The sequence below is a fragment of the Pelecanus crispus genome, chromosome 5 (assembly GCF_030463565.1).
Source record: "Pelecanus crispus isolate bPelCri1 chromosome 5, bPelCri1.pri, whole genome shotgun sequence".
In the NCBI taxonomy this organism is placed as follows: domain Eukaryota; kingdom Metazoa; phylum Chordata; class Aves; order Pelecaniformes; family Pelecanidae; genus Pelecanus; species Pelecanus crispus.
In genome coordinates, this window is record NC_134647.1 from 44,480,424 (window position 1) to 44,537,130 (window position 56,707).

The 56,707-nt window shown below is 51.2% G+C and overlaps 1 protein-coding gene across 8 annotated transcripts; it reads left to right on the forward strand.

Moving 5' to 3' along the window:
- The first annotated feature begins 8,652 nt into the window (after window positions 1-8,652).
- PCBP3 (poly(rC) binding protein 3) lies at window positions 8,653-49,303 on the forward strand. Of its 8 annotated transcripts, XM_075710244.1 has the most exons (14): window positions 8,653-8,733; window positions 26,939-27,010; window positions 27,317-27,340; window positions 28,333-28,365; window positions 29,104-29,220; window positions 29,638-29,769; window positions 30,085-30,213; window positions 32,940-33,083; window positions 36,037-36,078; window positions 40,342-40,420; window positions 41,182-41,241; window positions 44,189-44,241; window positions 47,324-47,493; window positions 49,267-49,303. In XM_075710244.1, exons 1-14 carry the CDS (start codon window positions 8,668-8,670, stop codon window positions 49,301-49,303), a joined length of 1,158 nt encoding a protein of 385 aa, XP_075566359.1. In that variant the 5' UTR covers window positions 8,653-8,667. The 8 variants fall into 8 exon arrangements, with proteins under 8 accessions (XP_075566359.1, XP_075566353.1, XP_009477775.2 ...); XM_075710238.1 differs by lacking the exon at window positions 8,653-8,733 and having other exon boundaries at window positions 26,942-27,010; window positions 40,345-40,420; XM_009479500.2 differs by lacking the exon at window positions 8,653-8,733 and having other exon boundaries at window positions 26,942-27,010; window positions 32,940-33,014.
- The last annotated feature ends 7,404 nt before the right edge of the window (window positions 49,304-56,707 follow it).

Here is a 56,707-nt window from a genome sequence, read left to right on the forward strand (position 1 = left end):
AAACAGCCTTCTGAAAGGCATGGGGTGGGCTTGGCCATGGGTGATGTGCCAGGGAGCTGCTGGTGGCACCTGCTGCTGGGGCTCAGCTCCAGCTCGCGTGCTTTCACATCGGCGCGTTACATCACTCCTAATCCTTTTAGTGATGTCTAGGTTTTGGAGAGAGCATGTTTGGCTCTCCAGATCCCATCCTGAGGACCTAAACTAGCCCACTCCAATGGACCTAATCCCTGTGCTTCCCCAAAGGTGAGGAAGGGCCAGGGGTTCCACTGTGGATGGTCTGTCTCATCCCAGTGGCTGCTCCTAAGGCTTCCTAAGCCCACCAAAGACTTCTTGTTTGCAGTGGAGCCTCAGCCCTTTGTGGCTGGGGAGTGCTCTGGAATTTTTAAAAACTCACCAGATGGTGGTTTTCTCCAAGGAGACACCAGCTGCTGTGTCTCCCTGGGTAGGGCACTTATGGCATATCTTGCTGTGACCTAAATGAAATGTCTGCTTGTCCCAAAACCAGGTCTCCACCAGGTACCCAAGCACCCGGCACTGCCTCCTCTGTCTTTGGGGATGCTGGGGTCCCTCTGGGCATGCCGGCTGCTGCTGGCATTTGCCGGAAGAGGGAGGAAAAGGCAAAACACCAAGGTTCCCCCCCTTGCCAACCGATTTGTCCTCTAGGAGATTAGTCCCCTTCCCTGGCTTATGGGGGGATTTGCAGACGCTCCATCTGCTCAAGCCCAAGCAGGTCAGCAGGTGCTGGGGAGGAGTGGCCAGAGCCCAACCTCTGTCCCCACTCCCAGGCATCCTGGGCAAAGCCACCCTTTGGTTAGCACTCCGGGTTGGGCATTTCTGGCTGTATCTGTTGGAAAGGAGCAAAACCCCCCCAGAGCTACGTGGGTGAAAATCCCGCTTGTGATGTCGTTTAGACCTGAGGGCATTTGTCTATAGAGCTGATGAAAACTGTGTGGAGCAATGGCAAATTTTTTAAGCTGTTGTTGACTGGTAGAAAGCTTTGAGGATGCTCGAGGACCTCCCCTTCCACCCAGGATGGTCCCAAGGAGATGATTGCCCTGTAAAACCCCCTTGGCCTTTGGCAAAGCAGGTGGGCAGGTGGGGAGGAAAGCATCTCAGTGCAGGCTTTCCCAGGTGAACCCACGACATGCCTGCTGGGGCTTTGGGGGTAAATGGGAGGACGTTTGCTCACAAGCGCTTTTAGAGCCAGGTTTTCCAGAGGGGAAAACCAGAAGGTGATAAGGGCGATATGGGGCTCTCCCCTCTCCCGCTCTGTCGCTTCCGTCTCATCACCAGGTGCTGTTTGATGGTGGTGGGTAGCAAAGAGGCTGGAGGTAAGTCAGGGAAGAGCTGATGACAAGTGGGCTAACAGAAAGTGGATTTATAGGGACTGACTGAACTAGGTTTGTGGAAGCGGCAGAAGGGGCTGCTGGGTGATGCTGGGTGCTGGGGCTTTGCTGAGTGCTGTCCTGCTCCCAGGCTGTGGGGACCACCGGACACAGGAGCAAAGGCTTTGCTCATGCCCAGATCTCAGCCAAGAGCAGGTCTGGCATGCTGCTGGACCCAGGAACGTGCTCTCCCCATGCTGCTGCCTTTTCACACCTGAAGATGCTCCCAGTGGGGTAGCTCTCAGAAAGCACCAGTTTCTCTTCTAATGTGGCAGAAAATCACATAGAGGGGAGCTCCAGGCAGCAGAAATGAGATGCTGAGGTGCCAGCACCATCCCCATCCCACTCACCCACAGCTGCAGAGCCTGGGGGGGGAGGACCGGTTTCGGCCCCCCGTTTCCATTCTCCTTCCCTTGCTGTTTCACCAGGAATACCGATGGAGGCTGCCAGGTGTCAGCTTGGAAATCTTTTAACTTTACCTCATCTCCCCAAATGGACAATGTCTCCGCTCATTAGGTACCCGCCCAGGGGGCAGATGTCAACTCTGCTCATGGCTTTTCTCAGCTCATCTCTGCTGAGACTCTTCACGGCTTCAGAGCACTCAGGTCCCATCACGTCATGCCAGCTCCTGCCTGTGGGGCTGCCTGCTCTGCCTGCCTGGCGGCCATGCCAACCCAGCAGTGGCTCACCTACCACCCCCCCACCTTTGGCTCACCACCTCCCCCTCTTGAGGAGTGGGGTTTTGAAGGATGTTTTGTTAAAAGGCTGGAAAATAACAAGCACCAGTGGCGCACGCATGGCATGTGTGTGTGCAGAGCTGGAATCGGTTTTCCTTGCCCAGGCAGTGCCTAGGAGAAGCCATCACTGAAGCCTGCCCTTTGAGGCTGATGCGTTCTGACAGCTTGTTCACTGGGACATTAAAATCATTGCCTCTGTCTGCGTAAAACACCCAGTAAGGCGGATGATGGGAACGCAGGTCAGGGGAGGATCATTCATAGAATCATAGAATCGTTTAGGTTGGAAAAGACCTTTAAGATCATCCAGTCCAACCATTAACCTACACAACCAAATCCACACTAAACCAATCAAGGGTAGACTGGACTAAACCATGTCCCGAAGTGCCACATCTACCCATTTTTTGAATGTTTCCAGGGATGGTGACTCCACCACCTCTCTGGGCAGCCTATTCCATTGACTACCCTTTCCGTGAAGAAATTTCTCCTAATTTCCAACCTAAACCTCCCCTGGCGCAGCTTAAGCCCATTTCCTCTCATCCTATCACTAACTACATGGGAGAAGAGACCAACACCCACCTCACTACAACCTCCTTTCAGGTAGTTGTAGAGACCGATAAGGTCTCCCCTTAGCCTCCTCTTCTCTAGGCTAAACAACCCCAGTTCCCTCAGCTGCTCCTCATAAGGCCTGTGGTGCAGACCCTTCACCAGCCTTGTTGCCCTTCTCTGAACATGCTCCAGCACCTCAATGTCTTTCTTGTATTGAGGGACCCAAAACTGGACACAGTATTCCAGGTGCGGCCTCACCAGCACCAAGTACAGGGGCACAATCACCTCCCTGCTCCTGCTGGCCACACTATTCCTGAGACAAGCCAGGATGCTGTTAGCCCCCTTGGCCACCAGGGCACACTGCTGGCTCATGTTCAGCCGGCTGTCAACCAACACCCCCAGGTCCTTTTTGGCCAGGCAGCTTTGCAGCCACTCTTCCCCAAGCCTGTAGCACTGCATGGGGTTGTTGTGACCGAAGTGCAGGACCCAGCACTTGGCCTTGTTAAACCTCATACAGTTGGCCTTGGCCCATCAATCCAGCCTGTCCAGGTCCCTCTGCAGGGCCATCCTACCCTCCAGCAGATCAACACTCCCGCCCAACTTGGTGTCACCTGCAAACTTACTGAGGGTGCACTCAATCCCCTCATCCAGATCGTCGATAAAGATATTAAACAAGGCTGGCCCCAAAACAGAGCCCTGGGGAACACCGCTCGTGACCGGCCGCCAACTGGACTTAACTCCATTTACAACTACTCTCTGGGCTCGGCCACCCAACCAGTTTTTTACCCAGCGAAGACTACGCCCATCCAAGCCATGAGCTGCCAGCTTCCCAAGGAGAATGCTGTGGGAGACAGTGTCAAAAGCTTTGCTAAAGTCCAGGTAAATGGCATCCACAGCCTTTCCATCATCTACCAGGCGGGTCACCATGTCATAAAAGGAGATCAGGTTGGTCAAGCAGGACCTGCCTTTCATAAACCCGTGCTGGCTGGGCCTGATCCCCTGGTTGACCTGCACTTGCCTGTTGAGTTCACTCAATATGAACCTCTCCATAATCTTTCCCGGCACCAAGGTCAGGCTGACAGGCCTGTAGTTCCCCGGGTCCTCCTTCCGGCCCTTCTTGTAGCTGGGCGTCACATTGGCAAGCCTCCAGTCATCAGGGACCTCCCCTGTTAACCAGGACTGCTGATAGATGATGGAAAGTGGCTTGGCGAGCTCCTCTGCCAGCTCCCTCAATACTCTTGGGTGGATCCCATCTGGCCCCATAGACTTGTGAGCATCCAGGTGGCATAGCAAGTCATTAACTGCTTCCTCCTGGACTATGAGGGCTCCATTCTGCTCCCCATCCCTATCCTCTAGCTCAGGTGCCTGAGTACCCTGGGGATGACCAGTCTGGCTGTTAAACACAGAGGCAAAGAAGGCGTTAAATACCTCAGCCTTTTCCTTGTCCTCAGTGACAATGTTCCCCCCCACATCCAGCAAGGGATGGAGATCCTCCTTGGCTCTCCTTTTATTGCTGATGTATTTATAAAAGCATTTTTTATTATCTTTTACAACAGTGGCCAGATTGAGTTCTTGCTGGGCTTTTGCTTTCCTAATTTCCTCCCTGCATGATCTAACAAGGTCCCTGTACTCCTCCTGAGTTGCCTGCCCCTTCTTCCAAAGGCGGTAGACTCTCCTTTTTTCCCTGAGTCCCCACAAAAGCTCCCTGTTCAGCCAGGCTGGTCGTTTTCCTCGCCGGTTGGTCTTACGGCACATGGGGACAGCCCACTCCTGCGCCCTTAAGACTTCTCTCCCCTACACAATGAACAGTGGCACTGAAAACCCCAAGCAGCAGAACGAAGTGGATCCCAGCAGTACAGGGGCTGCTGCACCCCAACTGGATGTGAGCAGGGTCCCCTCTGACATGAAGGGGGCCAGCAGCCCTGGGGGGGAAATGCAGACAGAGCCTTCTTGCTGAGGTTCCTGTCTATATGGTGTACTATATAGCTCAGGGATTTGGTGATATGGTGGGAGAACATCCCCATCCCATCCGGTGCATCCCTCACCAGCTGCACAGCATGTTTTCCCAAAAAGCTTGAGTTTTCCCTAGGGGGCTGCAGCAAAGCAAGAGAACATCTGCAAGCTATCTATGCTCTCTGCAGACCTCGGACCCCACACAGGTGCCCTATGGTCCTAAACACAGGGCAATGCAAGATGCCCTGTGGGTACAAACAGCTAAGTACTCACAGGTGAGGGGAAGCTGAAGTCCAGCTTGGCTGGCTGAGTTTGCTGGAGAGGCAGGCTGGGTTTTGGAGCAGGGTTTTTTTGGGGGTGGGGTGGTAGGTAGTAGGGGATATGGGAGGACCTGCTGGTATTTGGGATGGTGGGATAGGGCAGTGTGCCAGGGTTCTGAGAGGGCTACTTCTGCACCTCTAGCCCAGAGTAGGTGCAGAGATGGGAAGACTCTGGCCAGGGCTGCTGAAAATCTGGTTTTGCCTGAGCAAGCTTTGCTTTGAGGGACCCTTAAAAATCATTCCCAGTGTGATCTGGTGGGTTGGGCTGGGGAGCAGGGCAGCCTGTGAGCTGGGGTGCTCTGGACACCCACCAAGGCAGTGCTAGGGGCAGCCCCCATGCCTAAGTGCCACTTTGGATGCCTGAAGATGTTCTCAAGAGCAGCACTTACCAGCTTGCTCAGCCTGAGTGAAAGTGGAGTTGTCAGAGCCTCCTGGGACTGGGCACAGGACCTGCTCACACGTGGAAGTACCCATCAGCTCACCTCCAAGGCAGGGCACAAGGGGGGAGCCACACACCGTTTGTTCACCTTTGTATCCTATTGATGCCACATGGTCAAATGCTCTTTAGAGAACATTTGGTCACATCTCCATGATTCCACCTTACCCACTCAAGAAGAAATGTTGTGAAATTTCAAGCCCGCTGGAACAAGGTGGCTGAGTCCTCCAGCATACATGGGTGGTGTCCAGCTGAGGGTGCTGCTGAGCCCCTGGGGAGTGCTGTCCTGCGTGGGGTCCGTGCTGCTCAGGGTGCTTGGTGCCTCTTTGGGATGAGTTAAGGGTGTTGAAATGTCATAGTCTACAAAGGCTGACTTTTGGGGGACTTACCACATCAGTGTGTTGGAATTCATTGCATCCTCAGGTGCTTTTATCTGGGAGCAATAGGTGTGATTTTGCTGAGATCTGAATACCTCTGCTGCTCTGCTGTTCACAAACGACTCCTTCAGCATTCTGGGTGATCCCTTGTGAACATTGCTGACCAAATTTGATAATGGGACCTAGTTCATGACAGCTAGCAGGCGAGCTGGCCATGCACCAATAGAGCCATGCTCTCCACTGCCATGGATCAGGAGGTAGAAAGCTGTTGGCGTGATAAGCTTGCTGGTGTCTCTCTTGCGGCACCAATGTGTGTTTCACTGGAGAGAAACAACCAGGAAAAAAAAAAAAAAAGACTGCTCTGCTCGTACTGGCAGAGCAGACACAAGGTGCAGGGCTTTAGCCATGCTGGAGAGAGGATTTGGGAAATGATGGCGAAGATGATAGTCTACCAGCAGACCAAAAAGTTGCTCGTCCATACATTTGTGATGCTGCCTTTTAAGACAACTCCTAACTGCCTTGCATTGGTCACTGATGAACAAGACCCTGCTGTTGTGTGATGCGGGAACACAGGCAGCTGCCACAGCCAGTGCCTCTTTGGCTGTGGTGGTGCTGCTGGATACTGTGCCCAGCAGAGGTCTTCTGGAAACAGCCCTGCAGGAGGTGTTGGGGGATGCTTAAAGCAGCTGTGGTCAAGACATGCTTTGTAGTGCTGAGGTTTCTGCTTGGAGACAGCTTTTGGATTACTTGAGGTGCACTCGTACCCATGCTGGAACTGAGGTTTGCCTCCAGCACAGCACCAGTCCTCTGGGAAACACAAGCATGTCCATACCTGGAGGTGACCTGTACCTTAATTGCAGAAAACATGAGTTAGGTGGCTAGACAAATGTGCAGTTTAACTGACCTGCTCCTGCCTCTCAGGGGGCTGCAAGACATAGAAATAGCAGGTTTTGAGACTGGCTTACAATTCTATCTGCACCAAATATTTAGAGGAGAAAGCTGTGCTGGAAGCAGGAGTTTCTGTGCATGGGTGTGCACAGTACAATACCGCGGGGTTGTGGTTGGGATCGTACTGTGCAGCACGTTAGTGTAAGGGTGGAAGGGTTGTAACATAACAAGAAGCAGAGCTGCTGGGAGATGGACCAATATGTGATTAAGAAAACTGCTGACAAATTCTTTACTGACACATTTCCTGAATGCTAAGTCTTGTCTTGAGATAAACTCAGACCTATGACCTGAAAGACAGATGAAAGTTTCTTTCCTCATGAATTCACAGGCTGCATTGCTGTGGGTCGCTGCTCTGATCCTGCGTGGGCAGCGGGGAGGCAGGATGCACCCACGGGGCTGGGATGGAAGGGCTTGCATCTGCACTGGCACTGGGGAGCAGGACGAGGAGTTTCCTTGCAACCCCTTGACCTTCCAGCATCCTGAATCCTTGTCTAAGACCCCTTGTTCACACTTATTTTGATGAAGCTGGTGCCGTGGTCAGAGGTTTTCCTTCTTTTTCTCAATACTGGAATCAGTGACCAGAAGTTTGTGCTAATCAGCATAAAAAAATTACCAAGGATTCCTCTGCTTGGGGCTGTTTTACCCATGTGCTTCCCCATCCCCCGGGTTGCCCTTGGCCACGGCAGCACCAGGAGGATGCTCTTGCGGGTTCTCAGGGTGGGGGGCTGGCTGGGCACCCTGGGGTGCTGAGATGTCATGCTGCCTTCCAGGTCCACCCCTGCTGCCTCCACTACTGACCCTCAGCCCTCTGCCTCACGGCCTCCCCAACCTGCCCTGCTGCTCCTCCAACGGTGAGTCACAGTTTGGGTTTTCCATCCTTTCCAGGTTTTTTTGGCAATTTGTTTGGGACCTGTCCTGCTTGCTGGTGATGTAGTCGCTATCTTGGAGGACATGGCTGCTGTTCAGAGAGACATATAAGATATTGTGGGGGGAAAAAGCATTAATTCTGAGGATAGTTGGTCACTGAGAGAGGCTGTGCAGTCTCCATCCTGGGAGGTTTTCAAGCCCCAAAGGGATAAATCCCTGGACAACCTGGTCTGATCTTAGTGCTGACACTGCTTTCAGCAGCAGGTGGGACCAAAGACTGACCTTGGGGGTCCCACTGGGCTCCCCTCTGACCGATGGGCTCCTTCCCATGGCAGCGGCATCAGCCCCTCGTGCCCAGGTCACTGGGGATGAGTGTGGTGGCTGCTGAGTCACCCATTATAATACACAAGCTGCCCTGGCATGTCAAGAGCAGCACCAAGTCAGAGCGACGAGTGGGGCCTGCAGCTCACCCATCCCACTGCCCGAAGAATATTTTGGGCGATGGAGAGGTTTTTCTGCCCTCTGGCACTTAGCTTATTAATGGCTCAGGCTGCTCAATTGATTTTATTGATGGGTAGTGCATGCCCCAGTTAACTTATTGGGAGCAGCAACAAAAATAAAAGCAATAAAAATAACCCTGCGTCCATGTCATGGAAACGATTATTTCCATTGCTGAGGTGGTGTCCCTGGCTCACACTCCCCCTGTGGGGGCAGTTGCCACAGCCGGAGCGCTAGGCTGTGGTCACCAGAGGGGTCTTGCTGGGGTCATGTCACGGGGACCCCCTCCTCAACAGCCCAGCTCTTCAGATGACTTCCTTTGGTCAGTAGATGCTGGGGAAGGACCTGACCAAACCTGCTCCTAATGTAGGGAAAAGTATAGACAGGGCTTTGCTGCCTGCCCCATAAACAACCTGGGGGTGGTGCTCCTGGTAGTTTTGTCCCCCCAACCCAAACCATGTTTTATTTGTCTCTGAAATTCACTTTTCCTGGATGGTAAGCAGCTGTCAGGTGTCCATCCTCCATGCTGTGCCTAACCTCTGCCATGTCCTGGTCTGCAGGCTTGTGCTGCGGACCCCTGGTTTCCGTCCTGTGCTCAGCATGCCCTTTTCTGGTGCAACCGGACCCTCCGAGGAACCACTCTGGAGCTCAAGGCCACCCTGCAGGGTAAGGTAAGGTTAACTCAGTCCCTTTCCAAATCCTGGGGGTGGTCTTTGCAACCACACTGCCATCTCCCTTAGGCTATAAAATGCCTGCAGGGAAGATGTGATTGGGCTCTGCAGACAGAGGTACTGCTGCATCACAGGGATCCAGCTGTGTGTGAGGGGCAATGCTGTGGCATAGGCAAAAGAGAGAAGAGGGAAGAGGGGTTTGCTCCCTGCACAGTGCAATCCTGCTAGCAGGGCTTCTATGAGAGGTGCGTTTTGCTGCTGGGGCCTCTCTCTGCAAAGGGGCTGGCATGGTCCTGCATCTGTGCAGGTCTCCCATCCTGCCGCCTCTGCTCTCCTTGCACTCGGATGCCCGCTTTCCACCACGTTGGTCACAGGGGTCCATTAGAACCAGCTAAAGAGCTAAGCTGGGAGGTGCATAGACAGGGTCATTTTCATCAGCCACACTGCTTTTGTTACTAAAATAGATCTGCTTTGGCCTGGGGCCATCATGTTGTCCCAGGCATTGACTATTGCAAACGGACAGCAAGGGCAACATTTTCCATTAGTGAAGAGGAGACATGCATCTCCGAGTGAGAAGAGAGCTCCATAAAGCAGAAATGTTGTAGCAGCAGACAAACCCACCTCTGTTCTCTCCTTTTCCTTTCAAAAGTGTTGGTAATCTTTGTTTTCTGCATCTAAAATCCTGGGAGAGACCAGCCAGAACAACACCCTATACCTGTGACAAGATGGTGCGTTTTGGATAAGGGAATGGAGGGTTTCTCAGAGGAGCTGCAGGTGACCCAGTAAGGGGCAACAAGAATAGAACTTGCCCAAAAACCTGTGAGGAGGCTTGTCCAAGGACACTGGCAATGTGATGGGTACTGGTTGTGCCTGGTCTTGAGCATGCATCTTCTGAGGTCTCTGCTGTCACTGTCTGCAGCTGCTGTGTGCCATGGGCAACCTCTTACAAACACATCCATCTGGAGAGTGTTTTTGGGGGCTGGACGGCAGCTTTGGCTTTCCTGCTGGTAGCTTGGAAGCCATGAGCTGAAGGAGCTGGGAGGGCTCTGCCTCTTCCCTGCTTGCTGGCATCCCCCTGAGCACAGCCGGTCTTGAGGAAGGGCTCCCCATAGCCAAGGAAAACCGGGACATGGCCTTGCTGGATGGACTGAGTGTCCAGCCTGGGACCAAGTCCCCAAACTGTCCTCCCACAAGTGCTCATAACCCCAATCCATCCAGCAAGTGCGTTTTATTCTCTGGCTTCAGTGAAGACACTTTTCTGCAATAAGTAGTTATTAAAGCATCATTTGGATGAACATCATGACATCCCACAGCTCCCACCTCCCTCCAGGAAGGTCTCTGACTTCATTTTGCTGCCTTCCCACGCTCCCTGTCCAACATCCCACGCCTTCTCCCAGGCCTGTGCCCTGGCCCCTCTCCCACATCCACAGGCAGGAGAGGAGCCTGGTGCCCAGCTCTGTGCAAGCCATCGGCTTCTGGCTCAAAATGCAAAGCAAGGTGTGGTTTTCCTTTTAAATGCTAAGCCCCCTTCAAGGCTGTGTCTTGGACCTCTTGCCCCATGGGATTTCATCCTTTGAACTCAGAGCTGATCCTGTGTGTATGGTACCATGACTACCAAAACTACAGGTGCCAGGGACACCTGGAAGAGGACTCTGTTTTTGGAGACCACTTGGCACTGGGAAACTGCTGCTGCTCTATCTCACATCCAGGAAATGCGACAAGTGGTCACTGCTGATGCTGGGGGCTGGAGATGCTGTGGGGCAAGCAAGGTGCTTGGGTGGGAAGCGTCCATGCCGGCAAGGGGAAAAGCTGGCCATGGAGCAACATGAGGCTGCAGGGTGGTGAGGGGGACATGCCCGCCAGCAGCAAACAATTTTCCAGTTTGACCCTTCTGCTTAATCTGAACTTGAAGGTGAAAGAGCAATGCTAGCGGCATCGATCTGGGATGTAGCTGATGAGTGCCATGCCCTGCGGAGAGCTCGGCCCCCAGTGTCGGGTCCCTTTCTCACCATTTTTTTCCTACTTCCCCTTCACGCCTTTCCAAAGCGATCAGTCAGAGTGGGGCCTGGCATGGCACCCTGCGCCGCTGACCTTGCTGGGGGCCAGGGGGATGCCATATAGGCGCCTGCAGAGAGCTGCCCTTCTGTCTGACGGGCTTCTCCCAGCCACGGCCACCTCTCCACCACTGGTAAGCCTGGCATCTGCCTGTCATCAGCTCGGGGTTGTGGGGAGGCACATGCTAAAGGCAAAGGCATTGGTACCAATAAAACCTATGCTGTGTGCCAGGAGGCACATTTCTCATAGCTAATGAAGTTGTCTGCTGAGCTACATGCCAATTCTCCTGACTCAAGGGGTCTGATGTCTTAACAAGCAGCAATGTGTTGATGGTGTTTGATTTGGACTGAGCTTGCAGAGCAAAGTGTAACTTGAAGCACCTTCGTGCTGCTCTTAAGTCTTTAGATAAAATGCCATGTGAACTGGCAAACTGTATTTCTTTGACCTGTTCGGAAACAAAACCTGAGCGTAGGTTGGAAACCTAGAACTTGCCTTGGCTAAAATGTAGAAAGCTCTTTTTTGGGGGAAAGATGATGCGCCTTTCCTCAACATCTTCCGTGCTTTAGCCACAGATTTTCTGCAGCTGAAAATAACAAACCATTTTAATCTAAGTATTGCTTGTTCTGATCTTTTAATCCAGCTTGCTTTCTATCGACAGAGTGGCCTAAAATTATATCTCCGCCTGCCTCTCTATTATATAATTATTCAGAAGATTACTCGGGAGACAGATTTAGCTGGGCAGTGCTGGGGAAGGATGAAGGGACTGGGAACGGGGAGCTGCGGGGCTGAAAGGTGGGGGGTTTCTTCTCTCCCTTTGCACGTTGGCCATCGCAAAATGCAGGAGGGGAAAGCAGTGAGCTGAGTGCTGTTGGCTGTGTCTGTAGTTTGCATTTGAGTATGGAAAGTTTCTCCCTCTGCTTGTATTTGTTGGAATAAAATGCCCGATCGTCTGGCTGGTGGCTGGAGAAGTGTGACTTTCCAAGCCAGAGAGGATTTCAGGTGAAACCCTGCACTTCTCTACGCTGTCTGTGGCATTTTATGGCTGTACTTCTGTCTTTGACAACAGTATGGTGAGACAGTCTGGCCTCAGGAAGGATGTGGAAATAGGGACCGTGCTCTTGCTACCTCCCATCCCCATGCAGAGCTGTGTGAGGGGGAACAGCCATGACAGAGAACCCAGCAGCCAGGCCAAGTGCCGCACTGGGACATGGTGGTGATGCCAAGAAGGCATGGAGGTGGCCAGAGCTGTGCTTTGTCACCAAAGCCCGAGCTCAGCTGGTTCTTTGAGGAGCCTTAGGTGTTACCCTTAGATAAGAAGGGCTTGAGCCCTTGAATGATATGACGGCTGGGGACAGCTGCTCTGCTTAAGTAACATCACTGAAATTCAAGGGCAGATGCCAGAGGTAGATTCACCTGGGGCTTTCCATTGGTTGGGGTGATGAACAGGCATATCGCTGGCACGACAAGATGGCACAGCTGAGGAATTTTCCAGGTGGAGACTCAAGTTGCCAGTAAAATGCAGCTTCTTTCCTTTGACAGGAAAAACAAGAGGATGTCTTGGGCTCCAAAAATTCCTTTTCCCTTCCCCAAACTGAGTATCCTGACACTGATGGGCTGGTACCTGCAGTTACTGAGGGAAGGCCAGGAGCTTCTTGCCCGGCGGACCATGGCTGGCTGGGATGTGGTGGCTCAGAGCTGCTGTCTCCTGGGAAATAGAGCTAGGGCAAGGAGGGACCACCAGCATCAAAGTCAGACACTGGGATCTGTGGTTTGTCTTGCCTTGCTCCACGGGGCCTCAAGGACCCTTCTGGGGCAGAACATCCCCAGAATCGTGCTGCATTTTAGGTTTGGTGAGTGTCTTTGGGGGGACACTTTGAAATGCCCTTTGAGCCTGGCGTAGCCATGCAGTAGTGGGAGCAGGTGATGCCTACCTGGAGCATGCCACGCTCCCTCCACTGCACTTGGTACTTTTTCCAAGAAAGCTGTTTCAGTGGACCCTCTGCCTCCAAAGCAGGAGATTTGTCGTCTCTTGGAGCAGTTGGTTGGTGCAACCACTGTTGCATTAGCCAGGAGGGCAGCGGAGGACAGGATCAGCCTGTGAGGGGTGGTCAGGAGCAATACAGGGGCATGAGACAATCTTTTTCTAGTGATGGAGCAGTTGTAACACATCCACTTCCTCAGAGACTCAGGGAGCCAGCTGAGCTCTGCGGTCTGCAGTTAGGGCTTCAGCCTGGTCCTTCCCTCCACTGCTGCCTGCCTCTGAGATGGATGGTTTAGCACAGCCCATCACCAGCAGCCAAATATGTGTTGCTGTACGCCCTCCCAGAGGCTCTGTCCCCGGAGTGGGTGGGCAGGCACCGCTCTGCCAATACCCTGGTAAAGCATCTCCGAATTTCCCTGTGCACACAGGCAGTGCTCCGGTGCTCATCTTGTATCCGAGCTCCTTTCTCCTTCATGTTGAAAGCATTGGCTGGTTCACCCTCATCGCCTCCAGGCAACCTAATTTGCTCAGTGGCCTTTAAAAAAATAAAAAAATTAAAAAATCAAAGCCCACTGAAATGACAAGAACATCAGAGGTGGGTACATCCCCCTTTCCAGCAAACCGAGGGATTTGGGAGAAAATGGGTCACGTGCTCTTCATCCCATGCCACGTGGTGGCTCTCCCAGGGCCAATGAGGTTCGGAGCCCTCTGCGCTGTACAGCAAAAAAAATCACTGGGATTTTTTTTCCCCTGTAGCATTTTTCATCCTTTCCAAACGTGAAAAGACTAGCCATCTGTCCGGACCCCCTCACGCCAAATCGGCACTAAAGCAGCTCTTTGGGGAAGGTAAGAAGATTTTAAAGGTTGCGTTGGTGGAAGACCACCTGCCGCGCGCAACTTTTCCTACCAATGAAAATCAGGGAAGAATCATGAAATGAGTCGGGTCTGGGGCTCCAGTATGTGTTAAAAGAGCTTTGGACGCTTAAGAGCCATCTTAAGTGAATCTCTTCTAGAGGAAATTTAAGTCTGTGTCGGAGGGAGGTGGGATTATGGGAGAAATAAGTGCGTGAGCAAGGGGGTTAGCTTATGTTAATGGCTGCTCAAGTCTATCCTATAAAATATTTGCAAAAATATTTTTGCAAATTGTTTTGAAAAATATTTTTGCAAAATTGTTTTGAAAATTTGTCGTTCTCTGTTATAGCGTGTGCTTTATTTTGATAAAATTCAGTTTTACCTGTGTCTTGCAGCTAACGCCGAAAATCGTATCCCTGGGTAGGGAAGCGTCCATCTCTGTGTTAACCAGAATATTCAGCCATTCCGAATTTGTGCAATATACAGTGCAGGCTTTGGACAGTGTCATTTATATATGCGCTCAGAGTGGGAATAGCACAAATCAAATTGCCTTAAAGAAATTGATACTAAGATAAAATAGGTGTTAATCATGTCTTAGTCTGGCAACATAATAAATCCCCCAACTCTATTTGATTTAATTTTTATCTTTTGGTTCTATTTCCATTAATTTTCCTTGCGCTATGGAAATCTGATTTGGAGAGAGGAATACCTTTTATTATGATGCTCGCTTTGTTTTCTTTTCTGTTTGCCTTCAGATAACCATTTTACTCAGGGTGTCTAAATTCTTTCAGATGCCGTTGCATTTCTGTTGCATTTTCTTTGGTTACACCATTGCTTTATAAGTAGAAAAGTGAAATATTAGTTGCAAAGGTTATAGAGGACTTAAATGCTGTTGAAATCAATCCCAAAATATCATCGCCTTATTATAAAGGGGAAATGTTCTCGGACATATTTTTCTTGTAATCTGAGTTTTCTGGGATAATGTAATTTTAATGAGAACCATATTAGAAAATCTTATTTTATTAGTCGGAAGTCACGTCCGGCTTAAAAATAAACCAGAAATAGTGGATCAAGGGTGTTGTGTTTAAGTTTCCATAAAATGATTGACCTTTGTTTTGACAGATGCAAAGACAGATGCTAGCCTGCATTTTGATACAGAAACCAAACCCTGAAAGACAGCAGTTTTTCCTAATATCTGGGGTTTTGCTTTTAATACAGAATTCCAAAATAATTCAGTAATATTTCTGAAGCTCTTAATCTCAGATTTTCCCCTCTTTTATGAATTAATTTATATAAACATATTTAGTTTTCTCAGTTACAGAAGCAAATTTGAAATTCTTTCTTCTTGAGAAATAACTGTAAAAAAATGTTCTTTTAATCTTGCTGAGTTAAGAGGACATTTCTTTCTGAAGAAAACTGATCATTTTGGGGTGGGCAAAAAAGGCTACTGATCAAGACTAAGGGGGAAAAAAACCTCTTTAAGTGGTTTCAACATGATTTTATGTTCATATTGCAATAGGTGCAAATTCTGCCTTCAAAATGCACTAGAGAAGCTGTGGGATTTTAATGCAAAGGATCAGAAAACACAAATGCTGTCAGAACCAGTGGCATGGGTTGTGCAGAGTGGACCTAGCAAACCGCCTCCGTGGTGGCCAGCACTGATTTGAGGTGCAAGCAGAGGGGTCCTGGCCGCCTGCATGGGGAGATGCTCGCCACTTTGCAGGATGCTCTTCTGGGTAACCACCAACGATGCTTCTACCCTCCGTGGTTTGGTGGTCCCAGGATGGCTTTTCTCAGGCAATGATTTTTTTTTTTCCTCCAAGTTGCACACCTGCTTGGGAAACAGGCATTGGCTGTGTGGCAAGAGGAGTGGGCACCTTGCTGGCAGCACAGCGCTGGCCAGCATGGCTCCCTGCATCAGGGGGGCTCATGCCTGGTGCATGGGGATGAGCTTGATCCCATCGGCAGCAGAGCGCTTGCAGCCTCAGCTGGGATCTGTAGCGAAGCGATATACCTGCTTTTGGCGAAGCAGAGGATGCTTTCCTAGCCCCAGGACATGCTGCATGGGGTGGCACCTCTGGCATGGAACCCCCTTTCTGGCAGCACGAGAGTGGGTGGCAGCCTGCGTGGCTTGAGTTTGCCAAGCCTCTGCAGATGCTTTTTGGCCAGCTGAAATGAAAAGTGAGTTTAAATGCTTCCCAATGGATGAGGGCTGTCCCCTATCCTGTAGTGAGCTTTTTTCAGCTTCTTGCTGAATGCATCCATCCTGGTGCTGCAGTTGTGCACACACGTATATCTGGTTTAATTTCTATATTTTATTCAGGCTTTGCTAAATGAGCTGGTAGCATGCAGTGGCTGCCGGTGCAGGGCACCCCACTAACACCAGACCTGCTGGAGCTGCTGGGGTACCACCTGCCCGTGGCAGAGGCAGCTCGGGATGTCGGTGGCGCATCCCACCCTGGATCTCAGCAGGGACCTGCAGCCCCGCAGAGATGGGACCACTGCAGCAGCCATGCTCTCGCAGCCAGGGACAGTTCTGGGGACAGGGGTGGTCGTGGCCCCTTCCCCAGCAGCCCTGATTCCCAGCCAAGCAAATTCACCGATTCCCTCACTGGTGCATTTTGCTCAGTGGTTAGACCCAAGGTTACAGAGGACCTACCATGGGGAGAAGGAGAGAGGAGAAGGCGGGTCTCCTTGATTTTAATCGGGGTTGAGGTTTAGCTGAAGTGAAAACAGATCGGGAGTGACAGTTTTGGAGCCTGCTGTCAGGGTCTGAGCGCGGCACAGCAGCGATCCACCCCCGGCCGCTGAGGGCCCCCATCCTCCTCCTTGCTGGCTGAACCTCGGGAGAGCCGCCACCACTGAGCATGGGACGGGGGCCATGCAGCCTGGCTCCACCACTGGCATGGCCTCCAGCTGGCTTTGTCACATGCCACCCCTGCATCCTCCTTCCTCGCAGTTCTTTCGGCTGGGGGCAACGTCAGGCAGAACATGGCCTTGTGATGGCCACCGAGCATGTACTCGCCCCCGCCTTCTCCAGCCCTGTGCAAATGGATGCTTGAAAAAGGAAGGATGGGGTTAGTGCTGCATCCTGACTGATCCACTCAGTCCTGACTGAGCAATGCTGAGTTGCTTCTCCAGGGCAGGGAGACACCCCAAGGGTCTCCCTTCCCATGTCTCCCATCAGTCTCCCATTCCCAAAGAGCGTCTATGGCTGGGGTGAAAGTCACATGTTTAGGCTTGTGGAGAAACAGCACAGGCAGAGCACTGGATCCAGCCCTGAGCCCAGAGGAGCTAGGATTTATGGGGCCAGGCTGGTTGTGGCTCCCCTGTCAGTCTGGCTTGGTCCACATGCATTTTCCTAAATGTAGAGGGGACCAGCAGAATGATGGTTCCAGTCTGTCCCTTATGTCCCCAGCCTGGGGTGGGGGAACAGGAAGACCTGCCTGTTCCCCCATCCCTGGATCAGGAAGGGCTAGGACCTACCCCAGGTGCTTTGAGAAATTTGGTGGCATTCACAAGAGTAGCCCCAAACCCCTCATCTTTCATCCTGCACAGCCTGGCATTGGGCTGACATCTGCTTTTTTTTAAAAAAAAAAAAAATCATCAGCTAAAGCAATTGGGTTTTGTAGAGACTGATCATGGTCAAAATAACATGCTCCTTGTCCATCTTGACCTGGCACCTCCTGTTTGCCCCCATGTGCTCTGGGTTGGTCAGTCTGTCTGTCCACCAGCACCTGGACAGACTCCTCCAGGGCAGCCCATGCACTGCGAGTCTCGTCCCTGTTTCCAGGGATTAGAGAGAGAGAGATGGAGATGGGATAATATGAGGCAGTAGATTGCTTTGCTCTTGGGATGAAGGGATTTGCGGACTGCCCCCAGATCAGTAGATTGAAACTGGAGGGAAATTATTGGGATGATGCTGCCTGTGTGATTAAAGCCAGGGCAGCCAGCAGGGTCTGGAGGAGGGGAATGAGGGGTGTTGTGGACAGGGGGGGCCACAGAATGCTTGCTGCTCCGAACTGCAGGGTGATGCTCCTGGTTGCATCCTCATCTGTTTTGGAGGACGCACCAGAAACAGATGCCCCCTGACACCAGTTCTCCAGAATGCCTGAAAGGGCACGCAGTGTGATGGACCAAGGTGGAGAGAGGGATAAGGGGACAGGAGGCCATGTCCCTCGTGGCTGAATCAAGAAAAATAGGGCCGGGGGCAGGGAGGGGTGGGGGGGAGGCGGTGTTCATGCTTGCTCTGCAGGTATTGTGGCCATGTGTGCATCCGTGCAGCAGTGGTGTAGAAACGGGATGGGCAAAAATCTTGTGCTGGTTAAGTCCATTCAGCCCTTTTAGGTGAGGACTGAGTTACCTCATCGAGGTTATGGTTAAGGCTGTGCAGTCTCTGTCATGGCAGCAGGATAAACGTGCCCATTGCTTTATGTTTTCCTGAGGCCCTGGAGGTGCTCTCCTCTCAGCTGCACCGTCAGTTAAAAGGATGACAGGCATGTGCCTGGAGCTCTTTGCAGAGCTGTGCCCTCTCATTTCCAGGCTGCTGGAGGACAAGCCACTTGCCCTCTGAGGTCCACACAGCTCCCCATGGTCTATCCTGCTTTATGAGCAGCCAGCATGGACCTATGGTCATGAGCATCCTTTTTTGGGTGTCCTTTGGCCTTCCCCTGAAAAATGGCATTTAAAAACTGGCACATAGGGGACCACTGATTGTCTCACCCCTCAGTCTCTGGAGGGGTGCATTTCCAACTCTGGCTGCACTGCCATCCTTTGGGCAAGACATGGGTCCTTCAGAGCTGGTCCATGGCCCCAGCAGAGCATCCCTGGGGCATCTGTCAAGGCATTTCCCAGGGCGAGGTGGTGTCTCTTGGCTCCCATTCCTTAGCCTCTGGCTAGGGGAAAAAAGGCTAAATTGGGTGCATCTCTGAAGCACAACCAACACTGGGCATAGCTCAGTGTCAATGTTACAAGTGCAGTGGTCCAACAGAGATGAGCTTTATTTACAAATATGCAAATGTTTGTAAGATTTAAACAACAGTGACTGGCAGAACCACATTGTCACCAACAGCACATGGCTATGGAGAAGCTCTTTTCCAGGACCTGACCTGGATCTTCTTCACTGCAGTTTGAGCCCCTCACTCAAGACTGTTACCCTGCCTCCCTCCACCCCCATGTCCTGCAGAGCCTTGGTTCCTCCAGCCCTTCCCCATGGGCCGTGTTTGCTGGCCCCAGGGATTTGGGGTTGCTCTCTGCTGGCTGGATCTCCCATAAAGACCCACCTCGTCATTCCTGGTTTCCTTCTGCAGATCCTGAGCTTGCAAGTTGAATTGTTGCTCCCAGCCCTTTTCAGATGGATGGGGAGCTCTTCCTCTGTTTCTGTGCACAGAGCCAACCTCAATGCTTTGCCTTGCTGAACTGTTTCTTATTTTCTCCCCTTTGTCAAGCTCGTTTTGGCTTCTTGCCCTGCTCTCCAGCACATTGGCTTCCCCCACTTGGGTAGTCACCTCACAGTTTAACAGGAGTGCCACTGATAAATGTTTTTGGGGAGGTTAGAGCATTTCCCAGCCATCTTCAAATGGTTTTGTCTGCCCCAGGCTTCCCTGGCTCTTTCAGGACAATGCCACATAGGACAGTATGAACAGCCTTGTTACTGCCACCCCTGTAGTACCAGTTAGGGCATATCCCCCTCTATGAAGGGGTGTTTATTGCTGGTGCTTGTGGAAATGCTGGATGAGCTGCCCTGGGCCCCTTCACATCACACGAGTTTCTCCATTTTCCAGCAGCTCGATCCAGCTGCCCTCTGTGGCACTGCTAGTAGTGTTTCCCCATGTCCCACCGCACGTTCAGGGGTGCAGATGTGGAGCATGGCACTGAAGTAGACATCTTCCCGGCCTCCACAGTGCAAGGTGGTGCCGTTTCAGCTAATTTGGGAAAGCGCTGGGATTTTTTTCTCTCTCAGTGGCTGCTGCAGAATTCGCCCTACTCTGCAGCACAGAGCCCTGCAGCAGGGTCCAGGCTGGGAGTGCAATGCAGTGCTGCTGGTTCTGCCTTCCTGAGACAACCAGGGCACCTGTGCTGAGCGGAGACTGAGCCAACGGTTGGTCCTTGCTAGTCCATCAGCAGCTGCTTTGGGGCCCTCGCTCCCAGCCTCTCCAAAAAGTTGGCTTGGGCATGGAGGAACAGCCAGTATTTCGGGAAAAACTGTAATGGATCATTTTTATCTGTTCTTTAATCTGCTGGCAGACCAAAAAGCTGTGATGGAGGAGACAGAGTGACCTTTCTCATCCCAGGAAATGTTATTTTCTCAGCGCACAGGGTCTTGAGTCCACCCAGCACTTGCTAAAGGCTCACAGACATCTGAGGATGCTCTTGGTCACAGAGTTGTAATGGACCCAACTGAGCAGTGCAAAAAGCATTGTCTCTCATCACCTAGTGGGTCAAAATCTCCAATGCACTTAAGCAGTTTGACATTCACTGAAAATACTGTTTTTATTGGCAAATTGTTTCAAAAGTAAGTAACAGGGTGAATTGAAAGTGGCTGAATTGAAGTGTGTTGTTCCCACCCACCCGCTCACCCCAGCCTTCCAAAAGCAGCTTTAGTTCACTAAAAAATTAAACAAATTCAATGAAGACCCATTGTTATTCCAAGCAGGGTTATCTCAGCTTGTCAAGACAGTGATTTAACAGGTTCAAGTCACTGATTTTGCTCAGGGTCCCATAATTAATGAGCCCTGAAACCAGCCCAGACAGGGTTTTCCGGGTTGCAAAAGGGCATCTAATAGCCTGCTGCTAAATTGAATTTCCCTCACTGTTGTATGTCCAACCTGTATGTCAACCTGGTAACTACCATAAGCCTCCAGGTTTTATGTCTTCTGCAGATGTATCAGGGCAAGAGGCAGGTGCTATGATCCTGCTGGGCTATGGCATGGGATGAAGTTATTGCATGCAAGACCTTCATCCTGGGGTGATCGGTAGGGAAAAGCTGCAGCTTTGTTCACTAGCCTTCACAGAAAAGATTGCGATAACGGCACTGCCATTGCAACAAAACCAGTTGTTCTCCTCAGACTGGGCTTGCCGTAGAGATGGTGGAGACTAACACCATCTGACATGCGGGGCCCAATTCTAATTTCACGCGTGATTGCACATCCATGCACCAGCCGTGCCAGGGTTGCACTTCCGTGGGCAGCTGCTGCTGGTCTTGGTTAACCATTGAGGTGCAGTAGGCTGCAATGAACCACATGGTGCTCAGCGGATGAGCAGGGATTCTTACTGGACATCCCTCCCCGGGTTCCAGTGTCCACAGGCTGGAGTCAGGGGTTTGTCCTACTCTTCGTTGCGGAGACTTGCCAGCTTTCCTTGCCCTCGGACAGGTCTGTGCTGGAGGTATGTGATGCTGCGTTTCTATTCCTCTTGGTTTATTCATCAGGTCAGAAATTGCTCTGTAATGCATGAAACCCCACTGAAAACCTACAGATGTAAGCTGGGTTCAGCAGAGGCAAATGAAGCTGGTACAGTCAACACCCAAAGCAGGATGCACAGTCTGATATTGGCTTGTGGGTGCACCAGATTAAGTAGAAACCCAGGAAAGCAGCAGGGAATTTCCTGGAGGGTAGAGCAGGCTTAGCACAGCCTTGGGCTGGTCTGAGAGCAGAGGTGTGCATTTGGTTGGGATGTGGCTGAGCCCACCACTGTGTGACAGCGCTGGAGCTATGGGTCATCATACCAGTTTCTCCTGAACTGTAGCTAATACCAATATCTAGAGCCAATATCTCTCCCTGGAGAGCCTCCCAGTATAAAAAACAAACCCTGCTCTCTGGAGGGCAAAGGATCTGGGGAGAAAGCCATGCTGACGTGAAGGATTGTTTAGAAATAGAGAAGACCTCCCAAGAGTTGCAGCCAGCAAAGAGGTTGGTGGGAGAAGCAGGAGTTAGGCCCTGGGACTGAATTTGTGGGCAGAGGAGCCAGCAGAGCAGAGAGGGGAATGGAAGGAGCAGAGGGTCCAGAGGAAAGCACATTTGCATCCCCACAATGGTAATTGTGGTAAGTGGTGTAGAGGTGGGTAAGACTGGAAGAGCCCCATGGTGCACACAAGCAAGGAGGGGAAGGTGAGTTATAATTGCTTGTCAGCAGCCAATGAGTGACATCCTGGGCCATGAGCGAAGACATCTCACCAGAGGAGAGCAGGGTAATGGGAGCAGGTGACCGAGAATGAAGCCTCCAGAGATGCCTGCTGTGAGGGCAAGAGCAGGGATATTTGCTTCCCGTGATGCCTGCTGTGAGGGCAAGAGCAGGGACATTTGCCTCCCGTGATGCTTGGAAAGGTCAAGGGCAGGTGAGAAGCAGGCATATACTGCTGGCTGATGTACCAAGGTAGCATGGGCTGTCTGTTTGGGGTTTTTTTTGCTAAGAGATACCTAAAATATTTCCACTGAAGCTGGAGAATAAGCAGAGGAAACATCAACCAAAATGACCGTGATCTGTGGAAAATGGCAGCAGCTGGAAATGCAGCTTTATTGCAAAATGGCACTTGGTGTCACTCGTGTAGGTGGTGCTGCTGTCCTCTCATGGCTTCATCTTCTGACAGCCGCAGCCTGCCTGTGGCTGATGCCTTTCCATTTGGAGCCTGGGTTTAAGGGAATGCTTGACTATGGTTTTCTGTTGTAGCATTTTTTCTCCTTCACCCCCATCCTGACCTGGCCAGACTGCATTGTCGTCATAATCCTGAGCTGGCTGCATCGCAGTGCTTCCCAGCCACTAAAACGCAATGCTGAAAATCACCGGATTAGGTCTTAATTGCAGGATCAAGCCGCTGGGAGATGAGTGGGGAGAAAGCTCCTGCTTACGCAGGTGGACATGCAGTGTTCCTTGGGAAAGCAAGCTAGAAAGCACAAAATGTTGGAAAAGCAGCTTTTTTCCCGGATTCCCCTGCTTTTCTCTACATTTATCACATCTTTCATTTTCCAAGGGTCAGAAAATGCTGGCCTGAGTTTTGTGAAGGGAGTATTGAGAGGTCAGAGGTGTTTAAACATTTCCTCCCTTGCAGTGGAAAATGTTGTCTTGAGTGATGGATATCCTGCCCAAGATGTTAATCCCCAAAATGAAAATGTGCCAACCACATTAGAAATCTGGGCCATGCTGTCATGTATTGAGGTGTGCTGAAGGACACTGAAGCTTTGTGGTCGTCTTTAACAGTGGGCTTTCTCCTGGTGGGGCTTCTGAAGCACCAAAGAGCCTGGGAAGCGCATCGGATCTTTTTCAGGGTAGCATTGCCATGGAACAACTGCCCAGATGCTCCAGGGTAGGGTCTCAGGGTGGTCCTCTGGGCAAGTGGCACAGCATACCTATACAGACTGGTTCCCCAGCCACCGTGCACTTTACCTGCATGGGTTGGCAAGGACTCTTGGTCAAGAGGGCTCCAAGGTATTGGAGTTTATCAGCCTGCACTGATCAAACCTGTCAAGAATGCGTGATTTTCTAGAGGCCATGTGATGGGCAAGGGGGCTGATGGAGACTTTCTTCATTGAGTTTGCTTGGCAGTGCCTGTGAACATTCCCTTTTAGGGAGGGAATGGGTTATGCCTGTGAGATGTTTTTGCACTGGGTTGTCCTTTCTGTTTGTTTTCAGACAGCTTGAACAAAGCATTGCTGTCTCCCAAAACAAATACCTAGATAAAGCAATGAAGTTTGATCTCTGTAACGCTGATGAGAATATTCTGTGACAAGATCTACCAAATAAACTCTACCTTGCATGTCTGTCCTTTGGCAGGACTGTCTGTCCCAGAGGTACCAGGGTGACATTAGTGCAGAGAGACCCTCCCTTTGGAGTTGGGGTCTGCAATGCTAGTGCCAGGACAAGACAAGAACAGCTTTGTGATGAAGGTCATTTATGACAGCCTGAACCACCTTCTCCAAAACACGGGCTACTGCTGCGGTGCCCTGGGGTGGTGGGTGCTGTCTTAGGGGAGCCGCCCCTCAGTACCAGCAGCAGATGCCTTGGCTCTCCGCTGGGCATTTGCAGAGGTGGCATAGGCAGCGTTTGCTGAAGCTGTGCTGCAGGACTCGCTCATGCATGGCTAACATGCCCAGGGAGTCCAAGTGGGTGCATGGGAGGAGGAAGAGGAGGAGGAGGGCTGCCGTTGGCAAGCACAGAGCCAGCAATGTCTCCCGGCCCCTGCAGGGACACCAGCTCTGCCCAAGCTCAGCTGAGCCGCCTGCTATCACCCATCCGGAGGAGACTGCAGGGATCCCAGCATCTGCTTTTCCAGCTCTTATTTGGAAACCAGGCTAGAGACCAAAGTCCAGCCCAGAGCTGATCTCCCTCCCCCTATTCTGCTTCATGTGCCATCTCCCATCTGGGAGATAATCATAGTATTAAATTAATTTAATACTTGGTGTTCAGAATTCCCCTAATTAGAAGGTTTTGCTCAAATTTTAGGAGATTGTCAGTATTTGTGAGGTATCAGCAAGCATAAAGGCAAGAGCGCCATCTTAGGCAATCACTCCAACCTCCAAAAATCTGGAAAGGAGAAAAATCAGAGTGTGTATGTTTGCAAGTGGGGAACGGGAGTCTTTCTGCTATTCTGGGTTTCCATTTTCCTTCGTCTTCTCTTTCTTCTCCTTGGTCACTGGTGCCTGAGCTGCTTTCCTAGACACAGGGAATTCTTGATAGATTAAGGAAATTTCCCAGAATTTAATATATTTAATCTCAAAACCAAGGGAGAGGGAAGAACCAAAACTCTTAGTACTGACAATGCCTCCTCTGAGTACTTTCCCAAAAGGCATCTGTGTTTAAAGCGTCTACAACAGGATCATCCTTTGTAAAGACATTACTCAGCTGTTTTGGGGCAGATCAGTGCTGGGCACCACGCTCCCCACCCTGCAGAGCTCCCCTCACTGTGGTGCAAAGACATTTGGCTGCTTCCCACAATGGCCATGCCTGGGAGGATGCTGCTCCAGTCCTCTGCCTGCGGTTGCCCAGGCATGATCATCAGCAGAGTCTCACTTGGATTGCTGTGCAGCTTCCATTTTGGGGCCAAACTCAACACTTCTGTCTCCTAATGCTGTGTCTTTGACCTCTGCAGGGCTGCACCTGCTTTGCACTGGGTTGGAGTTGGGCTCTGGATCTACTCTATCCGTTGGACTGGATGTAATGGTGTCCTCAGGGCTTTCCAGTAGATGGACAAAGACGCCATTTCAAAGCTGCGGTGAACTAGGCAGAATATGACAGTGAAGAGGAAGGGTCTGAGATGGGTCTCTCTCCAGGCAGGGAATGCTCTGAAATGCTCAAAATGGCGTTTGGAGGATATTTTTTCCTAGCCCTTTGTCTGTGAAGAATGAGGGCTGTGGAGGGAGGCACGCGCCTAGGGTGAATGCCTCGGCTCTATTGTTCCCATCATTTCCATTGAGTTTATGAACCCCATATAAAAGACTTACCTTTCACTAGTATGATTAAGAAAAGGCCAATGTAGCTTTCCCGCTCACTGGAGCGTGAAGCGTGTTTAATTTAATAATGCTGATAAATCTTAAAGCCAGGAGCATTTGGCTAACACATGACCCACTTTTTCAATCAATTGGAAACATTTACATAACGGCCTGATGCAGGGTTCCTCCTGTGAGGGATATGAAACAGGGGATGGCAGACACCCCTGCGGTAAGCACTCCCACTGTAGGACATTTGGTGAAAGCAAAGCAGCAAATTTGGCCAGTCCTTATTGGGCAAGTTGTGACCCACCTCACTGGGACTGCCAGGTCTCCAGACCTCAGCCACCCAGCTGGGCTTTGGGGTCCATCACCCTGGTGGCAAAGCCCAGACTTCTCCAGGGTCCCACCCTTGCCTGCCAGCTCCCAGCCACATCTACACATTTTTTGAACACCTCCAGGGATGGTGACTCCACCACCTCTCTGGGCAGCCTGCAGCCTCAAGATCAGGATTTGCAAGTAGATTATAAGGAACCTCATTGCCAGTGAGCCAGTCTCCTGTTAGCTCAGCAGGAGCACCATCTTCCTTCTAACCATGTAGGTTTTATCCATTTTGGCTTTCATAAGAACCTCTTGGAAGAGGAGGTTTTACAACAAACCCATCTCCCAGCCATGATTTGTGCATTGCTGCCTGTTTATTCATCCTGACTGCCTCTTTGCATTAAAGTAATACTTAACAACTGGTTAACCTCCCATTTTTTGGTCACATAAGTCCCTGTCTGAGCAAAGAAAAATGCCAGATGCTCATGACCAGGATGAAGGATCTCCCATCTGATATATACTGAGGGATTAAATAACATGGGGGAGAATTGCTGCAAGTCTCTCAGCATTGCACATAGAAGGATGATGGCACCTCCATCCAAGACAGGACTGGTCTCCCCATGCAGTAGGCTGCAGAGACATTTCACATGCTTGGTCCTCTCACAGAGATGCTATTAAGGAGACATCAGGAAAGAAAAGGAAGGATTTGTCGCTGTTCTGTGATTTTTTCCCCCCTGCCTTCAAAATATCAGTGGCGTTTTTCCCTCTAGAGGGCAGAGGAGGAAAGAGAATGGGAAGGAAAAGGATCATGACTGCACCGGGAGAACTCACAGAGGTTTCATTAGATACATGCAAAACATGAATAGCTGGAAATGGCATGGTCCTGAGACGCAGTGCCCAGCTAGGGTGCTCACAGGTTGGGATGAAAACGCAAATGTGTAGCAATTGGGACACCAGCTCCATCCTTCCCGCCCTGTGCTCTGGGGGTCAGATAGATATTTCCTGGTTACTGAAAAACTGGCTTTTGATTTTCTGAGTGCCCATTCACACTTGAAATGGTGAATTTTGCTTTGCTAGATAGGTGCCCTCGTCTTTTAAAGTTCCAGTTCAGCCACTGGTCTTTGGCCAGGCTTCTCCACCAACTCCCTGCTCCTGTGTCCATGCATTCAGCTGGGCACAGCTGCTTTTTGGCTTGTGCAAGTGTGGGCTAGCCATCTGGCTGTGCCACTTTGGACACTTGAGTATTTGCTCCTGCGATGGCTTTTGCATAAAGCTCGTGGCAAAGCCACAGCAGAGCTGCGGGCTGTTCCCGGGCCCATGCCCAGCATGGTCCCTGCAGCACCACCTGCACCCACGAAAGTGGTCAGCCCATGACATCTCCCTGCAGCTCCTCCAGCTGGGGCTTTCCCATGCCCTGCTGCTCTGCAGCGTCCATCCCATGTTGAGGAACCTGCTGGTTTTGAGAGAAAAAGTTTCCCCCTCTCTGTCCTCAGGTGATACGGCCGTGGTGCTGTCTCCTTCTGCGCCGGGGCTGCCCTCCCAGCTAACACACGTCTCCCGTCCCCCAGTAGGAAATGGAGTCGAAAGTCTCCGAAGGTGGCCTGAACGTCACCCTCACCATCCGGCTGCTGATGCATGGCAAGGTAAGGGGGTCCCTGTGAGGGAGGTTTCCTCACCGCTCCCTCTCCTGCCTCTGCTCTGGCTGTGCCCAGGTTCAGCCAGCCCCATGCACCAGCTCCGCAGCCCTGGGCTGCTGGGAGCAGGTGTCCTCCTGCTGATGGGGAGGATGGCATGGTGTCACGGTGCTCTTGATCCCTCTCATGCCTGGCCCCTGCCCTGTCCTTCTGCTGGGGACAGTGTACACCAGGTCTTTGCTTCATTATGGGGTTGGGCTGGATTGTCTTCACATTTTGTAATGTCAATTCCTTTGTGTTTGGCTTTTTTTGTAGGAAGTTGGAAGCATCATTGGAAAGGTAAGGATGTCTTTTAGATGTGTATTTAATGCTATTGCCTGCACCATTTGCTGCCTGTGGTGTGGTAGATGCCAGTCACCTCTTCCCTGTGATGTCCTTACATGTTTGGTGTGCATGATCTTGTTGCTGCATCTGTGAGACAGAAATTATGAGAGACCCACAGAGGGATCAAAGACCATTCTCCTAAAAAAACCCCAACCACTAAACTTACCTAGTGACATTTCCAGCTGCTTCACTGGGGTGATGAATAGATGTTTATGATCATGTTGCCCTGACATTTTAACCCAATAGATTCATTAAGAGATTAAGAAATGTCATGCAGACCCATTTAAATTCTGCAGCACTTGTCTCTGAGGCCACAGGACACCATTTAGCTTGTGCAGAAAGCTTAATGAGGTGCTCTGCTCCCTGGTGCTTGCCATGGTGGTTTGGAAAGTCCTGGCTATACAGGATTGGGATTTTGGTGTTTTCAAAACGCAGGTTTGTGGTAGAAAAGATTTGCAGCATGAACTCCTTCTCAGATATACTTGCACCTTATTTTTCCATCAGCCTGTCCAGCCCTGGAAAGATTTACAGTTGTACCTGCTTTATATCTGAATATAAAGATATTAGATCTCTCTATAGATACTAGGTAACTGCCCTTTGAAATCACTCTGAAGTGCCAGCTTTTCTCAACATCTGATCGGTTGCTCAGCTTTTTCTGTGTGGTTTTTCTCCTAATGGGAAACGTAGAAATAGAGGTGGGAGCTGCAGTTGTGTAGCCGATTTGTCTGTCGTGCTTTACAGGTGCGGGGAGCAGGTCTATGATGGCTTACACACTCAGCTCTTCAGCCTGCCCATCACATGAGATGGAGGACCAGGCATCACAGAGCTGCCCAAATGTTTGCCTATGTGTTGCCACATATTAGAGAGATGCATGTTCAGAAGGGTTGTTTTGAAGGTGGAAGTCTTGAGTTTTTAGTAATAGACTGTGTTTCTGCTTCCTATTTCAGAAAGGAGAGACTGTGAAGAAGATGCGTGAGGAGGTGAGCAACCCTGCTCTGTAGAAGGATTTGTAGGAGGAGGGGAGAGGAGTGGGAAGGGCCATCGGGCTCTCCTGCCCGGAAGCACGCAGCACAGCCGCCAGAGCTGCACATTGCCCTGTGCGGTACGTGCAGTAACTCCCAGGGTCAGGACACACAAGCGCGCTGTGCCCAGAGCCATTTTGGTCTAGTTTTCTCACTCTCTACTCAAACAAACTCCTATAACATTTAATGGGAATTTTCCAGAGCCAAGAATTTGCTCTTAATGAAACAGTGAAATGAAGTCACTCATAAGATGCTTGAATTTGCCCAAGGTCTTTGTGCCTGCAGCTACCAAGGAGTTATCAGATCAGTAAGCAACACTCTTCTTTTTACAAGCAATGACCCCACGAACTGGTCTTGCCTTGATCGCTTGGGTTTTCACGGCAGTGAAAGACCCAAGGTGGATGCTTGGAAACCTTTTCTGAGAGTCAGGCTAAGGCAGCACTGGAAGCACCGCAGGGGGAAAGGGTGGGAGTTTTTAAGGTTATATGGGATGTCAGGAGGCTGGCAGAGGTGATGACCAGGGACCAAGAGAGTGATGTACTTGCCAGTCATCTGGGGCTCTCTAAGCTTCTGCTGTTGGGTGCTAAACCTTCCCAGGCTGGAACAGGGTCCAACCTGGAGGAAGGGCTGCACCTCTCGTGCATCCCCGCCGTTTGCTTGGCTGTGGTTATTCCAGGGCTGCCCTTCTCTTTCCAGAGTGGGGCAAGGATCAACATCTCAGAGGGGAACTGCCCTGAGCGAATCGTGACCATCACCGGCCCCACCGATGCCATCTTCAAGGCTTTTGCCATGATTGCCTACAAATTTGAGGAGGTGAGCAACATGAGCCCTTTGCCCCAGGAGGTCAGAGTAAAATGGTCTGCACCCAGACCCTTGGGTGGCCCACCGGCCAAGCAGAGCTCTGGCATGCCCACTGCTGGGGCCAGCAGTGCAAATGGGCCTGGGTACTTCCAACCCATGTGTGCCTGGTTGGACTTGTTTAACTGGTACATGACCTTGGCACAAAACCTTCCAGACATCTCTAACTAGGCAAGAACTGAGCTTCAGTGAAGTATCCCAGAGGTCTCGCAGCTAACCAACTGCAGGGATGCACAGTGATGCAGCTGCAGACCAGCCAGGGTCTGGGGGGACATGACCCCTCTTCTCTGGCCCAGGGCATTTGGGTTGGCCTGGATGGCAGGCGTCTGGCTGGGTACCAAGGGCTGATGCATTGCATTCTTCCTTCCCAAGGACATAACCAACTCAATGAGCAACAGCACTGCTACCAGCAAACCTCCAGTGACACTGAGACTGGTTGTGCCAGCTAGTCAGTGCGGCTCACTGATCGGCAAAGGAGGCTCCAAGATCAAGGAAATCAGGGAGGTAAGGCAGACCTGGTTTTGTCATTGCATGTAATCTCAGCTCTGACCAAGGGGGAGTGGGAGCTGCTTGGAAAGGGCGATCCTTACACTGTGAGCATCATGTGTGACATTGCTTCCCAGGATGGTCCTGCTGACGTAGGAACAGCATCGCATGGGACCTTGCTGGTGTGCTCCTGCAGATGTAGGCAGGGTGCCGCATCTGAGCTCACGCAGGGCAGTGCAGCTCTCAGGAAGCATGTGGCATCAGAGCTGCAGCTGCCTGCAAGGAAATGCATTCAGCTGTGGGATTTCTCCTCCTCTCTCTTTCTGTCTCCAGTCAACAGGTGCTCAGGTTCAAGTGGCAGGGGACATGCTGCCCAACTCCACAGAGCGGGCGGTGACAATCTCGGGGACACCCGACGCAATTATCCAGTGTGTCAAACAGATCTGTGTGGTGATGCTGGAGGTACAGTCTGTAACAAAGGGGGTAAAGTACATAGGAAAAAAACCCAGCTGGCACCACAACAGCACTGGGAGCTGTGGAGCGTGTCTCTCATACCCTTCAGCACGCGTTGTCGGACCACTCATTTCCTGGTACCTCCATTTGAAGCCCACCCAGTGTGTTTTCCCCGGCATCTTTGTATGTTGTTTCTAGAGTCCCACACTGGAAACCTGCCTGGTCAGGTGCCCCAAAGCAGATGGTTTGTGTCATAGCACAGGGTGGCTTCAGAAGAGAGGGGTGCCAGAGGAGGCCAGGTGGGCTGGGACAGCCATAGCCTGGTGTCCCAGCAGCACTGAAGGTGCTGTGGGAAGGGGACAGGGGCTGCAGCTACTCCACTAAGCACCTGGACTCCTGTGCATGGGGCTTGCAGTGCCCCATGAGCACCATGGCTGGGCGGAGGAGGCCAGTGCATCCCCTGTGCTGAGGGAGCTGGGGCTGGGAGCGCAAACTCGGGCTCCAACAAGGCACAGCGGGAAGGGTAGTGAGGAAAGCTGGTGGAGAGCAGGGCCCATAGGGTGCATGGACGCATGTCCAGGGTGCCATTTTCTGGGAGAAATGCTGATGAGCAGAGCTTGAAGATCTCTGTCATGGAGAGATGCTGCTGTACCAATGGCTTATTGCCAGGGATGACCACAGCCACATGCCCCACGTCCACACCTGCCACCTCAGATGGGAGAAGCTCCAGGAGGAAACCCCTCGGGACATGGGATGGTGACAGCCTCTGCTCCTGGTGCCTCCCAGAAGTGGATGGGCACAGACCCACGTCAGGCCCCTCTGCCTTGCTGCACAGCCCACACACCACTGCCCTTTCATGGCAGGGAGGAGCTCATTTGCCTCTGCAAGATGAGGATGCCAAGGCTTAGTGGAGGTGAAGCAAAACCAAACATAAGCAACTTCAGTTTAGCAGCCCACAGCTAAGGAGAAATTGCCATGAGCCACATTAGCCACCGCTTCTGGTAGTGGTGCTCAGGCACGTACACTCTGCTGCCAGTGGAGCATGATTTTAGCTGCATGGTGACTCCAGGTTATGCTCTGGACTGTGGCAGAGGTGGGCCCCAGGTAATGATTGCAGGTTATTATAAAGTCTTTGGTGGCTGCTGTTCTCACCAACCAAAGCAAGGGTTGCTGCTCCTCTGTATGACTCAGCAATGGGAAAGAGAAAAACCCATTAATTTTCTTGCAGTCTGAAATCTGGGAAGCCCCCTGACTTTAACAGTTTGCAGAGATGCTCCTTATAACCTTTCAGTCTTAAATTATCTTACCACAGAAATCCTCGCTCATCCCCTCCAAGATTTGTAATGCAATAAAAGAAAAAACAGGTTTGTGATTATAGAGGCTGTGCTTTGATCATACAGCTTTCCCACAGACCTGTGCTTAACAGGAAGATTTGGATATGCCACTTGGCTACAAGTGGACATCTAGAAGAAAGTACAGAAAAAATGAAGAATTTTCCATGAGATAGCATAATTTATATTGCCTATCTTTATATAGCAGTAACTGGGTCATTTAACTTCGGGTAGAACCAGGAGGCTTTTATGTGAAATCTCTCCTGATCCCTAGAAACCTCCAAAATCTCTTCTATGGTCTGTATGTTCAAGAGAAAAACAACAGAGAGAATTTGGGTGAGAAGATCCCGTGCACCGTGCAGTGGGATGCATCACTACAGCTTGATGTGCATCACTACAGCTTCTGCTCGGACCTACCCAGGTACCGGTCAGGCAGGAGGAGTGAGATGTCCTGGCCAGCTGGAGCGGGGCTGCCCCAGGTCACACTGCCACAGGAGGAGGACTGGGAGTGCGTACAGGTCGGGGCCTCTGATGCTCGTGTCTGTCTGGCTGCTGACACGGACTGCTACCACCATGCAGCTCTAGGACAAGATCTCTGGAAACACTGGTGTTGCCATCTGAGAGTGGTTTCCAGCCTCTGGCTCCTCCAGAGCTCAGCACCTTGGCCAAAGTGATCACTGCTGCTTGTCCCACCAGGGCATGGGAGGTCTTGACCACATCCACATCCCCACTTGGATGGCAATAGACCAAACCAAGTCCTGAAGGTGACCCTGTTCCAGCAGTGAGGAAGATGAGAGGGGTCAAAGAGCTTGAGCATCGTGCCAGGTTGCTCAGACTGGCTGCTCACTCCTTCTGATGCCTGTGCTTACAATGCCATGCCACAGCTCCAGGTGCTCAGTGGGGCTGGTACAACTCTGGGGCAGGATGTCGATCTACAAGAGCTCTCAGGCTGCAAAGAAAGCCACTGCATGAGGAGGCTTCTGGCAGCCAGAGATAAAAAGCCTGGTCCATGAGTGTACCTCCCCATCTTGCTGCACCTTGAGGGTCTCCTTGGGGTGTTTTGAGAAGGGCGCTGTGTTCCAGCATCAGGCTCGAGGCTAGACCAGGTGATGCAGTTTGTGGAGAGCAGAGTGAAGGCAAAGGAGGCAGCAGAGGTCCAGGAAGCGATTTAGGGTCCTGTGCCTTGGCAGGGGATCTCCTGTACTCCAGGTTGTCCTTGTTGTCCATTAAACACTGATTTCCCCTGTGTCTTCCTGTCCAGAAACGCGGTTTGCCTAGTGGGGGTGTTGCTGGCGGCGGCCCCGGGGGCCGTGCTCTGTCGGGTGCTTTCTAACGCTCTTTTTGCCGCCATTTCAGGAAAGCTGTTCTAATGTTCTCTCTCCCTCTCCTTGTCCCTTTTCCTAGTCCCCACCAAAAGGTGCCACCATTCCCTACCGCCCAAAGCCCGCCTCCACCCCTGTCATTTTTGCAGGTGGTCAGGTAAGAGCCGACCCGCTTGCAGCCTCCACTGCCAACCTCAGCCTTTTACTGCAGCACCAGCCGCTGCCCGTTAGTGCACTCAGGTTTCTTGCCTTCTGACTTGCATGGTGTCATCCCATCTGTTGTGTCCCACGGCAGGTGGACTGAAAGCTCTTTGCAGAACTGCTGGCAGTTTGCAAGCCCAAGCAGACAGCTTAGCTCCTGTGATGGCTGCTGGAGGATAAGAAAAGGGCCAGCTTGGGGAAACAGGGTGTTAGCTCTGCCGGGCACTCATGCACCAAGAAAAGGTTGGAGTTTGCTTCATTAGACCCAAATTCAGTATTTGCCAACAGTTACCAGTGTGGAGGAGAAAATGAGAAAAGCCTCACTGAACAAGAGGACATGACCATGCTCTCACAGTGGCTGCAAGTGTTTACGTTATGGCATGTCTAGTCCAATTAAAAATAATTTTTCATAGTTGTAACTGATCCAAGATAGGAAGGGCTTGTCCCAGCCACTCCAGGACCATGCTGAGCCTCTGTTCAGGGCAGCCTCTGTGAAAGGGTCATCCCCATCACTGGTTCTCAGCTGATTTGGGGTGCTGCTTCCCCCAGAAATGCCATAACCTCAGCTGCAAATCTGGGTCTCAGCTCTGCCTGCAGGAGAGCCTGTATTGCATTGCCTTCAGTGACATTGTGCAGTGCTCAGTCTGCAGGCTTGCAGTCATGATGTGGTATTTCTAGTGACCCTTGGGAAGTGATGGCAGATTTTTTCTTTGCAGGATAACCATCACATGCACATGCCATGGGAGCTGGCAGTTTTTCTGCAAACAAAAATCAGATCCCATGACACGTGATTTATGAAACAAGAGCAGTTGAGCAGGCAGCTGCTCTTAAAGAGGGGACTTGAACCATTGCTTTTTCCACCTCATCTACTCACCTTGCCTGGTGACCGAGGACCTGCCTGTAGATGCCACCATGCTGTGGTGCACCCGTATCTAGCAGGAGAGGTACTTTTCCAGGAGTTCCAGCAGCCAGGTAGAGCCAGCACCATGAAGCTACAGCTAATGCCATCCAGAGCAGCTCCACACAAGTTATTTCATTTCTCCCCAACCATAATAACTAGCAGAAGGACAAACTAAGGATGGGAGCAAAGACCAAAGCACAGGCTATTTCAGGCAGTGTGCTGAATTAGTATCTCTTAGTCATTGCCAGCATCAGGAGGACTGTGCTGTTTAGTCTGAGCAGCCATCGTGGGAAAGAGGAAAAGAGCTTTGAGTCCAGCTGCTTGGTGAACTTATCTTTTCAAAAGGGAGAGTAAGATGGAGGTAGTGTTTCTCCTGCTTGCAAACAGTTGGTGTCTTGCACAGAAGTGACGTCGTGGGAAGAAGCAACCATCTCTGAAATGAGAGCTCTTCCCTGCCGCCCCTGAGGGAGCACTGGCGAGGCCCTTGGCTCTGCCCAAGGGGTGGCACAGGGCAGGTAGGCAGAGGACAGCAGGTGACAGTCAGTGGTGCTGCAAGATGCTTTGGGGTGGGTTGAACCTGCAGGAGCTCAGCAGGCTGAGGGACGCGGTGGCCGATGGAAACTGCCAAGGGGATCAGCCCCATTGTCTGTGTGCAATGTCAGCCTCTGCAGAAAGCCAGGTGTCACACAGGCGGGTGCTGTCCAAGTTGGGTTGCGTCTGTCCAAGACACCTTCCTGCCTTTAATTAGCTTTTTCTAATCAACTGTTCTAATCAAAAAAACTACAACCAAATTAAACCACCGGGAAAGAGTGAACTTTTCAGAGCAGCCTCTGCCATGTCCCCATGGGCACACCAGTCCCCATCATACCAGGATGCAGGCAGGCACTGGGACTGCTGTTCCTGTGTGCAGGACTTTGCCTCCTTCCTCCTCCAGGATTTTGGGGGGTTTCCTTACACAAAGTGCTTTGCTGTTTGCAAACGATGTGGCAGATTTGCAGGAGGTTTGGAGTGGTTTTTTTTCTTCTTCTTGGCTATCTTTACTCTCCCTTTTTAAAGTGCTATCCATCTCTTTTGACATTTCTTTCAGAATCATCTGAATAATGTGTCAACCAGTGAGATATGTTTTGCTAGCTGGTTAAGTCCGAAATCCTGGGTTCTCTAGTGTCTGGCTCTTTACCCACAGTGGTGCTTATTTTCAGGTTACTTACAAAAGAGAAAGGATTGCTACAAACGATGGGAAAAACACAAAAAAATTTGCCTAGCAGATGTTTGCATGGATTTGTCAATTATTGCTAGTGAAAGGCATTGCACTGCAGGCAGCCTGTCCCTGAGCCCTGTCCACACTTGGTGAGACATCAGCACTGTGGCTTTCTGCAGTGCAATGCCTTTTCCCCCAGCAGAACACTGGAATATACTGGGTAGATGTAAAGCATGTTGAGAGTTGTGCACCTGAAAATATGGAGAGACTCACTGCACTGGCTTGCTTTCTAGGATCACGTTTAGGTGCGGAGGGCAGCGGTGATGCTACTGTGCATCTGCTACACAGATAATTCTGGTTTGATGAATATGTTTTGTACAGCAAAACCCAGTCTTCCCGATCCATGCAATTCTGGCACCTTTAAAGAGTTGTTTCCTTCCTTTTGGAAAAGCCAAACTGAGCCCAAGCCCATCAAGTTAGGTAGCTCAGCATACTGCAGAGGGCTTTGATCGGAGGGGTATGTCTCCCTCCCGCCCCAAGGACTCACTGCTCCAGCAAATTTAATGCAGCACAGGGCAGCTCTTCCCCTGGGCTAGCCAGGGGGGTGCACAGGGCAACTGCTCGCTGCATGGAAGGTGCTTCCCTCATCCCCTCCAGCCTCAAAATTAAGCCAGTTAAGTCAAAATTCAAGATTCCGCACCCTATTTTCACAGGCAGAGCAGGGTGGGGGCTGAGGTCCTCTTTAGCCCCCGCATTCACAGCATTTACCCCACGTCAGGCAGAAAGGAGCAAAGCCCGGGGACGGCAGTCCCTGCGGAGGCACAGGGCTTTACCACCATCTCCTGCCAGCCCTAATAACATCTGTTTTTTCTTTTGCAGGCCTATACAATTCAGGGACAATATGCTATTCCACACCCGGATGTGAGTTTTACCCTAATTTTTCTTATACCCTCTTATGTCACCTGCATGCTACTGTTAATTCACATAAGATTAATATTAGACAATAATATTAATAGCATATTTTCAAAATAACTGGCCGTGTGTAGTATCTGTAATACCTTCAATAGCCTTTTAACCTGTTAGCACTAAACTTTATTAATTCTGAGGACTTGGCCTGATCCTAAATTGTTTGCATTGTTCAGTGCTATCCCTTTGTTCTGAGACAAACCATACTCTATGCATTTTGTGCCTCAAAATGATCAAAAGACACAAAGAAAGGGGAAAAAAAACCACTTTCCCCTCTATTTCCCCCCCTTATCCTTAAATATTCATAAACCAAGGGCTTATTTAGGTGCTGAGTGCCTTGGTGGGGTGGGGAGAAGCCAGAGCTCCAGCAGTGCGTGGTTTCTTGCTTGAAGCCTGGTCAGGGGGACATGCCTTTTTGGGGGTCCTCCTCTGGGTGACTCAGAAGCAGGTGCTGAGGCTGGGCAAAATGCCACCCACGTCCCCTGGAGGGATGGAGAAGATGGCCGCCTGCTGCGCTGCTGGGTCTCACCTTGCCGACAGCTCTGCGCCTCCCCGAGGGAGCTGGACCCCAGGCTGAAGCAGTCACCCTGGGTTTGATGGCTGTCTCGCTTGGTTTGGCTCTCTGTCACCCAGGGGGGGCATGGCGGGCACGGTCCCCGCTTCGTCTCATGCTCCTTGGTGTGGAGACAGGCGCCGCTCAGACTTGCAGCATGGATGGGTTTTGCTGATGCTCAGATCCCTCTGCTCGCACCAGGCTCCCGTGGCTGGGGTAGGTCAGGGAGCCACAGCATGTTTGCAGGGGGATGTGTAGGGAACATCTGCTGGCATGTCTGTGCATAAAAGTATGAATAGAAATAGAAAACGAGTCTATTTAAAGGATTTCTCTATTAAAAGCAGCAGTGAAGCACTGCAATGCCAGCAGCTCCTTGCCGGCAGCAGAGAGCTGCTAGGTTTCTGGGGTCGTCATGGCAGACACGTACTGGGAAGCTCTTGGAAAAAGCTGGGATTTTCTAAATGTGTTTCAGTGGGGATAAAACACCCATCGAGTCCCATTGCAGGGGCCCCTTCTTGCTGGCATGCCTGTGAGTCAGGGGTTCACAGTGGTGACTGAGCACAACGTGCTGCTCTGAGGATGCGGCTTAATTTTAAGCAGCATGGTCTGGGTGGAAAGCCTGCTCCAGCTATCCCACACATGGGAAGAGTTTGACGTGGCTCAATATTCCTCTTTCTGATGAGTGCATTGGGTATTAAATAATGGGATTACTTTTTGCATGATTGAGAATGGAGCAAGGCTGTTCAATACCACAAACGCACGCTCCCCATGGGAACAATTAGGAGTTGTAGGCTGGATTTTGGTCTTAGGAGCAGTGATTTCACCCAATTTAGTGGAGGCCAGGCTTTGGCTTTCCATGCAACACCAGTATGCATGTAGGTTGAACAGCCTGCTGTGATGGTTGCTCAGAAATATTCATAACTGTGTGCGCTTCACTTTTGCTCGCTAAGTGGACTATAAACAAATATACCTGCATATTTAAAGAGCATAGATCAATATATTCTTTATTTCAGTTTTCCTTTGCAAGCAGTGGCGACAGCTTAGAGTGTTTTCCTTGTTATTATACTCCTCTGTTTGACAGGAATAAAATACATTTAATACATGTGCTGGCTGTGCTCTGCCCTACTCCCAGCAGATTTGCTGAGACCTGGAAAAAGTTGTTCATGCGGAGGCCACACACTCCATTCTTACTCTCGTAGTGCTCTCTCTCAAGGATCAGTCATTTTAAACACTGCTCAGTGCAGAAACCAGTCTTTAATGTAATTTTAGGGCATTGCCCTTGCTCTCCCAGGTGTCTGTGTTTAGCAGATGCCTTTTGCAGACCTGTGGCTGCAGACTGGTCAGAATTTTGAATGCCAAAGCTAAAATGGAAGCTCCTGCCTTGATTTTCTCCCCTGGGAAAAAAAAACAGGCTAATGGGAGTTTTGGCTCACGAAGGGCTTCAGCATTGCCTGGGTACTTGTAAGTCATTCGGGATGTGATGTGTAGCTACCTGCCTTCACAAAATTTGTGGTGGGAAGGAAAGGACAGCCGTGGCAGCCGGAAGGCAGGAGTGTTTGGGAGTGAAATAAATGTTCAGCACGGGAAAGCTCCCCAACCAGGGCATTGCTCCCGTGTATGTGCCAGGCTGGCATATGATGAGATGTAACCAGACGTTGCTGTGGGTGCCTAGTGATGCTCAGCATGGCTGTACGTTGGTCCCAGCACTGCTGTCCTGCCCTGTCCTGTCCCTCCCAGGAGTGCCAATGGGAGAACTCCCCTCTGGTCTGCAGGGGAAAACAGAGTTTGAAGAAATGGTCTCAGATTTTTGCTTTCAGCTTTTTCCAGGAAACGGGAGAGGAGGTGTTTCATGTACTGCAAGCGTTCATGTAACAACTTTCACTTTAATGCCAAGGCGTAGCCATCCTCTCCTCTTGCAGGCTTTTTTCATTGCTGCTATTACAGGTGTTTGCTAAATACTACTACCCAAACTATGTCTTAAAAATATGCTAGATCAGTATTAGAAAGGCTTTTGGTGTTTCCCTGGTTGGGAAAAGCAGGACTTGGAAGTTGGAGCCCAAGGGGCTCTGCCTCCCCAGTGCTCCTCAGCAGTGCCAGCAAAGAGGCAGGAGGTTTCATCTGGAGTCCTGCTGGTGGGACCGGTTGTAACAAGGAGTTCTATAAACAGGGTACGCCTGGGTTTAATTTGGTAGAAAACAGGAAAGTTCTTAAATTAAAAAGCGGTGGATGCTGATGTCCGTACTACCTGCAGGAGTGGTGGCGTGCCTGGTCCTATCTGGAACTGACTGTGTTTTGGCAGGAACCTGCTGTAGGGCGTCTTCAGCTTATTTTCTGTGCTGCGCAGGGAGAGATGTGCATGTGCCTCTTCTCGTGGTGCAGCGAGACCTCTTCCCCGAGCCGGCAGAGGCTGGAAGTCCTCACGCCTCTGCTGGGCAGGGCTCCCTCGGGTACCTCTCCGAGGACTTGCAGGCATTTCCCCTCCCCGCTGCCTCCCTCCAGTCTCTCCCCCGGTGTGCTCAGCCCCACGGGTCTGCTCTCTCCAGCGCGCTTCCCCCTCACCACTGCCAGCCAGACCTCCCCACACTCCCTCCCCAGCCATGCTGCAGGAGCAAGGAGATTTTTTGAGTATTGTTTTCCCCCAAACGTGGAAATTGTAACTCCTGCCTCTCCTCGCTGGGGAGGGGATGGGTGCAACAAGCTGTTTGTGTTTGGGGGATGATGTCATCCTGGCAACCCTCTGAGCACCTGTGAAATCACCTAGCTGGAGGTGATAAAGACCCTCCCTCCTGCTCAGTGCTAGACTTCAGTCCAGTTTGTTTTGTTTTCTTTTGGTTTACTGTTTTGTTTTTTTTTTAATTTGGAGCAGTAAAACAGAGCACAAAATGTATTCCAAACAAAATCCTCGCTATGCAACCGTTTCCTGACAGGGCACAAAAACCTACCCAGCACAACAAGGGATACAAGGATCTGAAATACCTACTGGTCGTGGTTGAAGCCCATATTTTCCTGTACTGCCAAGGGACTTGTGCTCATAACGATCTGATGTTAAGAGCCGTAGTTTGTCTGTCGCCCAGAGGCATTTCCTGTCGGAGGTGCAGCATGAGAGCATTTGCTGCAGGGACAAACAGCCATGATGCAGCTCCAGCAGCACAAAGAGGGTCTTCTGGCTGCTGGCATGTGATGGCTGCCAGCCTGGCAGTGCCTTCGAGATGGCTCCTCTGCTCTAAAGCTAACCTGAAGCAAGCAGCAGCCTCTGGTCACAGGTTGCGAAGCCCAGGAGGGGAAGGCAGAGGCTGGAAGCGCCATAGGCAGCAGCCCTGCCACTGCTGCAGCAGCTGGCTGTGCACTGAGGCGGCCACTTGCTCGTGGTGAAGGAGCTGAACTGTTTGACGAGGGCGGAAACTACGGATGGGCTTCTTGCTGGTATCGTACTTCAGACCCTGACTAAGCACTTCTGCAAAAGATTTGGGCTTTATTGCATTTTACCCAGGCCAAGTCCTTCTGCTAATGTTTTTGCCATGTCTCACCATGGCTTCCTGGTTTGATTTTTTTTTTAATTTTGTTTTCTCTTTTTTCTTCCGTTATAATTTTGTTCTCAATTTTCGGTGTGACTTGTACTCTATGACAATAACCTTCTTAGCTCTAATGTCCCTCCTACCCCTCAGCAGTTGACCAAGCTCCACCAGTTGGCTATGCAGCAAACCCCCTTTACTCCCCTTGGACAGACCACCCCCGCTTTCCCTGGTACGTACCCACATGCCCTTTCTAGATATCCTTCTCTTCTTACCTGTAGAGTTTCTCTCTCTTTCTAAACTTGTGCTATTTAATGGAAACAGGCAGGGCAAGTAGAACTGAAGTCCATGGGGAAAAGTTAACGGGGAGACAGGATGGATGTTTGGGGGTTACGGTCCTCATGGGTGAGCTCTCAGCCATTAACCGTGCATGCCTGGACTGCTCCTGAGAAGCCACACTTTCCTTGCTCCCAGCTTTGCTGGCTTTCCCAGCAGAAGCAATGAGCACCGGTCTCCCATCCTTCCCCTCCCAGAGGAGGTGGCATCCCCTGCTGTGCACTGATCCAGACCCCAGTGGGACATCCCTGCTTTCCTGGGGAGAACGGCTCGGTGCCAGCTGGGGATGCTGCCCTGGTGCCCGTGCGGAGTGGTGCCAAGCCAGGCAAGACTGCACCCCCATGCTGGGGAGAGCAACGGGAAGGAGCTGCAGCTGTAAGGAGCCGCACTGATGGGAGGACAGCTAGCCTCCGTGTGGCTCAGCAGCCTCATCCCCAAGGCTGGTGTTGTAACGCATTTCATGGTGACCTGGGAAGCAGATAGAGTGCAGGGGATGGAGATACTTAAAGTACCTTTTTTTACTCAGTGGTCAAAGTGCCAGTTGCAAATGCCTTTTCTGACAGTATGTTCATCATATTTTGAGCTTCCTAGATGAAGTGACATTGCTTATCTCCTTGAAGGCAAAAGCATTAAACCTGTTTCTTCTTTGCTCTTCAGGAGAAAAGCTGCCCTTACATTCCTCCGAAGAAGCTCAAAATCTGATGGGCCAATCATCAGGTAAAATGCAAAGCTACAGGGAAATAAGCAGGCTTCTGCTGAAATATATTTCTTAAATAGGACTGTGCCATTGCTGTGCTTCTAGATAAATTGTGGTATTTGTGGAGAAGATGGCAGGTTTTCTTGGTTGGCAGGGGGAGACTGGGCAGTGCTGTGCCTGCTCTTCTCCTTTGTACAGCATGTCAAAAGAAAAGTGCCTGGAGTTTATTGCCTAGGTTTTTGATGTTTGCCTATAACTGCCATCCGTCTAACAGAAAGACGTCAGAGTCATTGCCCTTATTCTTTCATTTAGTTTTGCATAAACTTTGCTCAGAAACAGTAGAAAAAAGCCTGTGGGAATGGAAACGAGACACAATTTTAGCCATCTCTAAGCCATTCAGGGTGAGCTGCATTTTTAGTGGGACAGGACCCTGAGGAACCAAAGCGTGGCTGTAATCTTGGAGAAATTTGATGTCAGATGCCCCACACATTCATCCATATGTGCTGAACATACTTACCTTTTATAACCTACCATTGCTTAGAGGAGTTATCCTGAGACCTGGAGGCTCGTAGGCCATGTGAGCCAGACCTCCCCTGGTTGCACCTGTGGCACATGCGTGCTCTGCGGCCAGCTGAGATGCATCGCATGCATGCCTCGAAAGAGTCTGGGGGCATCACCTAACTATGAAAGCAAATGTAGCCCAAGTAAATAGACCCCACAAGACTGTAGCAAAAATAGATTTCTTGATACCAACCTCCACAGCGTTGTTTTCTGCATGCCCTGCTTTGCCCTTTGCAATCACCCAAGGCACTAATTCTGCCCTGACCCCCCCACATTACAGCTGTGTAGATGACATATGCGTATCAGAGAGGGAGGATCTGATATGCTAAAATAAACAATCTCCAGGTAATGGAAAAGGATGTGGCCATGCCTCGAAGGTCGTCGTGATGCAGGGGGTGATGCAGTACCATGGCACTGCATGCCCCAAGGGCTTTCAGCAGCACCCATCGCATCTGAGCATGGGGCAGGGAGCCCTATCTATGAATCTGAGGAGGCCAACCTGCACTTCCAAAGACCCCTGGGTGCCTCAGCATTGCTCTGAGCCCATCCCCAGTGCTCTGCTCAACTTCAGAAGACATTTTCTGCCATACCCAGGCTGCTACTGAGCTGAGCCCTGTAATGCATGGCCGAGAGGTGGGGATATCTGCACCCTGGGGGCATGTCTTTGCATTAGATGCAGTCCATCTTGCCCTAGACTGTGAGGAGGCTTGGCATGAAAGACGGTCCAGGGCTGGTGAAATGTCTCTTCCAGTGCAGTGTGCTATAAAGTCAGCATTAAGCATTGTAAAACTGTGGGCTGTGTAAAACCTGGGCAGAAGCTGTTTTGTGCAGGCTTTGGCATTAGTACACCCAGCAGGGGTGAAGAAGGGCATAGGGCTACTGAGTGGAAGATTTGCATCCCCATTCCCTGCCTTTCTGTGTGCTCCTGAATGAAAAATGTGGTAGGGAGACCTCCTGCAAGCAGATGCCTGGGCAGCATACCCAGGCATTGTGTCTCTGTAAGGGAGGTGCATGTGGGAGAGCACAGGAATCATGCAAGTGAGAAACAAGGATACCTGATATTTTCCTTTCTAGGGGTGATGCTCAAATAAGATTGCAACCTAAGGCTTCATTTTAGGATTTTAGACATCCTGCTTTGACAGTGCTGGTACCCACACAGACATCAGTTCAGACCTACTGAGTTTTAAAACCTGGTCGGCTGTTGCTGGCAAAACTGGACAGGAGCTCCTCTTCTGTGGTGCAGAGGGCCTTGAGGGAAATGCAGACCATCAAAACTTGACCATTGCTTGAAGGAGTTGCTCAGTGTGGTTGAGGCAGCAGCATGAGGAAGCTCTGCTGGATTGGGTGACTAGGAATTCAGTGCTGCTGCTGTCTCCTGTTGTAGCAGCCCAGCACTTCCAGTCTCCTTGTCTCTTTTCTCTGCACCCCCTTACTCTGCACAAGCATCTTGGACTCTTGCACACACTGATCTTAAAAGCCTTCCTCGGTAGTTCATATCATATGGATAAGGCTTTTTTGAGGTTACTGCAAATTCCTGTTAGCCACTAGACAGCTTCTCTCTTGCAGATTTGCAATAGGACATCACTGCTTCAGCATTGAGGTGATTTAATGTGGAAACCTGTGGGAGAGGCAGGCTTTAACCTGGCGTAGGAACATTACGGCATGCTGTCCTCTTGCCTCTGGAGCTGCACACACAGGGCAGCCTGCTGGCTATGTACTGTTTGCCATGCTTTCCCTTGGGAGTAAGAGGGACCATCAGTCCCGGGTCCAGCTAACATGCATGTCTTAGCAGTCTGGCTTAAATTCAGTGTGCAAGTCTGTGGGGCTTTAACTTGCACGGTGCTTTGCAGGCTGCCCTGTGCTAGCATGGCTGGATCTCCCAGGGAAATCAGTTTTGGGGCACCAAGCTGCTGTTGTAAGCAAGCAGCTCTGTGCTGCTGTGTCCAGAGAGGGCTGGAGGTGCGTGGACAACCCTCCCACTGGTAGGCTGTCTGCCTCTAGGGTTGGGTTTCCCAGCCAGCAGGCGGTCTGCTGCTGGGCAGAGGGAGGGAAGGTGCTTTTCCCACCTCTGTCAGACCCTCCCCAGTGATGCTGCAACCTTGTGCTGTAATGCACCCTACTCTGAAGCCATTCCCAGTGGGAGGATGGAGGGTGGGAAGTGAGGCACTCACATGGGGCAGTGCCTGCAAGACTAGCTCGAGGGATGCAGGGGAAGGCAGCACCCAGCTCCAGAAGAGTCAGGTAGCAACTGTCTTCCTCCTCCTTGTACCAGCGTGTGTGATCCCCTTCCCCTCCCAGCCCCGGAGCAGGACGCAGCCTTTGCAGTGTTGACTGTTGCGGAAAAGCAGTGGAGCTCCATCGCGCTGCCTCTGCAAGCTATAACCATTTTTCCTTGCATATGTCCAGGTTTGGATGCCAGTCCCCCGGCCAGTACTCATGAACTCACCATTCCCAATGATGTAAGTAAATCCAAGTGCTTCCTCGGCCTATGTGTGTGTGAGTGTGTGTGTACACACATATATATGTGTGTCTGTGTGTGTGTGTGTGTGTGTGTATATATATATATATGCTGCAGACATATGACTTATGTTTATATTAAATATAATATAAACATATGAAATATGTTTAGAGATGCCCCTTCACCAGGTTCACTCATGCCATGTGCAGTCTGTTGGAGATCAGCCTGCAGCATAAATCACCCATTGGACTTTACCCCATCAATAGCTTTCCTAGGTACAATCCTCCTTAATACTCCTTTTCCTTTTCCAAGTGAACTCAGTGCTCATGAAACATGCCCAATGACTGCACTGGGAAGAGGAGAGAGCTCCCAAGTCAGCCCTGATTAAACTACAATTGCTTAATCTAGCACTGGCAGATCTGAGATGATGTTTCAGCTCAAGTGTAGTTGCTGGGGCAGGGCGGAGGGTGTGTGTGTGAAGAGGAGGTAAGTACATAGTGTTTCTGATGCCATAAAGTGCCACACAAGCATTTGAAGGACAGTGTGTCTCATCTTAGTACTGGTGGCAGGGAGCTTTTGGGTCTTATAGATGGAGGCATTGTGGTAAAGTGGATGTTGGACTGGGATATTCACTGGGAGGAGGCTGGAGTCATGCTGGGCACTGAGCAATGCGAGGAGGATGTTTGAGGATGCTCAAGTGGGAGGAGGTGGGATGGAGAGTCCAACACAGCCAGCACCTGGATCCAAGGGTCTCACTTGCTTCTGGACTGGCCTACCAGTTTCCATGGGTTGATAACCAGTGGGCGCTCAAATCAGGATCAGGGCAAGCAGGGGAATGACTTCCAGTCTCTGTCCCCATCTCCATCACCTACAAGCACCTTCAGCCCATCCTCATCAGGAGTTTCTCAATCAGGTCTGGCAGCTGTTGCCACTTCTTCCAGCTGTTCACCAACGCATGGCGGTGCAAGGGAAGGGCAGCAAGCCTGGCTGCAGCTGCCGGGCACTTCCGCTCCTCCAGGATACTTGTGAGGCCTCCTTCCACCCGAGAGATGTGGCAGTGAAGCAGCTTCTGAGCATCTGCCAGCTGAAACCCTCGGAGATGCTTCACTCCAGGGCCAACTGCCTCAGGGGGGGCTCTGCAAAGGAGCCCGTGGGAGATGGTGGCAGGGCTGATCCCTGGTCTGCTTCTCTCCATCCAGCGAGGAGCACCCTCCAGCAGGCTGCAGGGAGTTCTGCAAGCACTCCCAAGGTTGCAACAGCCACATCTGTCAAGTGTGGGGGACTGTGGCCCCAGCAGCAATGAAAGCATCTTCAGGAGTATCAAGTGACCCCCTGCAAAGGGGCCTTTCCTCACCTTTAACGTGCCAAGGGACCTGCTACAGGACCCAGGAGCACTCAGAGAATTTGCTCACTAAAAGCCCAGCTCTCACCAGACCTGCACAGCATTAAATGTCATTGCCTGCATCTTTCTGCCTGCTGAAAAATGCCTGCTTAGCTCTGCCTCCTGTCATTTTGAAGGCTCTTAAATTCCCATTGCTACCTTCCCAGGAAGCAGAAGACAGATTTGGGTTTCTTAAAGCAAAGGGTCTACAGGCATGTTTTAGTGGTGTAGATCAGCTTGTGGTTGTGCTGCAGAGAGAGGAGAGTTGAAGGAAAGCTAATGATGAAATTCATCTTGTCACTCCTCTGGCTGTCAGAAGAAACTTAAACACTGTGCAGAGATGCTTGGATGTTGCTGAACATCTCTCCAAATAGGTTTGGCTCCTCGGATCTCTCCAGCAGGTTCTAGCTGTAAGGGATTTTCATTTGCTGAAGCATGTCTGAGTTATTTCTGTGCAGTGAAGACCAGGATGGCCAGCTGTTGGCCTGAACATCACACTGCAGCCCCTGAGGTAGTTGATACCCTTCCAGCAGTGCAGTGGGGTGTATATTCAGGTCTGCATGGGACAAATCACTAAGGTAGCCCCATGGTTTGACAACAGGATCAGTGAACATTTGGAGGAGTAGTTGTCTCCACTTCTACAGTGACAGAAATCCAGCAGCTTCCAAGATGAATGTCCCACATATAAAATTCCCAGGTGCAACCTTGGAAAGGAGCTCAAATGCTGACAGCCAGGAAAGGCATACAGAAACACCTCATGCCTGTGTTGGTAAAGCTGGACATCTCAGTATGTGTTACCAAGGTGCATAGGTGCTTGAGAGAACCATAATGCACAAATGAGCAAGAGCAAAGATGAAGACCACTGAGGAAATTCAAGCCATTGAGGACCACTGAGGAAATTCAAGGGGCGGGCAACTGAGGAAATTCGAGCCTCCAGCTGTCTCTAATTTTTTCACAAGAGTGTGAAAGGCATGTTTTTAAGTAGGATTCTCCTCTTCTGCTGGTGCCACAGCCACATGGTGCTCTCCTGTCAATGCTGTGAACACCAGTGAGCCCTTGCATTGCACCAAAAGAGCTGAAGGGGGTAACAGAGGGAGCAAGGATGTCCCAGCAGGGTAGAAGTGTGGGATGGGGTGAGCAATGTGAAGCTATCAATGGTGTGTGGCTGCACTGGCTGATGAGGGCACTTGGGGTTGGGCTGTCCCCAGGGAAGGTGGCGGGTTTGTTTTCTTCTAGTAATGCATCCTGTATGATCATCTTCAGGTTCACTGTGATTAGCAAGGGGATTAAGTGCAGAACACAGTCTGAAACATGACTTATTCCTGTCCTTAGACCCTTGCCAAACAGGGACCAATTATTAGACCATTAAAATGATTATTACTGAAATGAGCCTGGTATAATGCCTCACTCTTCCTGAAGCCCTCTGAGATGCCAGACATCACGTGTGGATAACTGAAATTTGCCCCCCGAGAAGCAGAGCAGGGCAGGCTTCTGGACATGTCCTGGGAGGACTGTGCTCCCATCCAGGTGGGATTCACCCCCGGACTGTCCCTCTTCTTGCTTTCATGAGCATTAAAGTCACTCGTGCGCCAGGGCAGAGGGAGGAGGGCTTCTGGCTGGCGCCATGCAGTTGTGCTCGTGTCCTGCTGGTGGCTGCCAGAGCTGCCACTTCTCAGACATTCCCTCCATGCTTTTTTTCTAGCTAATAGGCTGCATAATCGGACGCCAAGGGACCAAAATCAATGAAATTCGGCAAATGTCGGGAGCGCAGATCAAAATCGCCAATGCCACGGAAGGGTCATCGGAGCGCCAAATTACCATCACAGGAACCCCTGCAAACATCAGCCTTGCGCAGTACCTCATCAACGCCAGGTGAGACTCCCCCGCCGAACTCCACCACCTCCCACCACAGCCAAACTCGTCCTGACGTTGCGGTGGGAGCAGCACTCGCTCCCGGCACCGCAGGCCAGGAGGGCTTCCTGAGGCCAGCTGGGATGGATGGTGGCTTGCTGAGACCTCTGAGTGGGGACCAGATGTCACCAGCGGGACCTCTTACCCCGCTGGTGCTTTGGCTGGGGACTGGGAGATGCTTCGCTGACAGTGGAGCGGCCGTGGGTTGCACCGGTCGCCTGCCCACCCGCCACCCTCGCTCGAAGATTTTGCTTGTGGGTGGGCAAAATCACTGCTGTCTTTCACCATGGATGAGTCAGGGGACAGGGATGGGGACAGAGCTGAGCCAGTGGTGGGGAGGCATCACTTGGGACCTGCTCGCTGGGATCCCAGCATCGCCTACTGCCACCTCAGAGCCTCTTCTGCGTACTTCCAGACCTCCCAAAGGCTTTCCTCCATCCAATGAAAATAATCAGTCCAATAAATGCAAGACATGGGAACAGCCTGATTGCTTCCTTTTCATGCTAAAAAGCTTGGTGCAGCAGGACTTTGCAGGGGCCAAGCGCTCCCAGTGACACCTCCGGCTGGGGGGTGATGCTACCTGTGCTGTGGGGGACCAGCGTTCTGGCAAGGGACTGCAAGGGGAGTGTATAGGGGAGGCATAGCTGGAGAGGGGTTGAGGACCAGGTCTGTGCTGACAGTGAGCCGTGTCCGGGGTGCTCATGCAGACCAGTATGCCTGCATCTACAGACTCATGGATGGGGAGCTTAAGGGGAGACAGGGCCTTTCACTGGCTTTGTGCCTGCCTGGCACAGCCATGCAAGCTGAGGCCATCGGCCTGTCCATGCCCTCCGCCGCAGGCAGAGTTGGTGCCATGCCAACTTGCTCCCAGCCCAGGACGTGTGCAGCTGTCAGAGGCTGCCAGCAGGGTCCTGAGTACAGGGGGGACTGTTGGCAGCAACTTCGACATTTGTTGGGGTGAGGGCTGGGAGCACCAGTGAGGTCTGTACGTGCTTTCTTCTCCTTGTACCCAACCCCCCTCAGCCTCAACCTGCAACAGACCTCCACCATCCCATCCTGCCCCACTGTCCCGCTGCCCACACCCATGGCACCTCTCCAGCTGCTCAGGAGAGGGATGGGGACAGCCCTGTGCCCGTGGGCATGGCTGAGCACCTTACCCCGCAGCTCCTTGCAAATCCTCCCCACCTCTTGCAACAAGAGAAAGAAAAGAAAAACAAGTGGCTCTTCATTATTGGGAAGGGCTGGCTGAGCTGCAGCCTGTGCTTTGGCGGAGGCAGAGATGACCTGGTGAGGGGCAGGATGAGGCATAGCTCAGCCTCTCCCATAGTTTCAAAAACAAGAACAAAATGAAGAAGCCGGGGGCGCTGGGACAGCTGCTTGTCCTCCATGGGAGGGATGCTGGTAGAAGTGAAGCCATGTGCTGGGATGCCTTCTGCCAGCACCTCTGCCATAGCACAGTGCCAGGGAAGAGCATTGCCTGGCAGCAGTGATGAGAGGGGAAGGCAGCTGGCCATTGAGCTGGCTCTACGCTCCAGCCCCCTGTGCCCTCCACGGGGACCCCAAACCCCATGTGCTCAAGCTACCCAGTGATGCTCTGCCCCCCCAGCAAAGCAGAGTGTAGGCAAGAGGAAGAGCGCTGCTCCGCAGGGTCTTCATTTTCTTTTCTGCTCCGGATATTAAGCGCTTGTTTTTGTCTCCCCCCCCACCCCCTCTCTCTGCCCCTGTCTATTCTAGGCTGACGTCTGAGGTCACTGGAATGGGCGCACTCTAATTTCCACCCACCATCCTCCACTCCGCACCACCCGACCCTCTCCAGCCACCGGCACTCCACCCAGCCTATACTGCCTGTACATTTACTGTCTTCCCTTTGCCTCCACAGATACTCTTTTCTTTACTAACAAATATATATATATAAAAATACACATGCATAGGCACACAGTGGAACGTTTCTTTATGAGTTCCTTACTGTGCTCCTGAGGCTGCTCCCGAACTCTTTGGTTATGGTCCTTGTTTTCAGCGTACGGTGTTATTACTTCATCTCCTTTTCGGGGGTTGGGGAGGGGGGTTGTTTTTTTTTCCACTGGTGAGACTTCAGAAGACGATGGGGTCTCTAGTGTCAGTCTAGCGTAGCTACTTACACATTTGAGTTGACGTTGGCGGTACTTGCTGCAGCCTATGGACGTGTGACATCACTCAGAGCTGTGCGTGCTTCAGAGTACTTACTTTTCTCACCCTTCTTCCTTTGATGCTCCTGGTTCATTCGCTTTGCTTGTCCTGGCTCATCTTTGCAACTTCACATCCCTGCCCTCAGGGTAAGGCATAGTTTTCACCCAGTATTATTTGGGAAGCAGAATGTGCAGGAGCCAAGCCGATGTGCATGCATGTTTTCACCCGCAGATTTCTTTCTTTGCAACATGGCAGGGTCCAGACAAGCCATTTTTCGTACTAAACAAAGGGAATCACACACACACACACACAAATGGTCCTCTTTTTTAACTAATGAGCAACTGGAAGTGGGAAGAATTCAGCTGTATGGGATTCACACCCCCAGGGGCCTTTGAAAGCACTCTTTTGACAATCCCCACAAGCAAAACCTTTGGATGATAGCTCAGGAAGCTCTGTGAGTCAGCTGTGTTTGTCATTGTTTGTGTTCAATAAATGTCTGTGCAGCTCTGCTACCGATGGGCTCCGACTGTTCTTCTCCTGGGTCACCCTGCCATCTCCAACCCCATCCTTCCCTCTGCATTCTTCCGCACTTTTTTAGCTGCTTGGAGGGAAGGTGGGGGTTGTATACAAAACCTTCATCATTATTATTATTATTATTATCATCATCATCATCATCATCATCATCATGATCATCAAAATATGTTATTTTATTTAGAGAAGGTCCCCATGAGCAATGCACTTCCTGAGTGATTCTAGGCTTTCTTTTTTTTGAAGGGGAGGGTGCTTGGCTTGCACAATGCTTTGGTTTTCCCTAAGATTAATTCACAAGTTACAGTACGAGAACAAACATCTCTCACTGCCCCCTTGTCTGGACAGATCTGCCATGTCTGTGCTCCACACCTTTCCCCTCTATGCCCAGCCCTGCCTTCTGCTTCCAGGCTTTACATCTCTATCTTACCTATCAAATGGGAAAACAAATATATTTTCCATCAGTTAATTTCCTACTGTACAAAATGTATGGTACACTTTTTTTCCCATCTTGCAAATGAGGGAATCATGATACACCATGTCCCCAGGCAGCTAAAGCAGCCACACTATACAGTACCACATGGGAAATATATCATTTTTCCAGGTGAACCCCAAGACTTCATGGCCTTCCCTCTTTCCCTAGTGCTGGCAGGCACTGCTGGTATCTCCCTTCCCTTCTCCTGACAGGATGCTGGACCACTTCTCCTCCTGGCTCTAAGTGCAGACTTCCTGGTGCTGGTGCAGGGCACTCAGAGATCTCCTGGTCTGCAATGGGGACCCTCTGAGTGATGCTGCTGCATCAGTGGAGCCAGGGATGGGCAGGGAGTTATGGGCTCCAGCGCCAGTCCAGGGGCTAATGCAGCTGCTTGGCAGCTGGCCGGGATGATAGCATGGCTCAGAGAGGGCAAAGGGAGTGAGTTTGCTTGAGCAAGACAGCATGTGCCTGCTCCCTGTGTGTATCAGGCAGCATGGTCACCTCTCCTTAGAGGACTGTTGCCCCAGCCCAGGATCCCACTGCTGGAAAAGCTCCAGAAAGGTGGAGATGGCTGCCAGCCCCTGCCACTGAGCATCAGCGAGTCACTCAGCCTAGGTGTTGTAACAGCCATGTGTGCTCAGCTCTCTGCAGCATTTTAAGCCTGTACATTTAAAGGTGCTTCCAGCTACTTCATAAGATGCTTTGCTGCCTGTTCCCAACCCCTTGCTCTGCTCTCCCTGGCAGTTTGGATTCAGCCATGCCTTTCATGTGGTCCACCATCTGAACATGCTCAAGAGCATTCTCTTATTTCCCATCTAGGGGAGCGCAGGTGCTTTGGGCAGTGCTAGTGGGCCTCAGGTAGAGCCAGTAACCTCCCCCAGGGAGGGGCAGCAACCTCCCTTGTATTTGTGCTGATGCTGGAGCAGAGAGGGAACCCCGGCACCAAATGTTGCCTGCTCAAAGTTGCAGACCGGCCCACAGCAAGCATAGAGACACCTGCCAAGGTGGTAAGTCAGATGTGGGCAACCAGCACTCCTCATCCTCTCCTGTTCCTCACTCTGGTCTAGCCCAAGTATTTTTCCTGTTGAAAGAACAAAATATCTGTGTGTGAGACCCAGCATGAAAATAATAAACCATCAGTGTGCCAGAGCCACCACAGCATCCTGGGCAATGAGCCAGTGCATGTGCCAGCCAGCAAAAGCTCCACATCCCACTGCCACAACCCCCAAGTAAAGTGATGGCAGCCAGTGGCCTGGGGTGATGCCCCCCTCAGAGAGGGATGGTGCACGGATGGAGCCAGCCCATCCTGCCGTGGCTCAGCTCTCCCATGGGGCTGTAGGACCATGCCAGAGCATAAGCAGATCTTGCAGGTGATGGAGGCACATGGAAAGCAACCAAGGTGCATGGCAGGAGCAGCCTGCCTTTTCTTGTGCTGCTTTTTTGGCACACAGGAGCACTTTAAAATGCTGGCACATAGGGTGCAGTCAGAAAGCAGCACCAGCATTAAGTCAACCAAGACCGAGAAATCCATCACAAGCCGACATGTTTGTGGGGTTCATACATTTGTCCAGCGCTTATGCCCTGCGGAAGGTGGAGGACCTTAATAGCATGCTAATTGCAATGAATGTGGAAATGGCTTTGCACAGGGACCTGTGGTTTCTGCAGATTGTGGCTGCCCTGAATTTCTTTGCTGTGTGTGTGCTGTGCTCTCCGCGCTATTCCCCACCTCCACTGAGACAGCGCTGCCCAAAATAGCAAATGCCAGATTGGGTGTGCCAGACACAACTGAGCTCAGAAGCTACTAGAGAGGAGGAGCAGACTGCAGCAATACCTTTACGCTCATCCTCATGCCGGTGAACCTGCAGATAACATCCCTCTCTGGGTACCATCCCCATCCCAGTCCACTGCAATACGTCTGTCACCCAGCGAGACTGTGCCTGTTGGTAAAGCCACCGCAGGAATCAGTGGTGAAGGGGGGGAGGTCAGATACAAGCATCACTCTGGCAGGTATCCGAGCTGTCGTGTCAAGCTGCATTCTGCAGCAAGGACCTGGGCTCAAGGGAGCACTCTGGGCAAAGGTGCATGGGGCTGCGGGGGCACAAGGGATGGTCCTAGCGGTAGTGGCCACCTTACAGGAGCGCCATGTCCTTGCATCCTTGGCTTGGTGTGGAGCAGCAGCAGAGTCTCACAAATCTTCCAGCACCTAGATAAAAAGCAGCACTGCTCGGGACATGGTTTTTAAGGACAGTTACTGAAATGTGCCATCCTGGACGTCAGAGCATGGGGCTGGGTTTTGCCTTCTTCCCGTGGCATTTCAGTTCGCTTTATCCAAATGATGTCTGCTGGCTTGATTGTTAAATCTTGAAGTATTCCCAAGGGACTTGAGCAGGGAAAGTAACCTTGATGTAGCAAATGAATCACAATTCTGCTTTTTGCTCTGGTACAGGATGCTTTTTTGTTTTAGCTATCTGGATATCATTTATAATAGAAAAAGCCACTTGAACAACTCTAGCTGGGAAATGCCAGCTCTACTGCAAATGAAGCCAGGGGTTTCTCAAACTGGGCATGCAAAAAATGATAAATCTGTGCTGGAGCCCTACAAAGCACATGCATTTTCACCTCCCATTGCTCGGGAATCCCCTCCTCGGCAGAGGAAGAGATACAGCCCAGCCTGCTGCCCCTCCCTGCTGTGCATTCAGGTTTTAGAGGGAGCGGGAAGGAGCTAAGCCCTTCACTGTAGGGCTAGAGAGAGGAGAGCCTGTGGAAAGAATTGGGTGTAGGAGAGGGTGCAGTGAATGCTGCAGTCGCACTGATGTGGCTGAGCTATCCCTCCTTCTGAGATTACCTTTGTCTTTGCGACTTCTCTTTGGGGTCACATTTCGCAGGTTATTTTGCAAATAAAAAAAAAAAAAAAAAAAGAAATGAAACTCCAGTGTTATGTGGGAATCTAGCAGCTTATCCTGGGCTTGAGTGAGTCCTGGAGAAAGAGGTGTTTAAACACTTACAGCATCTCTTGGGAACCTGTGATGACAACAATGATAACAACAAAATCACAAGGAATGTATCAAGCTCAGCTTTGATATCTTTGGTATGGCTCAAAAGGAGATTTGCCATTTTCTTTGGAAGGAGCCCCAGTGTTTTGCTTTTACTTGTGATATGTCTTGGGTTCACATTTTATATGAACTTAAAATGCTCCAGTGATGCATCCACAGCCATGCCACTGAGAAAATATGTGCACATCTCTAATATTGGAGTGAATATTCAATACAAGGTGAACATCCCAGTTAATCAATGGAATAGCTTTAGTGCATCACTTTTCTCTCTCAAAGCAATGCCTTTCATCCAGACGGAATGATTCAACATTTCTGGAAGTAACCAATTTGGTATTACTCAGTCAAACTCTTTGGGAATGCATTATTTTTGTGGGAAATTGTTACTTTGGCGAGAAAGTATTGGTCCAATACCTCCCCCTGCCCCCAGAGTGTGGTGACTTTCCATCAGAGAGGGACCATGCTCAGACCCTTGCACTTCAGCTGAAGGTCTGCACTCCCCTCATATCCTTCCCAGGTCATGATCCCAAAATTAACTGTTTGGAGTATTGTCATGTACATTTCTTTCCCTAGACTGTGTTTGCAAATCTAGTGCATAATGTGGTTGAAAAAAATAGATTGTTTCCCCTAAGGGAAAGTGACTTTCACCAGGGAGACTGTTTAAATTTAATACTCTCTTTTAGTTGTAATTCAGGGTTTTTTTATGTATTCATGCTAGTCGCTTTTAATTATGCTAATTTCGAGCTCATGTTTCATTAGCAAGGGTAATTCCCCCTCCCCCAGTGCAGGCAGAGGTAGGGTTTCTGGGGGATCACTCTGTGCTGTGGGAGGGATGAATCCTTAATCTTGTTTTCTCCTTGGCGACAAGGGTGGAAGGATGGTGCAGGCTCAGTGCAAACCCTTTCTCACGCTGTTTGCAGAAGCTGAGAGCCCTGCAGCCCATCTCCTCTAACCCTGCATGCCTGCAGCCCCCAGCCCCGAGAGGTACGCCTGCTCCTTGGCCCTGCCTTCCCCCCCCCCCCCCCCGCCCCCGCCCAGGCTGGTCACTAGATGTCCCTCTTGACCAGCTTTTTGCAAGCATCCTGCTCCAGCCGGGGCGTGGGCAGCATTTGGATGTGGGGTGCTCCCAGCCTCTGATCCCTCTGCTTGCAGAAGCTGTGCCACGCTGCTGGACTTGAGAAAGGAGTGGGTATTTGTGTCCCCCCCCACTGGTGACCATCAGTGATGTCCACCTAGCAGGCAACTGGCACTGCATCCCACTGCAGGAAGGGTCCCATCAGTGCTGGGACCTTCATGGAGACACCCTAGCCCATCTGGGCAAGCACCATGGCTAGCAGCTCCCGTGGCCATGGGTGTCCCTGCCCTCCAGTTATACTGGTGGCACCAAGGAACAAGGTTGGCAGCACAAGCCTCCACCTTACGCTGGCCTAAGCCCATTTGGTCTCCCTGGCCTCACATTTTGCAACAGAAGGACACGGTTTTGCTGGAGAAGTCCTGAGGGTCTCCAGCCCTCGCTGTCCCTGGGGAGGTTGGCATGTGCAGGCGGGGAGTGCTGTGCCTCAGCTTGTGGCAAGAGCATCTGCAGCTGGCATGAGCGCAGAGCTCAGGGTGGAATGACTTGCAGAAAGGTCATGGTCTCAGTGCAATTCCCCTGCTCCCATGTTGGACATCACGGGGAGCTGAGGCTCTGCTGAGAGGGTTATTTTTTGTTTTCCCTTCAAAAAAAATTGCAGCTGTGGATCTTAATCCACTGTGCTATGCATTGAGCCCCAGGCCTCCATCCAAAGGGTAACGTGGCAGTGACTTTTAGGAAGTACTGAATGTACCAGATGTGCAACTCCTTTGACTCCAGATGTGCAACTCCCCCCTCCCCTGCTCTGCTTCAGCACAGTTGTCCTGCAAAGAGGAACAAGAGACACCAGATTGCTCAGAAAGCATCCCACAGACTAAATCTAGCCAAGTGCAAAACCAGACTGGCTCTGGATTCCCACACCCATGTTTAAGCAGTTTAACCGCACGGATGTCTCTTCCCAGAAACAATGCTCACACCGGCTCCACACATGGGGAACAAAGCCAGCTTGGAGATGAGTGAGATAAAAATGGAGCGGCAGGAGGAGGCTTCGTTGCTGAGCCCCATGCTGAACCACAGCCTGTTGCTGATTTAAAACACACGTGTTGTTTCTAGAAGGAACTGCTTTGATCCTGAAAGAGAAAGCCGGGATGTGCATGAGGACTCGCGTATATGAAGCACTCCCGGAGTGCTGTATTCTGGTTCCCTGTGGGCAACAACTCAGAGGCATTTATTCCTGGAGGACAGCCTGTGTCTTAAAGAACATTTACGCCTAGACCAAAAAGGGGACGAGTGACGTTTGGCTCTGGAGCCTCTCTGGGTTTTGATGCTTCAGATGAGACTCTGGGGCGCGGGATGCCTTGGAGAAGAGCAGGCACAGTGTCTCAGCGGCAGTGGGCCACCAGCCAGCTGGCAGCACAGCCAAGCAGGAAGAGCTCGGGGAGAGGGCTGGAGGGATGGAGTAGCATTCCTCCTGAATTCAGGGTTGCATGCATGGCTTAGGGTCAAACCACAATGGAAATCCAATAGGATTTCCCAGTGCAAAGTAGAGCAAGACAGCTTCATGACATGCTCACGCAAAAGCTCTCATTTAGTGGTGTGGGGTTTTTCTTGGTGGGGTCCTTCAGGGAAGAGCTCCCACCCAGACATTGCAATGATGCAACCTGAGGCTCCTGCTGCAGCTGGTGCTGTGGTTTTCCCAAGGGACGTTGCTGTGTGCTACTCAGCATGCAGCCATGCTCCCAAATCTCTTACAGGAGCACTGCAGAGGAGTGGTGCGCTGCTTCTCACCGCCTATAAAAAGCCAGTTAAAGATGCAAACATGAGACCCCAGAGAAACCATAATCTCTGTGTTTAAAACAAATTTTCAGTTGCATACTAATATTT

What these genes read in the sequence shown, in the direction of transcription:
- PCBP3 (XM_075710244.1), top strand. Translation starts at nt 8,668, where the DNA reads ATGCCCTTTTCTGGTGCAACCGGACCCTCCGAGGAACCACTCTGGAGC. An exon ending in TTGCCTACAAATTTGAGGAG is followed by an intron (nt 29,221 to 29,637) that starts GTGAGCAACATG and finishes TTCCTTCCCAAG; the next exon opens with GACATAACCAACTCAATGAG. An exon ending in TCTGTGTGGTGATGCTGGAG is followed by an intron (nt 30,214 to 32,939) that starts GTACAGTCTGTA and finishes CCCTTTTCCTAG; the next exon opens with TCCCCACCAAAAGGTGCCAC.